This window comes from Thermobia domestica, chromosome 7 (assembly GCF_964235325.1).
Source record: "Thermobia domestica chromosome 7, izTheDome1.hap1.1, whole genome shotgun sequence".
In the NCBI taxonomy this organism is placed as follows: domain Eukaryota; kingdom Metazoa; phylum Arthropoda; class Insecta; order Zygentoma; family Lepismatidae; genus Thermobia; species Thermobia domestica.
Genome location: NC_137460.1, coordinates 91329307 through 91401395, shown reverse-complemented (window position 1 = coordinate 91401395; position 72089 = coordinate 91329307).

Genomic DNA, 72089 nt, shown 5'->3' with positions numbered 1-72089 from the left:
GCCTGGGTTAGCGCTGGAGATGAATTTTATAAGCGGCTTCTTATCATCGAACGTCATGTGTTACGTCTAGCCTACCGCATCACCTTGCCTAGCCCTACTCGCCTTTTGTACGATAAGCTGACCTTTCCGCATATCACTCGTCATCTTGAAGATCTTCGCTCTAGGTACATAGATAAAAAATGGACAACTCAGCATCACACCCTCCTGGAAACCATACACATTGATGCCAGTCTTTCCACTCCTCCTAAGTATGCTTATACACCTTTACAGCATCTACTTACAATCTATAGTCAGAAACATCCAGACCATCCGGATCAACATTTCTTTCAATCATATCATCCACCAGAATTCAATCATCACGTTTATCCATCACTTGCACAGTAACTCTCATTCTAACAAGGGCTTCCCCATGTCGCTCATCAGTGTTGAGTAGCCCCAACACAGAAGATAACCTCATTTGTGACTACTAACACTGCCCTGTGAACTGTGGCGTCCATGCACTTCATCTCATCATCATAACTTTACGACCACTCAGATTTCATAATATTCCTTCCTTGTTTGTTTTCATTGCTATTGTAAAACTTATGCTTATTTCAGTCTCATTTTGATGTTACTTAGGCTCTGTGTATTTATCATTGTGTCTCCTGCCATGATAACAACAACAATAATAATTCACCTATATGTATGAATAAAGTGAGCTTCTTTATTATTGTTGTTAGAAAACCTCATAGCCCATACATGTGTTCCACTTCTCACTGAAATTGAATTTAAGTCCCTCCCGAAGAGACGACGTTATCGTCTGCGGAAAACAGTAAAAAAAAAAAATAATTGGTACTGTAGCATTTTAATAGATAGATTCTTAGGAAGATGAATCGATAGCAAAAACTGCATCTCGATATCCCTTAACGTTTTCGCCATACGAAAATAAGTATTGAAACCGAAGTAGTAGTGAATTTCAGTTTTAATAGAGTGTTGTGGGTTGTGATGATATACTCCCTTAAGATTCTGAATCGATGAGAGGAAACCACTTGCAGCTACCATTATTATTCTATGAGAAAAATGTTGAAACAGTATACGATTAATTTGAATTATTTTTCGGTTTGAATAAAGGGTTAACGGAGATGGATCCTATTCTTTTGGACGCTGAATCAATTGAAACAAGAAAACTACACCTCGATATCTCTTACCGTGTTGATATATAAAAATCAAAATTGAAACAGGAAGAAGTAGGAAATTTGAACCACTTCTGGTTTTGGTGGAGTGTTATGGGTTGTGATGTTACACTCTCTTGAGACCCAGATCGATATCAGGAAAAGGTTTGCCGCTATCTGTTACCATTTTTGTTCTATTTCAATAAGTTTTGAAATTGAAAATGATTAATTTAATTCACTTCGGGTTTCAATAGAGGGTTAGAGTAAGTCGGGGAATGTGAGCACTTGGGTAAAATATGCATTTTTAAGGTTTTGTCCCTCTACCTCTAATCTCAGCCAGCGAAAAATTCCGTATATGCAGTATTCAACATTGTTGGAGTAAGTCCAAGGTAAGTTTTGTTTCAATGGTACCTCATTATTGTAGCTAATGTTAGTTTGCATCCTACCGAAATACCGAAATAAGTTTAAAAGTTGTATAAAAATAAGATACCTGGCTGTGAAACTACAATCAAGAGTTGTTCAGACATGCAAGTCAAGTCTTGTCGTTGACTCATTTTCGGCAGTGTTGCCAACACCATTGAAATGTGCATTACGGGAGAATATGGACATTTCTAATAGAGGTAAAATGGGCACCAACAAAGAGGCGTAATGGAGAAGTTATTTCGCAATAATGTTAACAAAACAATAAAATATTTCCCTCAATAGCTTTGGAAGTACTTGGCTAAGTGAAACCGAAACAATTTCTGACCAAAGCAACTGATAATTATTTGCCTCCATCTGTTATTTTTCGTGGCAAAAATCTGAGTCTTGAATTTCTACACTATCTTCCTCCTCAAGCTGTACTCTTCATGTCTGACTCAGATTATGTGAATGCAGATTCTTTTTTCAATTTGTTAAACAGTTTGTGCAGTTTTTTCTGTAAAAGCCGATAATCTAGGAATATTAATTGTCGATGGACATGAAGCTCATTGTGCCAATTTAGAGATGCAAATATTTGCAAAAGATAATGGACTTACGCTTTTGTTTTGCCTCTACCACACATGCCCTTCAACCTGCTGACCGTACACTTCTCAAACCATTGAAGACCAGCTTTTATGAAAATGTGCCTGAGTTTGTGCTACGTCACGGAGGCCAAAAATCACCAAACTTGAATTCTGTAAAATATTTACTGAAGTTTGGAATGATTCCTCCACAATATCACTTGCTGTTAATGGTTTCCAATGCACCAGCATCTTTTCTCTTAAACGAGATGTTCTCCCAGATTACGTCTTCTCAGCTGAAGGTGAAATATTTCCAGATACAAGTAGTAACATTTACCTCCTTGTCGTCAACAAGAGCAATTGAATCTAAACTATCAGTACACAAAGCGTGAACTAAGGTTTGCAAAGTGCAAATGAGTTACAAGTTTCATCGAAGGAGCAGCCTTCATGTTCATAATCTGTTGAGGTTCCAGTTTCATTGATGGAATAGCCTTCATGTTTATATTCTGCTTTTGGAGCAGGCAGGCAAACTACTGCTTCGAGACACAAAATATGTCTTCCGCGGACACTGATGCGTCAAGTTACACCTATTTCTGTTCTTCATAAACTAATTCCAGAAAACAGGGATATGCTAAAGAACTGACGTCGCGTGATTATATTCAGGCAGTGGAGAGAAAAAAAACTCTGTCCACGGAACGCTCGCAGAATTCTGTCCGCAGGAAATCGGCTAGAGTTTACAGGAAGATGCTTGTCAATGTGAAGTTTGCAAAAAACTCTGATATCACGAAGACAAAGAAGGTCAATTGTGGATTCATTGCCCGGAATGTTTTAATTGGTATCATACCTAATGTGCGGTATTGATAATGAAGTTGAACTTATTTGTCCATAGTGCGAATAAATAAAACTTTAGTTCTAAAAGGTAATTTGTCTTTCCACTTTCAATTTTTTTTTCATCCTCGAAATAATATACAGTAATATCCATCTATTGTATAGGTTATGTGTTTATTCTATATGATTCACGTTATTATATCATTAAATATTATTATTATTTTCAAGTGGGAAATATTATCTCTAAACAAAACGTCACTGCCCATATTACCCAAAGAAAAACCCAATCATTCCAACCAGTTGAGGTAATATGGGTTTTAGAGCACCTTACTTTAAACAACCATAACTACAAATTGTATTTCATGTTCTCTTTCGTTATGTGTGCTATGACAGTGCAAGGATAGTGAATTCTTATGTTGTTACGATAACAAACAACTGACTTCTTCTTGTTTTTTCCTTGGGGGTGATCACATTCCCCTGACTTACTCTAATGAAGAAGATAGTACTAATTATTGGGACAATGAATTCATTGCAATAAACAATGTCTCGATATCTGTTACTGTTTTTCTTCTGTGAAAATCAATATTGAAACCGGATTAATAATACATTTTTACCACTTCGGTTTCGGTTGAGTTTTCAGTACCTTGCCTTGTGACGCTACGTCATTTGCAAAAAAGAAACACATTTCGCTATCTATTACAGTTTTTCTTCTATGGCAATAAAACGTTTAAACAGGAAATGTTTAAACAGATCCACTTCCGGTTTGAATAGAAAGTTAAAGGAGGAGATGGAACTCATTTTGGGATGTCGAATCTTTTCGAAAAACCACATCTCGATAACTTCTACCGTTTTTGATCTTATGTCTGTCGACAAACGTGCGGGCAGACAAAGCCATTCTATAAGACTTCCGATACTTACGCGTAACATTTTGGAAGTCTTAAAAAAGCTTCAATGGTTAAAATCAGCTCTGAAGAATATATATTATTTGTAAATAATCTAAATTTTTGACAATTTGTAAAATGGCTTTCGTCCAGTAATAAGAAAGATGTCTAAGAAATCTCATGAAATCTGAAATGATCTGTAGAAAGCCTTATCCTCCTCAAATTGATTCTTCTTTGTCCCAAAGTCCCCTTTAGAAGCAAGAACGTTCCTTGGAGAGTGTTAACACCTACGTTGAGATTTGAGCTAACTGATACAACGTACACGTAAGTGTTTAAATTACATACATGAACTTATCTTTAATATAATCAATATATTTACCTGATTTGTTTTCCATAGAAATAATTTCCAAGTAAAATGCTTTACCTGTACTGTATACAATTTTATTTTGAAATAATTGAAATAAGAAAAGTGAGAACCATGTTTACCTAAAAAATCATATTTTTCGATTAGTTGCTATAGTTACAAAAAAATTAGTAGTACACCATCTGTTCTAATTAATTTATTGAAATAATTTAATTCTAGTTATTTCAATATATATATTTATTTCTCATTCTACAGTTCTTTTTCTCAAAATTTTGCTCTTATAATAAATCTTGAATGAGCAGAAAAAAGGATATTTCATTTGAAATAACATAAATGACAATTTCTGTAACGTGTTATGTTTGTTTAGCAGCAATAGAGATTCCACTACGGAGTAGAAGAGGTTGGATAAATCAATTATAGGATTTTTTTTATATTTTTTTAATAACAAGCATAAATGAGGAGTTTTCGAAATAAAAATTGAGAACAACTATTCCGTTGCTTATTGAAATTCAATTAGGCTACATAGCCAGATTGCGGAAGCAATTTGAATTTCTGAAATAAAAAGACAATTTAAATTATCTACGGTAGGGCTAAGTTATTCCCCGTTGCCGATGGGAACTGTTACTAAAGTATCGATTATTATTATTATTAGTAGTAGTAGTAGAAGTATTTCAGTGCTTCTTTATACAACTGTCATGAAAATTGGATGTTTCTCTCCTCGAAAGTTATACTGAAACATGTTCTTTGATTTATATTTTCAGCCGTTTTATTTTCAACCGTTATACTGAAACATGTTCTTTGATTTATATTTTCAGCCGTTTTATTTTCAACCGTTATACTGAAACATGTTCTTTGATTTATATTTTCAGCCGTTTTATTTTCAACCAAATAAACAAGAATATGAACACCTGACAGTTAATAACAACCAAGTTCTTTAGTGCAACATGAGCCCACAATGAATTGCACCAGAGACGGACCCAGAAATTTTTGTTGGGAGGGGTCCACAGTTTCTTTTTTTTTCTTAGGGGGTTCAATACGTTTATGTAATATTGTACTTGTGTTGTTCTTCACCCATAAACACGATAAAGTATCAAGGGCGCCCTGCAGGAGGAAGCAAGGTGGGGCACTCTCCCACCTAGAGGAAATTGTACTTCGGAATGTCGAAAACCCAATAGAATTTTTAGAATAGTTGCATCAAAATTTGAAACTATATTTGAAATGTCTCTTATACTTGCCCCCGCTTGGAAACCATAACATGAGCGCCCTTGCAAAGTATTGTAAATTACCGTCATATATATTCGCAGAGAAAAAATGATAGAACTAGATTATTTTTATAAGAAAAGAAAGACTGTAGATGAAATTTAAAATTAAATAATCAATTTATGCTACACCAATCATTTCTCTGTTAAACGAGTATAGTTGTGTTAAGAAAGTGTACAAATATTAGTCGAGTTACGAAGTTTTTTTTCGGGTGTCTCCGGGCGACTTGGTGTATCTCCCGCGTAGGTGCGCCCCTGGATTGTGCCTCGTAATCTGCAGTGGAAAGTCTCGACCAGTTGGCTATATGGTTACCGGCTACCCCTGAGCTACCGTGATTCGCATACGTCAATTTTAATGTTCTAAATATCTATGTAAATATGAAACTAAATGGTGCAACGTATTAGGTAAAATTAATGTTGCTTTCGAGGACAAGATTCGAGGTTGTCTCGTCTCGAAAAGATGTTGTGGAAGTGATTTCTCGTCTCGGAAAATATATTTGTTCTTATTGGGAAGACTTTTGCATCATCTTATATCTAATCACACAAATTCTGTTCATTTCAATCGTAGGTAAACCTAGATAGTAGCGTACACAAAATTTCTTCATACGCAGAAGGGTTCAACTTCATATCATTTCAAGTGTTGGTATACAGTTCCTTAATACAGGATATCCCTAAAGTCTGAACATATAAGAAGACCCTAAAGTCTGAACATATAAAGTGAATATGCTAAAATTGACGCCAATGCAATTTTATTACATCGAAATCACGTGGATTTTGGAAAAAGCATTAACCTTTGTATTGCGAATGAAGGAAATTATATTGAAGATGTTATTTCTATAGTGTTGTTCATACAGGGTGAACCTGGAAGAAGTGCATAAACTCCGGGAGATGATTCATGACATCAAAAGAAGACGAAAAAAAGTCCTTTTGCATATTGTCGTGTTCCACGTCGTGTAAGAGTGACAGGGGTGCCAACTTGGAATCGAAACTCGAATCCTGTCAATTAGAGCTGAATAGAAAGATGTGCAGATCCTACACGATCCGGAATTCGAGAACATGCAACAGCACTTTTTGTTTTCTTTTGATGTTACGAATCACCTCCCGCAGTATGTCCACATCTTTCTGTTCCGTTCCAATTGTCAGGATTTGAGTTTCGATTCCAGGTTGCCACCGCTGTTACTCTTACATGACGCGGAATTCAGCAATATGCAAGAGGACATTTTGTCTTCTTTTGATTTCACGAATTTCACCCTGTATGATAAAACTTTTATTTTTTCATAATATCTTGCTCAACGGAGGTTAAAACTCGGTTCCCCCTCGTGTACGCATCTGACTCTAAGTAGACCCTATAATTCAACGGTTTCAACGTTTCAATAGGTTTTACAACCTTTCGTTCCATGCTATTAATAAATTATTCTAATTTTATCTTCAGATCTTGTATTAGAAGGAAACAACAGGTGTTATAATACCAGAGGAAACTTTTGACAAGCAAACACAAGTTCTTGACATTTAAAGGATTATCAGTGTTTTGAAACTGGAACTCTCTTAACTACAAGAGATCTCTCTCCGCTTAGACGCCTATATCTTAGGTCAAAGTTTCCTCTTAAAGCATAAATGATGAATTTTCGCGAAACATCCTCTTTGAAAGGGTTTAAACACGAGCTAAACAGAAACGCAAAGAGACAGGGCTACAGCGAATTACCAGTACCTACATAAAACCTTTTTTTTTTTTAATTCACAGCCCTGTAACTAAATGGGTTAATATCCTTTTCGACAAAAGAGTTGAAAAATGAAATGAAATCTTTAAGATTTACGTCCTACGTTTATGCTGGCTAGGCGATAAATGAATAAAATAGTGGAATGAACAAAATGGGAGCAAACGGGAGAACGTCGAGAAAACCCACGTACTGGGTGTTTGTCCACTACAAAGCTCACTTTGCGCGAGCTATAATCAAACTAAGGATGCCATGCACCACAGATGAACGCTCTACCATTGAGCCACCGCTGCCCACTCAACTAGGGATTGTCAATTTTTCTCAATATAGCTATAAGTAAAATCAGATTTGATCAAATTAATCTGTATTTTGTTAATGGGCTATGTCACAATTGGTATGGTTTAATAAACATTAAACCATATTAACAATATGATTTAATGAATACTAAATGTATACTATACTTTTAAGCATAACGTGGATTTCTTGTGACTGAAATGTTAGCATTACCGCCGTCTGTGCGACAGACCCGAACTAACTTCCCAGTAGAAGCTCATAGGGTTTCGTATCTTACTTTAAATCGGAAGTCCACGTGTCATATAATCCCTTTGCTGAAAGCGTGATGTCAAAAATACAAACAAGGATGATTTCCTATTCATTAATTCATAATCACAAATACATTTTTCGATAGTCCTCTAATGTTACATTATTTTGTCCTTCAAGGATTGGTTAGCAGTGTTTCTTTTTTTAAGAAATTAATTTACGCCGAGAAAGACGAAATGAGTGATTTCTTTTCGGCTGTTAAGTTCTTGAGTCTCGATTCCACACTGACTTCCCGAAAATGTCGCAATAATGTCATAAGCTGCACCATACGAAATGTTGAACTTGTGTGTCAATGTTCAGAGATAAAATATATATTTTCTATAGAGTATCCATTCCAATTGTCTAGCCATACTTTTTGATAAAAGTTTGGTGTTGTATCTGTTAAACTTGACAATGAAACTATGAGAATAAGCAAGGTTTATCGATCGTCTTAGACGAAGAGAAAAATAGAGTTTATTTAAAAGGAAAATCCATAGGTTCTGACTACATGCTGCGTTACTGGCACTGGTCATGCCAAAGCAGAAGAACTTTAATCTGTGTTGTAGTGCAGCAGATTTTCTATACTGCGTTGGAGCCAGATCCGCATAGATGGTGCATACGTACTCCTTATCTTTGTACACATGTTTCATACAGATTTCCTAGATGCTGCTGCGTACTCAGTTAATTTTTCCGTATATTTATTTCCAACCAGCAGGAAAATCTAGATGGTACACAAGAATAGGATAATGTAGGGTCCATATAACAACCAGATAATTTTTTTTCAAAGTGAAGAGATGTGATTTTTTTGTATCCTGCACGTGCAGACGGAGGAACAAACATGATTTCCGTCTATTGGCAGCTATATAAATTGATTCTGGCAAATCAACATGTCTGTAGGTAGCCTGGTCCATTAAATCTTGTACGATTTAGAATTCTGCTAAATTTCGCCTCTTCGGTTTTTTAGACCAAAGATAAGGTTTCTTTCTCTCAGTGTAGTGTAAGTGGGCATTTTGATACCACTTATTTGATTTATATTAATAATGAAATTTTTTTTATAATGTGTAATTTTATATACTACAAAAAGATATTTACAAACGATATATTACAGTAGAGAGGGAAGTATCACAGTATCTGGCCATCGTATTGTGAAACTATCAATAAATTAAAATAAAATTATACTTATTTGCGTAGATATGGTTTAAATGATAAAGCTTACTAGTACAATAACTGACACTGTTAACACGTTGTATGTTACCCTTAGCATAAGACAGACAACAATAGGGTACAATCAGCTGTTTAACAGTGGATATTTCATTTTACAAATACGTACACAAATCTATAACGGCAGAATAGGCACCATCAAATATCATTGGTAAAAATGACAATATAATTTCTAGCGCCATATAAATTCGTTTTTCTTGAATTTCTCGAAATCTACGCATGAGAATTTACCCTCAAACATGCCCACTTTTTAATTCAATGTTATCCACCCATGTGATTTCTTTTGTAGTGTATTAACTAACAATTACGATCTAATTGCAATCACTGAGACATGGATTAACGAATCTCATTATGATGCTGAGTTATTTGATAACAGATATACTGTGTTGAGACAAGGCAGAAACTCTGTCAAAACCTGTAAAACAAGGGGCGGGGGTGTTCTTATTGCAGCCCTAAGTAAACATTGCATGTTCTTATTGGACAGGTGTGTTGATAATTATGACTGCTTGGTTGCCAAAATAAACAGTGAGGGGAAAACCATATATATTTGTGTTGTGTATTTCTCACCGGGATCTAATATTGAATTGTATAATGATTTATTTACTCGCCTTGAAATTAATTGTCCTCAAGGTTGTCCTGTTCTCCTGATTGGTGATTTCAATTTATCGGAAATAAACGGTACGGAATTTAATTTTGAAACAAGCTTTTCTAAATGTAAGAATTTATATGAATTTATGTCTTATTATAATTTGGAATCATTAAATAATGTGACGAACGAAAATAATCGTACATTAGATCTGGTTCTGTCTAATATAACGAATATAGAAGTCAGTAGGGAATATTGTCCACTAATTCCAGAAGATGTACACCATCCATCCTTAGTAATAAACGTGATGCAGCAGGGGACCGCGAAGATTAAAAAGAAAACTGATATATCAGGATATAATTTTAGGAAAGCTAATTTCTTAGTTGTATCTTGAATTCTCATCTATTGACTGGAACTGCATAAAGAAATATGAAAACGCCAATGACCTAGTTGATAATCTCTATTATATTATTTATAGTGTATTTGACAAGTGCGTGCCACTTAAAAACAACTCAAGAACAGCTTATCCATGCTGGTTTACAAATGAAATTATCAAAAAAATCAAAACTAAAGCAAGGTATCATAAAAAATACAAATGTTATAAAGAAGTAAATTATCTCAATAAATTCAGTGAATTGCGTAGGGAAATATAGAAAGAAATTAAGCTAGCATACAGAGCGTTCATACAAGATTCTGAAAATAACATTAATAACAATGCCAATGAATTGTGGAATTTTATAAAAAATAAGACTAAGCATCTTCTTGGGGGGAAATTAAATTATGAGGGACGCGAACTTTATCATAATGATGACATAGCCAATGCTTTTGCACAGTATTTCTCGTCAGTATATGTGCCAGATACAGGCTTCACTGACATTCCTACGAACAATTTATTAACTTATGTAAGTAACAAACTAGAGTCACTTACCATTGAGGAAATCACTCAATCTGAAGTAGAAATGGCAATCAAAAAATTAAAGCACAGAACTGCTGTTGGCCCTGATGTAATACCTCCATATATCGTAAAGGGCTGTATAGATGCGTTTACATAACCGCTAAGGATTGCATTCAATCACGCTTTAAAAACATGCGTTTTTCCGGATAAATGGAAATCATCTATAGTTTGCCCAATATCAAAAACCAATGATAAACATGAAATAAATAACTACCGGCCTATATCAATTTTACCTACTTTTGCAAAGATATTTGAACAAATCCTATACCGACGGATAATTGACCACATCCAACCCGTAATCTCACCATATCAACATGGCTTTATCCCACACAAATCAACAACAACAAATCTTGCACTTATCACAGACTTTATAGCAAATTCGTTAGATGTAGGATGTCAGGTTGATGTAATATATATAGATTTTGAAAAGGCATTTGACAGAGTCAATCACAAGGTACTATTACATAAGCTAGGCGAATATAATTTCTCTTCTCCCTTGATCAAGTTCTTTTCATCATATTTAAATAATCGAAAACAAACTGTTATCTACAAGGAATATAAATCATCTGATTATATTGCATATTCTGGAATTCCCCAGGGCTCTAATCTAGGTCCGTTATTGTTCCTTTTATTCATTAACGATCTTCCTGATCATATATTATTAAGTAACAAATTGCTTTTTGCTGATGACCTCAAAATATATGGTAGGATAAAGACCATCCATGACTGTCTCGATTTACAACGTGACATGGAAAATATTGCTAATTGGTGTTCTCTTAACAAACTTAATGTAAACATAAACAAATGTAACATCTTATCGTTTACCAGAAACAAAAGTCAAATAGAGTTTATTACTCAATGAATCAGATCTTACTAAGTAGATTAAATTCAGTCAGAGATCTTGGAGTTATATTTGATACGAAACTGACATTTAATAACCATATAGAGAACATAGTTAACGAATCTTTCAAGATGTTAGGGTTCATAATTAGAATTGGAAAGGAATTTAACAATAGTACTACACTAACAAAAATGTATTATGCCTATATGCGATCAAAACTGGAATATGCTGCTGTGATTTGGAACCCATCACAACAGCAATACAGACACCAACTGGAAAAGGTCCAATCTAAATTTATCAAATACTTGACGTACAAGACAACTGGAATCTATCCATATTATGAAAATTATCTAACATTAATAGACAACTTCTGTATCCCTACACTTGAACAAAGGCGAAATGTGACAGATTTGATTTTTCTCCATAAAATAGTACAAAACGAATTTAATTGTACAGATCTCATATCAACATTAAATTTTCATGTCCCAACACTTAAAACTCGTGCTAATAACTCTGGTCTGTTTTATTGCAAAAAAGCAAGGACCAACATATTATTGAAATCACCAATTTGGAGAATGTGTTCTACTTATAACAAAATATGTATCAAACACAAAGAAATTGACATCTGCAATATGAAATCTATGTTTAAGAAAACTATTGTAAATGTATTATGTAATACACCAACACTATAATTGGGCTTATGCCTGTTGTGTTGATGGCAAATAAATAAATAAATAAATATATATATATATATATATATATATATATATATATATATATATATATATATATATATATATATATATATATATATGTCTAATCTTTGCACAGTATTGTAATAAATAAACTCTGATAGACAACTAAAAGAATCACGCGCTAGAAGTTTCAAATGCGGTCGGTAGATGGGTCACTGAAGGACAGTTCTGTTGCCCTCTAACGGCGAAATGTGTAACTTCTACTATCTTTGCAAAAGAGAAAAATAAAGAATTCAAAAATTCACTTTAGTTTAAGAGTTTATCCTGTGGGGGTAACGGACGTACAAACGTCACCGTTACCCGTTACAATGTTAACGGATTGTGTTAAGGAACTCGAACGAGATAATAGCTGTAGAGAAATCCATTCTAAGCAATCAAGCATGTGCCGCTCCACCATCTCCAAAAACTCTAATTTTTTCATGAATGTTTATCCCATATCAGGGTATTTCAAAACCACAATTAATTAATTTTTACAATATCCCATGGCGACGCAACGGCTGCCACTATTTTGCGTTTTTTCGATTTTAGGCGTTCACGTTGTTTTGGATATCTCAGCATTCACTGTCTAACTCATGCAGAGCTAACACTTTGATCTCTTAACATTTTTTCCTAAAACCATGTTTTTTTAGGATTTTATGAACAAAACACCTCCTATAATATGACGCCATTACTTAATGATTTGAACCTCTTCTGCTCAAAAACACAAAACGCGCTTTCTTGTTTGTTATGGTATACTAAAGGACTAGCTATTTCCAAAACTTCAGATTTTTTTATCCAGTCCCATTGGAGATATTGGACAGAGAAATGTGCTAAATTGGCATAATTCCCCAACTTAACGACTTTTTTCAGGCCTTTAGAAGCAGCTACAAGTCTGTAAATTTTTGTGTATTAACTTATGTCCCCGGACTATATGCACACACAAATTCAAATCTCTACGTAAGTGGTTTCCTCTTCCCAAACGTTTTCAATGTCCAAAAATGTTACTACTGCAGACCCTGATTTCATCCCCTTTAAATTGTTTTAGGAAAAAATGTTAAGAGATCAAAGTGTTAGCCCTGCACGAGTTGGAGACGTCGAGCAATTTTCAATTTGGTAGGACAAATACATGTTGAGATATTCAAAACAACGTAAACGCCTAAAATCGAAAGAAAAAAACGCAAAATGGCGGCAGCCGTTGCGTCGCCATGAAATGTTGTAAAAAAATAATTAATTGTGGTTTTGAAGTACTCTGATATAGCATAATCATTCATGAAAAAATTAGAGTTTTTGGAGATGGTCGAGCGACAATTTTTCTTTTTTTCTTGATCACTTTGCATGGATTGACTCAGTAGCTATATATAGCCGAAAAATTTCAAAAATTTGCTTCCCTTCAAGAGTTGAGTTGAGTTGAGTTTAACGACCCGTTCAGAAGCGAAGCTACATGAGATATGAACCTACTGATCAACGTGGAATCCGAACCACATGAGCTCACGCCGAGAATCGAACCCGAGTCTCCCACGCCAAAGGCGTGTATGCTAACCGCTTAAAAAATTATCGTGAGCAGAAACGGAATGATGCACATACTGGGGGACGTACTAACATTATAATATTACTAATATTGTGCTATTATAACAGGCACGGTGGCTTAGTGATACGTGGTCTCGGGTTCGATTCCCGGTCGGTGAGCATTTGGAATTTTAACTGTCCTCGATGTTTGTGCGTTCGTGTCCCTGTCATCATAGGCTACTGGAAAAACGAGCAACTGAAGTAAAAGAATACTAATAAGTAGTTAATCAAGTTACTGAGAAACGTTCGGTAAATCAGATAACTTTTTTAAACACGTGGTAGAACGCTTAATTCTGGTGCGTGGAGTACCTGGTTTTATCCCCGGTCAAGGCAGCTTGTGGTGGACAACGCCGTGTCCATTGATTTTCTCGGGATACTTATAACGATCACTAAATGTGTATTACTACGAAAAACAACCGTTTGTAATGAGCTTGATATTTGTTTTGCATATTTTATATATTGTTATAGCCCACAGTCTGTATATTTAGATAATCTACGTTATCGTTTTATCAAAATCCATCTAAACACTTCATTTTTATATTACCCTTTTCTTTATTGTAGTACGTAATATGTTAAATATTTACACACATTTTATATGTAGTTTTCACAAGATGGATTCTCTATATATTATATGTTTTCCGTTGCTATGACAACTTACAAAACATGTCATATCACAACCGAACATCAATCATAATAACAGAAAATAAATTACATCTATTTCTCTTTATATTTTCTTCTTCTTCCTTTTGAACAGCTTGTGCATATTTTAAAAACACATTTTGCCCGTAAATACAAGTTATTATATAAAAACTACACAATACCGTTACATAGTGTCGCCCGAAAAATGGGACCCTTTTGTTTAAAAAAAAAAAAAAAGAAATCCTGGACCGTTGGATATCCCATATTGATTATTTGAGTTTTCGAATGATCCTCGTATATGCAATAATTACAATTCATACAATCATATTTTAGTTTTATATCAACATTATTTTCATATTTATCTTAATTCTTATAATTAATTTCATTTTATACAATTCAACATCGACAATAGAAGGTACATTCAAATAACGTTATAAAAGTTGTTTAATTTAAAGTCTCGAGGCTTTCGATACGTGTTACAAGTTGAAAGTTAACAAATGCTATGTCATTTTCTTGGACAAAACTAAGAAGATTGCGAAAAGGATATTATTATGATATTTGTATGATTGTTCTCATAAATTATAAAGGACCAAATATATTATATATTCAAACAAAATGCAAATTATTATGCAATGCGGATTTATAAATGAAATATCGACAATATCTAGAACAAAACACGATAATCAACATCATAACATAAACTAACATAAATAAAGAGATTATCATATTAAGAGTTAGCTCAAAGATTAAATGTCATTCATGTTAACTTTGGTTACAACTTCCGAAGGAAGTAATGTCTTAACTAATTGCATCCATTTGCTTTTAGTATACTTAGAAGGACGCCATAACTTAAGTTCATCAATATTGCGTAAGCCCAAAAGTTTTCCAGTCTTCACGTCCATTAATTCGAAAACTTTAGGATTGACTTGCCTTATGGTCCAGCAAATAAATCACAAAATTTATAAATCCTTTTTAAGGACGCATCACTTTGAGGATGTAGTTTTACAAAGACTAAATCATTTGTTTGAACATTTATATTATCTTCATATAATTCAAATAAAGTACAAATAAGAAACGAAATCATAACGGTATTTATAGTGAAAATAAACAAAAATCAATTGAATATAGTTTTGTCGGACGCCATAACTTTAGCTTAAGTTACATGACCAACGAATTCGTTCAGGTTGCATTGAAAGTCATAAATCGGAATACAATCTTGCGCGTTATTTACATCTACAGTTCTTTGTTTCCTATTTCGAGAATTTTTGCCATCTAGGAAATTTCTACGAAATCCAATTCGAGGGAAATTAGATCTAGTGATTACATGCTTCCTAAGTGTAGTTCGATTACTATTACTGTTGTTACTAAGATTAGATTCGGTTACATTACCGGTACACGTGAATTTAACATTTCTTTTTACATTGGAATCATAATGGATATTTCGAACTTGGTTTCGATTAAGGTTAGTTTGGTTCAGGTTAATATTGTATTGCACCATTGATGGATTTTCAAAATTTTGCAATGTCATACCTAGATTATTGTAGTCAACGCATTGCATCACGTTCTATAAAAGCACCATCGGATTGTTCACTATTATCATTTTGGACTTTTCGTTTAGTGAACATTTCAACAGCTCCAACTCAATCGACCAATCACTACAAGTATTTGTGAGAACACACGTTCTCTTTCTGAATTTCACGAATACTGGAATCAACTTTCTTCCTGCTACATGAACCAATGTCGTGTACATATCATTAAACGATTCTATTACAATTACTTCGTCTCCAGAATTAATATCATGTTGAATATTCCGTGAATACAAGCAACCAATAGAATTCATTACACGAAGATGACAATAACTTTTCGCATATTGATGCGTACTAAAATCTTCGTTACACGCAACATCAGTAAGACAATCAAAAACATTCGAATAAAGAGAAAAGTCATGATAATCTAATTCAACCAACACTGCAGTATGTTTTTGTGAACACTCAGCAAATTTCATCCACACATTTAAATCAATGACGTCATATTCCTTCGTCGATGGAAATTTAGGATCTATAGGTTCACTTAATGCATTCATGCTAACTTGTGATGAAATTTCTTCGGTAACTGATACATGTTGACTATTACTGTCAAGTTGCTGCTTCAATTGTACAATCTGCTGATTCATTTGCTCACCAAAATATTGCTTCAATTCTTGCTTCAATTGCCCCATCTGTTGATTCATTTGCTCACCGAAATCTTGCCTCAATTCTGCTTCAATTGTCCAATCTGCTGATTCATTTGCTCACCAAACTCTTGCTTCAATTCTCGCTTCAATTGTCCAATCTGCTGTTTAATAAGATCAGCTAGGTCAGAGGAAGTGTACATTTCTCTATTACCAGTTGATTCAGGTGTATTTTCACTACCAGAAAGACCATTTTAGTATTTCTATAAATTTTTCTTCCACTCCTTAATAAGGTATATTCCGTTTCGATGTATTTCATAAAATTACTACGTAACCTTAAAATCAATCTGCAGTTTAGGAGATTTTGTACTTAACTTCTCATAAATCTCCTGAATTCCTGAGGCGGCAAACCACCAATTTGTAACGATCTCTAAATGTGTGTTACTGCGAAAAGCACCAGTTTGTAATGAGCTTGATGCTTGTTTTGCATATTTTATAAGTCGTTATAGCACACAGTCCGCATACTTACATAATTTACGTTATCGTTTTATCAAAATCCATCTACACACTTCATTTCGATATTACCTTTTTTATTGTAGTACGTAATAAGTTAAACATTTACACACATTGTATATGTAGTTTTCACCAGATGGATTCTCTATATATTATATGTTTTCTGTTGCTATGACAACTTACAAAACATGTCATATCACAACCGAACATCAATCATAACAACAGTAGTCCAGTCCCTGTCCATAAGACCCGTAGGAATTTTGAGGTGGACTAAGTTTCTCTTCAGATCCAAGTAAGACACGTCTCAGTGATGGAAAAAATCTTGGGTGATCATCTGGCAACCCGGGCATAAGTTGGCAAATTGGAAATTCAATATGGCGGCCATGCGAAAATGCCATATTTACCTAAAACACGAATATCTCATCATTAAATGAAGCTAGAAACTTCATTCTTGCACCGAATTCAAGATAATGAACACTGTAATCAAGAAACATTCGTTACGTCGAAACATAGTGCCGCCATTTTTAAATATAGCGGCAGGTTTTTCGAAATTTCGATTTTTTTCGTACAATATTATCATTTATTCGAAGATAACTACGAAACTATAAGAGATACCATAAACATACCTAAAATAAACGGGATAAAGCATAATGAGAGCTTTCCAACGGTACCAATATCTTTTCTCTATCTTTAAATTTGACGGAGTTATTGAAATTTTAGTAGCTCAAGGTGTTTGGCTTCAGATTAAGTTAAGAAAGGTTAAGCGCTAAAGCAAAACTATCCATGATTTTTCTGCACAAGTTTTAATGCTGATAAATTACTCTAAGATCTTACAGTGAGATTTCTAGGTAAAAGTTCAAATGGTTAATAATAATAATAATAATAATAATAATAATAATAATAATAATAATAATAATAATAATAATAAATCGTGGTTGTTAAAATAATAATTCAACAATTTCAGTAGAAAAAAGCAATATAATTAAAAGTGATATAAAGTTAGTACACTAATACAAATAATAATAAAAGCACCATATTTATAATATAACAAAGCTTTATGAAATTACTTGGTTTTGGTTTTCTTATAATCCTGTGATGAAATATTTTGATCGGTCTCGTTGATGGCAACTAATTAAATGTTATTAATATGTTCGTTGCATATTTTGTCTACATGGATTGAGTTACAGTTCGTAACGTTACCGATTATTACAAATCATTTTGCACTTTCAGAAGGTCGTAAAACTAACAATTTTTTTTAGGCATTTGCATCGTCTTGTAGAATAGCTCTTGCAAGTACATGTTCGAATAACATCTTCTGGTAGCTCATTAATGCTAGTATCCGGTGTGAGCGATGAATCATATGCATTGTATGTCCATCCAAAATCCGTTGGATCTAATGGTTCTTCTGCGCCTAACACGGTAAAATACGAATATACCATGTAAAAGGATCTTTTCAGGTGACCCTGTAATGACGAACTGGTGCAAGGTAATTCCTGTAAGCTATGAAGACTACTTTGATTCATAATTTCAAATCGGATAGTGTCAAATGTCTTAGATCTTGAGCCTGATTTTACAACCCTGACCAAATATTCTTCATCAAGCTCCAAGCACTTAGCACTTGGAGGAAGACTTCGTCCAAATTTGCACAGATACTTTTCCGGTTCTACCTTACGAGCGGATATTTTGTTATCTATCTTACTGGTAACATCAGACCCTGTAATAAAGTGTGCTGCAAGAAGGACATCTGTTGCTGCACCTATTTCGTTGACAAGTGTGTGAATTGGTATAATATCGGATCTCGATTTTCGCATCCATAATTCTGAAAGTCCATTTTCATGTAGAATCTTGTAAAAATGAATCAGTAAAACAAACAAATCTGTGTCATTTGAGAGCACTACAACGCGTTGCATCCCATGCTTAACCGCATGGAAAACGTGAGGGATAATGCGTATGTCAGCCTCCTCAACAGCTACTTTGAGAGTTCCTGATATTTCCGTGAATCTCTTATCTTTGATTGATACAGCTGGAGTAGGACCACCGTCAAGCAAGACGCCACTGAGAATAGTTTCCCAATCTCGATTTATTGTAACTGTCTTCAAAAATTCAGCCAGAGCAGAATGAATCAAAACTTTGTTCTCAGATGATGCCCAAAATCTGTCCATCTGTACAGGAAGTGTTGTGGTAGTGCTTATTGATGTCAATGGTAGTGGCTGTACGGAAGATCTTTCCCTCTCAGCACTTTTGATTGATGTTGGAAGATAGCTATCAAACACATAGTCGACACGGCTAAATTTGCAGGCATTATTTACAATGGTGTCAAGTGATGTGAACAAGTCTTTAAATGTGACATTTCCTTCAACTTTCAGTCTTCGAAACTGGTTCATTACATCAACTACAACACAGGTTTCGAGAGGATCATTTTTCTGGAAATTTATGGCCGTGGTATATATTATCAAAATATTCATAAGCTGAGACTTTGAGGGTTTCGTAGTGGCGCCGTTCTCATCTAGTAAGGGTGAAGGTGAAATATCATAACTAAGAATTTCTGCCATCGACAATCCTCTCTCCTTGGCAATTTCTACTTTTCTTTGAACAGTAATTGATCCTTAATAACGCTTCTCAGTTTTCTTTTTCATCTGCATGCTAGGTTGTGTTATATTTCGAAATGTGGGAAGATTTTGTCTGTGAATGGGTGCCATCAGTGATTTCGAGCGAGATATAAACCTTTCCTGTCGGAATGTGGCAAAAGCTTCTTCTGCAGTCATCAAAAGTTGTAAAAGTTTCTTAGCACTCGATTCCGGGACACACTCATTGGTTAGAAGGTTGTGAAACTTCACTTCGCCATTCACAATATATGGATTTTTTCTGCTCTCAATGTACTGGAACATGTTTTGGATGCTTTCTTCCATTTTATTTCTGAGCCTTCCCGTTAATTCATGATGCATTTTTAACTCATAATCACACGGTATACAAGAACAGACTGAAATGTTTTTCGTATGAGCAGTACTTTATGGTAAGCAAGCTCCCATTCTGCAATATATTCCTTCCTTTTTGTTTGGCCAATAATCCCTCTAGCTGATTTTTCAGAACGATTTATTGTCTGTTCGAGAGCCATGTCAATACCTACAGCATTAAATTTTCCACTTGTCCTTCGTACAAAAAATGTCCTTGTTTGAACTTGTTATATATTTCAGGATGGCGTGTTTCAAGATTCAGCATTTGCTCAAAGAATAGTGAACCCCATCTCAAATAGTTTATTCTGTCAAATACCTGAAAAACTGGAAGGATATCTTTTAGTGTTTGAAGATAGAGACTCCAATTACCTTCTCTGTCAGCTCTTATGAGGTTCTTTAAAAGACTTATTAGATGTAAGAACCCCTCAAGGAATTGACACTGCTCAGACATCCTCATCTGCTCTTCAGTGAAAACATTTTAAGGCTTCCAAAACTTCCTGTGATGCTGCAATCAGCTCTTTAAACTTTGCTTGCGCATCTTCTGTTGTTGAGTGACTCATAGCAGTAAGAACTTCTGCAACTCTTGTAGGTAACTGATAATCATCGTCAGAAGTATGCAAAAATGCTTTCCACTTTAATCTCTCCACAACTTCTGCTAACATTAACATTCCTTTGAGTGACCTTACATAATTACTCCCTTGAAGGACACTTTCAGCAACTTTAACACCAAACACGTGATTTTCGATGAGAACATTTTCTAATCAACTCCCATTTATGTACTTACCAATACAAGAAAGTAAAATTTTGGTCATATGGAAAGATCCCAAGAGCAGCACTAGGTTTGGAAATTCATTTGAAACTAACTGAATTTCTGCTGCAATATGAAAAACGCCTTCATCACATGAAATTGGCAGAGCTGGTTGATCGAGAACTGAAAGCAAGCTTTGAAAGTTTTTCATACATGAATATACAGTATCATAAGATGTTACTGGATAAGGCAAAATAGGGAGAAAACCAACTTGCTGTAGTGGAACATCAACTTCTGAAATAACAGCATGAATTCCAGACCATGTCAATGTTTTTTTGTTTGTTTGTTTGTTTGTCAATCCTCCAACAGCTTGCAACATACTTATCACTACCTCTTCTTTCTTGATCTCATCACACGGCAAAGTGTAAGCATCTTCAATGATTTTAAGATCCTGTGGAATGTTTAGCGGTGTTGATGGTTTCTGCTAATCTCTAATTTGTTGACATGGTAAAAGGACACCAGTTCGTTTTCTGAGTTTGCTAAGAGCTACTTCAGATAGTGGTGGCTTACTAGGATTTACACTTGGAGTTTTCTGGAATAATACCATAGCAGTATCATGCGTGCCCTGTAGACCGAAAAGGCTTGCCTCTTCGTGGTCAAAGTTGTCCATAGCACCTACAGTAAAGTTACTACTGACAAAATGACTTGGAAGTGCAAGGTTCTGTGAGCATGCCATCATAGTGTATTGTGCAAGATTATGACGAGATTCCATAACTTCATTATAGCTGACTGATATCCCAGCTTTATTGAATAATGTTATCAGCTGTTTGCTCTTACATTTTTCATGAATTGAATGGCCAGTCATTAAATGCAAAGGGGTTTTCCTTTTTCCCTTATGAACATTATAAAACATTATCTGGAAAAGGACTTTAACTCGATTTGTTATAGGAGTTTCTCTTCTATCGTTGTTGTCTTCAATTTCACTGCATTCTGCTTCTTCTTCGTCTGAGCTCATAAATGCTTGACTGTTATCATTGATGTGAGAAAACAGTGTCAATTTATGAACGTTGAATACATGAGATAAAAAGTCAATTAGCGGTTGGGGAATAGGTGTTGTCTTCCATGACTTTTCTAGTTGATTCGCATCTCCAAATTCATTGTCTAGGTTGAAGTCTGTTTCCAAAAGTGATTTTCTAATTAGCTTTCCAGCCTCTCCGACAGAAGAAACAGAACGTGGTTTGTCAGCTATTTCACCAATAGTGAGGTTTGATGAATAAACAAGTTGGGACTGGTTTCTTTGTAGTGATTGGCAAAATTGAATAGAATCACCAAATATATTTTTCATGTATAGTTTGACCTCTTTGTTAGTAATTACATTCTCTCCAGCCTGCTTGTTAACATAATCACGAATCTCAGAAAGGGTTAGGCCATAGCCATTATTTAGAATGTTCTGAAAAAGTAGTCGACTATCCTCCATTAATTGACTTTTTGTTTTTTGGTATATATTCTTAAGGCAGAGCCGGAAAAGTATATGTGCAAATTTGGACGAAGTCTTCCTCCAAGTGCTGAGTGCTTGGAGCTTGATGAAGAATATTTGGTCAGGGTTGTAAAATCAGGCTCAAGATCTAAGACATTTGACACTCTCCGATTTGAAATTATGAATCAAAGTAGTCTTCATAGCTTACAGGAATTACCTTGCACCAGTTCGTCATTACAGGGTCACCTGAAAAGATCCTTTTACATGGTATATTCGTATTTTACCGTGTTAGGCGCAGAAGAACCATTAGATCCAACGGATTTTGGATGGACATACAATGCATATGATTCATCGCTCACACCGGATACTAGCATTAATGAGCTACCAGAAGATGGTATTCGAACATGTACTTGCAAGAGCTATTCTACAAGACGATGCAAATGCCTAAAAAAAATTGTTAGTTTTACGACCTTCTGAAAGTGCAAAATGATTTGTAATAATCGGTAACGTTACGAACTGTAACTCAATCCACGTAGACAAAATATGCAACGAACATATTAATAACATTTAATTAGTTGCCATCAACGAGACCGATCAAAATATTTCATCACAGGATTGTAAGAAAACCAAAACCAAGTAATTTCATAAAGCTTTGTTATATTATAAATATGGTGCTTTTATTATTATTTGTATTAGTGTACCAACTTTATATCACTTTTAATTATATTGCTTTTTTCTACTGAAATTGTTGAATTATTATTTTAACAACCACGATTTATTATTATTATTATTATTATTATCATTATTATTATTATTATTATTATTATTATTATTATTATTATTATTATTATTATTATTATTATTATTATTATTATTATTAACCATTTGCACTTTTACCTAGAAATCTCACTGTAAGATCTTAGAGTAATTTATCAGCATTAAAACTTATGCAGAAAAATCATGGATAGTTTTGCTTTAGCGCTTAACCTTTCTTAACTTAATCTGAAGCCAAACACCTTGAGCTACTAAAATTTCAATAACTCCGTCAAATTTAAAGATAGAGAAAAGATATTGGTACCGTTGGAAAGCTCTCATTATGCTCTATCCCGTTTATTTGAGGTATGTTTATGGTATCTCTTATAGTTTCGTAGTTATCTTCGAATAAATGATAATATTGTACGAAAAAAATAGAAATTTCGAAAAACCTGCCGCCATATTTAAAAATGGCGGCACTATGTTTCGACGTAACGAATGTTTCTTGATTACAGTGTTCATTATCTTGAATTCGGTGCAAGAATGAAGTTTCTAGCTTCATTTAATGATGAGATATTCGTGTTTAAGGTAAATATGGCATTTTCGCATGGCCGCCATATTGAATTTCCAATTTGCCAACTTATGCCCGGGTTGCCAGATGATCACCCAAGATTTTTTCCATCACTGAGACGTGTCTTACTTGGATCTGAAGAGAAACTTAGTCCACCTCAAAATTCCTACAGGTCTTATGGACAGGGTCTGTATTACAGAAAAGAAGTTACATCTATCTCTCTTTATATTTTCTTCTTCTTTCTTTTGAACAGCTTGTGCATATTTTCAAAACACATTTTGACCGTAAATACAAGTTATTGTATAAAAATTACAAAATACCGTTACATATTCCGGTTTCCTCCAGCTTTTCATTCCACCAATTCTTCCATCATTATTCACTTGCTTGAATCATCGTCTCTGGGTAGCCTAAAGGGCATAATCGTGGGACGTTAAACTGAAATATATAATTTCTTTTCATTATAATATTATAAGTTCCACTTGCGTACTCCTATTAAAATTTAAACTTTCAGATTTAATCATACAGATTTTGGGCTACATATTGTGAACCATATCATATATTAAGATCTTGCGAGTACATATTTCGATTTAAAAAAGCTTCAGGATATTAATTCAGCATCAACTTAATCTTGCAGCATTAATGTCTAGGGTTGGAAACATATTCTTATATTAGGACTTTCTCAAAGAAAAAAAAAACCTCACATATATCATTTAGTTCAGCTTAATGAGAACAATCGATCGGTAAATACTCGTATCTGTTGACAATTACACACACACACACACACACACACACACACATATATATATATATATATATATATATATATATATATATATATATATATATATATATATATATATATATATATAATTTTGAAATGTATAATTATTTTATTAGAGATGTAATTGGTTGGTATGGATAAAACTTTAATATTGCAAAACTTAACGAGCATAAAATATTTTATTTTGAATGCTTATGTAACTACGATTGCAAAATGATTATTTTTAGGTGAAGTCATATATGTTTCATTGGTACGAGTTTTATTGGAAATTGTTGACTTAGAGCTTACAAGCTTAAGTGCCCGTTTCTCACACGGCGAGAATAGGTTTTATGGAAATATATTTGAAACACCTTCCCCCTTAGAATTCATATTTCAACGAAAGTGTACTGATAAAAGTCCGTAAGATACTATATTTTTCACATAATTTTTGAAACTCCCTAACCCACTAGAATAACTTCTTTTGATCAAAGTGACGTGATAAAAATAACCATCTTGAGATTGTTTTTAATTGCTCTAAATAGGCACTTCAAACGTTTTCTCGACCAAATAGGATCAGTCCTTTTCTCGACCCCAAAAACTCGACAATAATCTGGGACATTTTGGACATTTTCGGATATTCGGAGTGCATCGGATATTCATTTCAGCAAACCCGGAAACTCTGTATTCGAAGCTACAGTAATATCGGTCACTTTCAAAAGTTTGTACATGTCATCCCTTCTCACTTCCACTCTTAGGAATGATATTACGTCATAATATTTTTTATTGACATTACATCATAATAATAGGCCTATTATAAGTCTCTTACCTCATAATATTTCTCTTCATTCTAAGTAATGTGTTGAGTTGAGTTGATTTTAGTTTAGCGTCCCTTTCAGCAGCGAGGCTATATGAGACGTGGACCTACTGATTAACGTGGAATCCGAACCACATGAACTCCCGCCGGGAATCGAACCCGGGTCTCCCACGCCAAAGGCGCGTACGCTAACCGCTTAGCCACGGAGGAGCTCTCTAAGTAATGTGTGTACGAGTTTGGTTGAAATTACTCTGGGCGTGCTAAAGCTACATTAAGAAGAAAAATAACCTAGGAATAAAGGAGAATTCTTGGATAATGTGCTTGTCACCGAAATCACTATACCAAGGCTGGAGTGCAATGTTCTCGGACAACACTGTACTTCTTAAGTACACGCCAAGTGAACTTTGTGGTGGACAAACACCGTGTGCGTGGGTTTTCTCGGGGTTCTCCCGTTTCCTCCCACTTTCTTCATTCCACCATTTCATTCATTACTCATTATCACCGTCTCCTTTAGCCTAACCGGCATAACCGTGGGACGTAAAACAAAGATTTCATTCATTTCATTTTTAAAGATTTTTTCTTAAATACAAGTAAGATACTCTATTTAAGATTGTGACGTACGTTGTAAAATATATGCTTTTTGTATATGCGGACGTGTGGTACCATCACGAATACGGGTATTTCATTCGTATTTAAGTAGGACAAGGACATTGCATTCCAGTCTTATCATGGTAATAGCACTAGAAAATATATTATCCAATACGTCCTCCTTAAATTCTAAATGGGCTGCGGTGGCTCTGTGGCAGAGCGTTCACCTCTGGTGGATGGAGTCCTTGGTTCTATCCCAGCTTGCGCCAAGTGAACTTTATGCTGGAGAAACACAGTGCATGTTGGTTTTCTCAGTGTTCTCCCGTTTTCTTCAACTTTCTACGTTCCACCATTTCATTCATTTCTCATCACCGTCTCCTTTAGCCTAGCCGACATAATCGTGGGATGTAAAACTTAAAGATTTAATTTTCCTTAAATCCTAGACTTGTTTCTCAGTGATATGTTGTAAAATACATACATAAACACACATATCCATTCTTATTTATTCGGTCAGCCCGTCTCATAAAACACGGCTCTGGAAATTCGGCACTAATATTCGGTCATTTTCGACAATTTTTACATGTCACCTCTTCCTATATTTCTTGGGGAGCTAGGGATGTCTTGCCCGTACAGTATTTGTTTCCAGCTTCTAAATAATGTGGGTATTAAGCTTGGAAATTTACTCCAGGCGTTCCAGAATTATACTCGAACATATACACGAACATACATCAATTTATACAAAATATCCCTTGTCCGCTTGGAAACAACAAATCTTAAAAGCATTGGAACTCTTGTCCGTTTGTTCTTAATGAGGGTTTGCATACCACGTTGCATGTTTCTAGCTCCAAAGGTTCGTGAGATACTTGATTTCCACATAAATTTTGACCCCCACTCAGGCCCGTGCTGGCCCACCGTAACACCGGGACATGTCCCGGTGCGCCCTCCGAAACATCACATTATAAATAAAGGTACGAGTTTTTTATATAATAAATTCTTACAATTGTTATTGGTAAAGAACCTGTGATAAGTACACTGCGCCCTTTATATAATCACATCAAGGATAAACGGTTTTATTTATTCTTCTGTATGGCACAGTTCTATACAATGAATACATACTTTTACTGTTGGTAAAGAACCTGAGAAGGGTACACTGTGCCCTTTATGTAAGGCGCCCTTGCGAAACCACATCAAGGATCAACGGTTTTATTTATTCTTCTGTATGGCAGAGTTCTATACAATGAATACATACTTTTACTGTTGATTAAGACTCATTTGAAGGGTACAGTGCACCCTCCGCACAGGGTGCCCTGCGAAATATCACTTTATATATTAGTGGCTTTAGTTGTTCTGTAGCATACCATTTCAGTATAGTAAATGCATATAGTGACTTGGTAAAGAACCTGCTAAGGGTGTAGTTCGCTCTTATAAAAGACGGCCTACGAAATATCATATTACAAATATTTTTTTAAAATTCTTCTGTGTACTATTTTTGTATTATGCATTCATACAGTTGCTATTGAGGGAGAACAGGTAAAGAACACAATCGGGATATACATAGTCCGATGGAATTGCTGTATAACAGAATACGATGTGATGCGTTCAACGTTAGCGGGTTGTGTCTAGGTATTCAGGGTCGAATAAAAGTGTAGACGTTGGTGTTTAAGTAACATTGATTGTGTTAATCTGTACGTGCCTGCTCAATGGCAGATTACGCTATCCATGAGCTGGCAGATATGCACCTCATTTATGGAGAGGCAAAAGAAATAGCATAGAGGCGATTCGTTTATATCGTGACCGTCGCCCTCAAACAAAGCTAATTTTTCTTGTATTTTTTCCACGCGTCCATATTCGCATTCGAGAGATAAGGTCTCTTCAATTTCCCCTACGTGAAATCGGATCGCACCATGTGGGCAGTTGAATTTGAAGACAGCGAACTTGGCATAATCAGAGACCGTCCTGAAACTAGCAGCAGCCAAGTGTAGGGCGTAAATGTCCACATGCAACTTTAGTAAAGGATCAGCAGCAGAGATTTAATACGAGCGTGCTGTGCAGTATGGTGGATAATTTTGTGGTAGGACCGTATTTATTACGGATTCGCCTGTGTGGGAGGACATATTTTTTTTTATTTTTAGGTAATGTTCTCCCGAAACTGTTAGAACATATGCCCTAGAACATAAGACAGCAGATGTGATTCCAGCATAACAGAGCACCTGCACATTTTAACAAAAATATGCAGACCTACCTAAATAAAACATTCCAGATCTTTGGACTGAGGAGAAGGATCCCATGCCATAAGCGTCGGTGGACCACCGATGGGCACCTAACGACATCTTGCCGATCCGCAGTGGCCCCACTTCCGTTTTGAAAATTATACCACCAGCGGCCCACCAGCTGTAGAAACGCAACGAAATGCCAATGAACCACAAAATTTCTCCACAAAATATGTTAAATCGTCTATATGAATAATTTGTTTAAATTTAGGTGATTCTAAAAACACTAAATAAAATATTTTAAAAAAAGTCCCTGGGGAGTGGTAGAGGCGCGAACCATCAACCTTTGGATTACTTGGTTCGCATGCTTCCGACCTGGCCACGGAGGCGATGAAGATTATGTCGCTTGTAGAGGGATAAATGTTAGAGGTCTTCTTAATTTGGCTAATCAGAGTGCTCCTTTAACAGTCTATATTCTATGATAACCGTTTGGGATCAGGTAAAAAGCATTCGCCATGTAATTTTATAATAAAATGTTGCTTGTCTATTTAATTTATTTCATGGTTCTCCCATATTTACTTTCAAATAATCCGTGACAGTTGTTATCTAAATTCATACAATTATACGCACTTATCTCAAGATTTTTCACTTCATGATGCTGAGGCAGGAGTTACTCTTGGCCCTAGAGCACACTTTCGGAACAATTCGTCAGGAAAAAAAAATATATATATATAATAATAACCGCATGCAGATGACTGGCGATAATTCGTTTTGGTCCCTTCGTGATTCTCTGCGACGAATCGAAGGAGTGCGGACCAAAATGAAGTCCTCGCTGTTACGCGGTGGTAACTCCAACACCCGACTCTAGATATCTCTTTCGAATCGACGAAACCCTGCCACCAGTAGCACACTAGTAGGAGTCCTTCGACTCGTCGCTATATCGACGATCGACATTCACTGGCAAGTGGGCTACTAAGTGTTGGTGACTTTTACGGCATGGGGACCTGTCTTATGACAACCTTGTTCATCCTACCTCACACCCCTTTGATTCCTTTTTAAGGAGGTGATTGAAACGCGTTTTGTATGCAACACAACCTACGACAGCCGATGAACTTGTTGCTCGAATTAATATAGCTGCGGCAGTCATCTCCGAAATTTCAGGTGTGTTTCACCGCATGCAGAAAAATTTTCTTCGCCGATGTCATCTTTGCAATACGGTCAATGGTCCGCAATATCAGACTGTGAACTCTTATTATTCACATCTGTCTCGTGTACACATACTGCATTGCACAAACACTGTACAAGGTACCTATGAGTATTTCATAGTTATACTACTTTGTACAAAACAGAATAAATCGGTAGTTTGAAACTGTATTCCTTTGTATCATCGTACAACACACGCAACATCTTGTGTTTCGTCGAGTTTCATTGCTTCTGTGCTTGGAGTTATTATCTTTCACCGAATTACGTATTACAAGGAGGAAACCTTTTAATACAGCTTACTTTCGCCCTAATTGTGTTGACATAATTTGTGTCAAATCACTGTTATGATATGAAGAATCCCTTGTACTCTCGTTCATCATACATGATCTTTGCTGCCTGACTGTCTTATGCACAGTCGTTATAAACCTAATCTGGATCAAACTTATTTTTTCCATTTTCACACACTCTTACTTTGGACAGGAAGCAGTTAATTTGTCATTCGTTACCATTAGCCTAAGATATAACTGCAATGCGTTAAAGACTTCTTTTCATTTAAACTCTTTTTCCGAGAGTTTATTTTGTGCTGAGACATAAGAGCTCAATCACACATGTGTATCTCTCTTTCGAACTCTAAGTGTTCTAATTTGAACTCTGTACTATTACTTTTGATTGTTGAAATCTTTGTACTTGATTGTTATACATTTCCTCATTCAACGTTTGCTAAAATACTCGAAGTCATACTTGAGTTTCTTTGGGTGTCACCCTTGCACCGCCATTGCACTACATACAATTGTGCACTAATGGAATCTACAATTAAATATAATGGGCATTCTTTTTTGCCCAGTTTCGATCCGACATTTTGTTCCCGAGTATGGCTGTTTTTGCATTTTTTCCGAAAATTTTCGGGTGTTCATAGCTCCGATACATCTCTACACCCAAGTTGGTCTATACTTTCGTTTTATCTCGGGGACAGGAAACACCTCCAGATGTTTAAGACATTAATTAATTTATAACGGACACACACACACACACACACACACACACAGGCCCATAGATATATATATAGGGGAAAGTAGTTCACAGTGGATCGTTGTAGGCTACAGAGTGGATCAGAAGGCGTTATTCATTTATTTATTGTACAAATTCAACTAGCGCTTGTCAGTTATTCTGTTTTCACATTACACACTTATTAATGAAATGTCAACAACAATGGATGCTTCTCACTTGTGGTGAAGTGAAAAATCTGTTTTCCTCATGCTAAAGTAAAAAAATAGGTAACAGAAGTGAATGCTCTGACTTTGTGATTTATCTTGTAATTTAGAATATCATGGACATGGGAAGTAGGTAAGAATGTATTTGTAATATAGCATTGTTTATTTTGTTCTTCTACTTTAGTAGTTCCTTGTGGGAAATTGTTTGGGTTGACAGCAACAAGTATACACAGTGGATCACATCGGTGTGGTACACAGTGGACTGATCCACTCTGTACCTCATTGTGTTTATGGAAGTTTAAAGTATTTGGCATACTCATTTAGATACACATCATAATATTGGAATCTTACGGAACTTTTACTATGATGTTACGTGTTACAGATGAATGGTTTGACCACGAGGAAATACACGCAAGGTAACATGAAAGATATTTCGATGAGAAAAGCAGTGCAATTAGTGGTAGAGCAACTATATTATATTAGACGTGTTGGTAACTTGAAGAACATTGATTACAGAACTTTGAACACACATGTCAAAAAATAAGAAAGTACCAGGTGACAATGCTAAAATGAATCCAAATTATTCTGTACGACAAATTTTCTTTTCAGAGTTGGACCATTTATTTCCGAAATATATAAAAATGTCCAACAAAATGTGTTAGTCTATCGTGGCCGTGAGGCATTTGGGGTATGAAATTGCCAAGAACAACAATATATCGATACCTGCTTCGTCGGAAAAAAGCAAAATTTCAGGTCTAGAGTGAATCGTTATAAAGATCTTAGTATTAGAAATCCTGAAGATGTGTTGGAAAGCGTCTTAGGCATGTTTAGGCATTCTTTAGTAATTTATGTAACTTATCTACGAAATATCCCAAATTCTGTACCCTTTCACGTGTTTCCAACTTAGGCATGAACTAAAGCATTCATACATCCAAGAAAGTAATAGCAGAGAAAAAAACAAACAATTAAATCTATGCATGAGTGGCGAAAATGGATGACGTGTGTGACTGTGAGCATCGGGTATACTTTTGCCACCAGCTATGGTTTATCCTAGGAAATATTTTGAACAGCATATGATCAATGAGCCATCGCCTAACCCACTTAGTTTAAGAACTCCATCAGAATGGATGAATGAAAAATTGTTACCACATTCTAGCAATAAAATACAATCAGTTGGATGTGCCTGTTTTCGTACCATTGAAAGCACTTTAAAATGCAGCTGTGTATACTTGATTGTTACAAAACCCAAGAGAGCCCATCTTAATATACGAAGCAGTTCAATCTTGGGAATAGTATTTGCACAAGCAGTGATTCTAACCAACATCAAAGCAGGTTTTAGAAAGACAGGAATGTCTCCTTATGATCAAAATGTATTTACAGAAAATGGTTCTTTTCTACACTGTATGTACGCAAAAAGAGATAGAAGACCAAATCAATGTACCTTCCTCAAGCAACAATCCGTTAATTCAAGAACTAGAGAATGTAGATGCAGATTCGAAAGAAAATGCTTTCCAGAAAGAAGAACTTAAACAGTGTTTTTGTGACACCTCAAGAAACATCGTAGAACAGAAACAGAAGGCAAAGCCAGTAAATAAGGGGAGTCCAAATTCAGCAGCAATCTGAAACAAAAAGGATAAAAGAAAGACGTCCCGAAGAAAGTGAAAGAAAATAGTAGTTCAACGGAGAATGACGATTTTCAGCCAATTGTATTATAAGATTTTTCAGATGATGATGGTACTTTAGAAAACGAAATCTTTTAGTTTGTCACACGATTATGTCCCTCAGGCTAAGGAAGACGGTCGATGTTACTTTAGAGACAGAAACTACTACTTATGATGATTTGAAACAGAGTTAAATAGAAGTTCAACCTGGTGATTACGTTCTTGTAAGATTTCTTTCACGGACACATTATATTGGTGAAATCACGACTAGGAAAAATAATGGAAATGTCTTTACATTTCGTTTCTACGAAGCGAGAAGATATTTGAAAGTTTCATCCAACCAAATACTCCAGATATTTCATCCATACACAATATTTGAATAGTAAGAGGGCTTCCAAAACCTCTTGACTAATAATTTGCATAATCAGACAAATTGAATCCAGTACAGAAAGTTAAATTCTCCATTCTTATAACAAATTGCTTATGCTATTGTGCATAATTACTTAAACCTCTAAATTTACTAATCCGGAATCAATGATTCTCTGTACAAGATATCAATTTAATTGTCTAAAACGTTTGTTTTATAAGAATCGTTTGTATTATTTATTTTAGTAATCAATTCCTGAAATTAATAGTATGCTATTAAGATCTTGTAATACTTCAATTCTAACTTTTATTTAGAATTTTAAAATTTATTTTGTATAGTGAGTAATAGCATTTTGATAATAATGCTTACAATTTTATGTAGATTTGAAGATTTTTAAATGATGGGTCCCTTTATCATACGTTTCTATTCATTACTTTCAATACATTGTTCCTTTGATCCACTGTGTACGCATATATGATCCACTGTGTACGATGGTGGTACACACTGAATCATTTTACAAGCATTAGCGTTAACTGTAAGATACAGAGCAGCGCTATAAATTAATAAATTACTTAAGAATGTAGTGGAGGTATGTGCCCATGTTCTACACTAAACACATTCCAGTAATACTTACATTAAACGAATTTATGCTAAAAGTTTTAAAAATTGTTCCACTGCGTACTACCTTCCCATATATATATATATATATATATATATATATATATATATATATATATATATATATATATATATATATATATATAAATATAAATATTGACGTTTGTATGGGAGCCCTTTTGGTAGACTTGTCCACCGCCCTCGTTAGTATCCCAGCACAGCTCTGCCCCCACTCCTCCTTTATGATACGCATTTTAGTCGAAATAAGTCAAAATAGTTTGAAATAGGTGATAAGTATAGTCAAAAATTAATTTGAAACGACTCAGTCGGTTTCCTGTAATTCGATTACACACAAAAACATTTTTATTTTTATGAAGATTGTTTTTCGCATGGTGATTCATTGTCTTTCGATTACTATATTATTATTATTATTAATTGACTAGTTTTATCTGTATTTTGTTTGATTTTTAGTGACTAGAACATATTGTTTTTTTTGTCCATTAGTGGGTTGCATTTTTCTTTTTTTAAAAAAGTTTGCTATTATAATTTGTACATGAAATGTTTTCTTATGAACAATTGATTATGTCTATTGTATTGTGACATATTCTTTTAGTTTTCAACCGAAAGTTTAATTTACCTTCAAGTGAAATTCAAGTGCCTTTTTCATGGTAGTGCTATAAAAACAAGAAGAACTATTTTATTTTATTGAAGTTAGTAACTAGCCTCGTTGTTATTCACAAGCTGTTTAAAAATATAAGCAGGTATCTACATATGTACTGCTTCACACTATAATATAAGGAAGAAACAGTTAAAGTTGCAAACAATATAGCGTAACTAAAGAAATCTTCTTTTTTTTTTTTACTACACATCCAACTTACTTTATTATGTAAATAATGTAATAATTTTTAAGATCGATATATTGGTAATTTCTGCTATCTGTTGAGCACTATATTAACAACTAATTTTGCTCGTTTGGTAAGAAGAAACTAAAAGAAAAAAGAAATAATTGATTACTTAAATATTATCTCTGGGTCCTTTTATGACTCCCGTGGTAAACAATCATTTTTTACATAACAGCGAACGATATGTTGCAGTGGCGTATTTACGATTTTGTTTCGGGGGGACTTTGCTAACTTTCGAGGGGGGCTTTGCCTGAAAATGTGAAAATTCTGCAAGATATTTCATATACTTTACTATAGTAAGTAAGATTTCGGGGGGGTGGCTTAAGCCCGGAAGCCCCCCTAAATACGCCACTGATATGTTGTATTCATTATAGTAAACATACATTGGGCAGAAAACACAAGAGCAGACTTTCAGATACTCACATTCATTTAAGAGATATCCTATATTAAATATCTTTTGGGTCCCAAAAGGAGGTACACAAGGATTAATACACAGTTAGACTCTACTGTGTCTATTGAGTCTTTTGTACTATTTCATGCTGATGTCAGTATTATAATGGAAATGTAATTCTATTCCCAGAGCAATGGTTGCGATTCTTTCTCTCTTTCTCTCTCTCTTTCTAAGAAAAATACATATTTATGCTACTTTCCCCACGGGACGCATTATGCGATTCTGTAGATGAGCTGTTGCCCACTCACAGATTTGTAATAACCATGATCTATTGAAGTGGATCAATTATATTTTTATTCTAGTCACACGAGATGCTGAGCAACCCAAGTGAGTAAATAACGACTATGCATGCCCGATAGTTTCTTAGGCTCTAATGTTTCTCTTCGTCTCGTTATTTCGTATCACTTCAACATGGGATTGTGTCCAAACAACTTTATAAATATTTCAGGATTTTTGGAACTATTCCCTCAGACAGGACCTTTGTTCGATTGAACGAGTACGCTGGGTAGTGCATTTCTATAAGAAGCGCCTCAACACAGTGGAATATAATCCACTGAAGCTACTGTTCGGCTGAAAGAGTAGTTGGTGGCAGGAGTAAAAGTGGGTCTGAAAAGGTAGGGGGACGGTAGGTAGCGGCATAACGTCACGCTGTCCCCTTTCCTAACTTTGCCAATTCTATTTTTTTATGAACTTGGGGACGCCGTACATATTTTGGGGAAGTGGGGGAACGGCGTGCCTCCACATTACCCCTCACTTATGCCTTTGGTTGATGGTGCATTTCTAGAAAAAGAGCTGACATCGGCGACAGACGGCTTCCAAAGTAGCTGTGAATGAGTATAGTAGACTCCTGGTTGGATTGGGCCTGTAATGTCAGACTACACAGACAGTGCAACTTTCGTATGATCCAGGTAATTGGTATTCCCTTACCATATCCCTTTTTGGCTTGAGATAATTATTTTGAACGAGCAGAATCTATGTTATAGCAAAATATAAACAACATTTAGCTATGCTATAAATATATACAGACTTTTCTTGGAAGTTACCTTTTGAACAATTAGACTCTAGGTTGTGCAATTCGTATAAACAGGTCCTACCTGCGCTTGATCGATTTGATCTTCTAAGTTAGAAGCAATCCTATAAGTAGGACCTAGAAAATTAGATCATTTCCGTTGAGTTGCATTTGAAAGATGAGGCACAAGGTTGGAAGCAAGGGAGCAATCTTTATAAATAAAACCTAAATACAGCGCAACACCGTTTTCAAGTTACACAGAAAAATTCTATCTCCTACCGCCGGAAAGAAAAGAAACCCCGGGGATCTTAGGGATCTTATGGTACATTTTGTAACATACGCATTTTTCATGGTACATTGCGTTATTTCTCTTCTATTTGAGCTTTTTCGTCCTGGTTTTTTTGTTTTTCAAGTCCAGAGACATTGTAGAAGATATTACGTATGGTTTCAGACCGTCCTGCGTCCAGACATAGGAGGTGATGACATCATAATTTTGAAATAGAAATTTTCCCTTATGAAGACTATGTTCAATATTTTTTGGCGGGCTTATTTTTCCACGTAGAAGATTGAAATTTTGCACAAACATTCAGTCCACCGAGTAGTATTTACCAGATTTTTTGTTCCGATGTCAGTGTTAAAACAGGGGGGGGGGGAACCAGAGGGGCAAAGGGTTAAAAAAGGGATACTTTTACCTCCAAAATCCCGTTTTTCAGGATTTCCCCCCTCACATACATGATGGGGACACGTGAGTCATACCGTCTGAAAGGCAGTTCCATTCTGAAGAGAATGACGGTCGAGTCATTATCCTAGGGTAATTAGGGACGCCTCAGGATTTTTTGAAAAATATACTTCTATATAGGGAAAAATGTAACATGGTGGGTATATTTTTTTTTGGCGGGCTTACTTTTGCATCTAGAAGATTGAAATTGTGCAAAAAAATTCAGCCTACCTAGTAGTATTTTTCAGATTTTTTTCAGATCTCTGCATTAAAACAGGGGGGTCCAGAGGGGGAAAAAACTGAAAGAGGGATTTTTAAACCAAAAAATCCCGTTTTTCAAAATTTTCCCGCCTCACATACATGATGGAGACACGTGAGTCATACCGTCTGAAAGGCAGTTCCATTCCGAAGAGAATGACGGTCGAATCATTATTCTAGGGTAATTACGGAAGTCTCAGTGAATTTTTTTCAAAATATACTTCTGTATAGGGTAACATGGGGAAATTTATGAATTTTTTCTGGCGGGCTTATTTTTGCACCTAGAAGATTGAAATTGTGCACAAACATTCAGTCCATCGAGTAGTATTTAACATATATTTTTCAGATTTCTGCGTTAAAACAGGGGGGTCCAGAGGGGCTAAAAGTTGAAAAAAGGGAAATTTAGACCAAAAAATCCCTTTTCTCTGCAATTTCCCGCCTTAGATACATGATGGAGATATGTGAATGGTACCGCCTGAAAGGCAGTTCTATTCAGAAGAGAATATGGGCGACACATGATCCTAAGGTAATTAGGGATGTCTCAGGGAATGTTTAAAAATTTCCCTCTGTATACGGGAATATGGGATATTGTCGGTATATATATTTTTGGCGGGCTTACTTTCGCACCTGGAAAATATTGGATTTGTGCATAAACATTCAGCCCACTTAGTAGTATTTATCAGATTTTTTCAGGTCTTTGCGTTAAAACACGGGGGTCCAGAGGGGCTAAAAGTTGAAAAAAGGATATTTAGACTCAAAAATACTTTTTTCGGGATTTTCCCACCTTAGAGACATGATGGAGACACGTGAGTCATACCGCCTGAAAGGGAGTTATATTCTGAAGAGAATGATGGGCGAAACATGACCCTAGGTTAATTAGGGATGTCTCAGGAATTTTTTTACCTGAGATCATGGTGTTTTACTGTAATTTGGGGCATGTTGGGGATTCTTGTTAAAATTTCTCCTGCCCTTAGTATTAAGATAGATACCTGAAATTTGGCACACTCATTCAGTATACTAAGTACTATTTCTCAGATTTTTTTAGATGGCTACGTTCACACAGGGGGGGCCAGGGGGGCCAAAGTTCGACAAAAATTTCCCTCCCGAAATTTTCACTTTGACATTTTTCCCGCTTCTGGTATATGGTATGAGCATGCATGTGGTACTATTTGAAAGCCAGCTCTATTCTGAAGAGAATGAGGTATGAACCATGATCCTAGCATAAATAGTGACGATGCAGTAGCTGCTTGACTGAAAGTCTAAAAAATAGCCCAAAAACACAAGATCCGGAAAGGGTTAATGTATACCTATTGTTTTATTGGAATTCTGTAATACAGGGATTGTCCGGGAAGTAATAGGACTGATTTTATTCCGCCATGACTGTACTTCGGAGCGTGCGCGCACCGACTGGATCCGGTAGAGGGCGTTCCTAGCTAACGAACGAGCGGCCGGTCAGTTGTCTCCGAGCACACGGAGAGTGAGGACAGGCTTTTTCGCGCGACGTGTTTCTGTGAGTGGTGCAAACCGAAAATGCAGCGTTCGTTAGAGCAGAAGTACGCGATTAAATTCGGTGTTAAACTCGGTAAATCTTCGACAGAAACGTTTGATATGATCAAGCAGGCTTACCTAGATGATGCTTTAGCAAGAAGTGGTGTGTTTTGGTGGCACAAGGCCTTTTCGGAGAACCAGGAAGAGGTCGCCGATGAAGATCGTGCTGGAAGACCTTCGACTTCGACAAACACCGACAATGTGACTCGTGTGCGCGAAGTTTTGAACTCAGACCGTCGACTAAGTATTCGTTTAATTGCCCAGATGTTAAATTTACCAAAAACTGTGGTTCATGAAATTGTGACGGAGCATTTGAACATGCGCAAGGTGTGTGCGAAGATTGTCCCAAAAGTGCTCACTGACGACCAGAAAATGCGGCAAGTGGAATTGTGCCAAGAAAATTTGAACATGTGTGAAAATGACCCCCAATTTTTGAATAACGTAATCACAGGTGACAAATCATGGATCTTTGAGTATGATCCCGAGAAAAAAGGCAATCTTCCGAGTGACACACGCCGGCGTCTCCTCGCCCAAAAAAGGGAAGAATGAGCAAATCCAAAGTGAAAACGATGCTCATTGTCTTTTTTGACATCAAAGACATCGTCCACCATGAATTTGTTCCTCCTGGACAAACCGTCAACGCCAAGGTTTACGTGGAAGTGCTCAAGAGACCCAAACGAAGGGTCAATCGGGTCCAACCAGACATCGGAGCCGACTGAAAGCTGCAGCACGACAACGCCCCGTCTCACACCGCCTTTCTTGTGAACAGCTACCTGACCAAGGTCGGCATCCCAACGCTTCCGCAGCCGCCCTACAGCCAAGATGTGGCCCCACCGGACTTCTTTTTGTTTCCTCGCCTGAGACGCCCGATGAAAGGCAAGCATTTTGAGACGACAGAGGGGATCCAAGCAGCTTGCAGCAGGGGATAATTTTTACTGGAGAATATTACATCCTTAGAGACCATATTTTGTGTTTGTTCTAAAAGGAAGTTATTATTGTTGCTGAACATTTCACAGACACAAATAGGGACATAACGTTTTTACAAGTTCATCTTGCTCTTGACTGTGCAACTGTTCTTGAAGATATAATAAGTGCAGTTATTCAACAAGGAATTGAAAGCGATCCTTTCACATTATATAAGCTTTACTGAATTGATCACTATCAAGTCTTTGTCGAGAGAACAAACTTTATTTCTTTGAAAGTAACCTTAACTCCCAAGTGCTCGAAGCAATGTTGCTTTAAAGTGTTGTGATTTACCGCTCGAGCCATAACTAAAAGTTAGCATAGACGCTCTACAGATTCATAACTTTGGTGTGTTTATTAAGCTTTTCTGTGAGTGTCTTGTCTTAGCAGCAGCATTTCATATATTTTTGTATTAGCAGGGACGAAAATCAAATTTACTCTTGCTAGCTCATACAGTCTTCAGATAAGTTTGGCGTAACACATTTAGAATTCTAAAGAATGGAAGACTTTTTACCTAACTCATCAGAAGTTATGCAAGAGTTATGTTGGTTTATATTTTATAATTAGAACTAAAAAGTATTTCAATTTTAATTACTTAAATTAAAAAACTATTATGTGTCGTATCTCAAACATGATTTGCAAATATTGAAGAAAGTACTTTACAAAAAAAATTTAAAATCAATTTGAATTTTGGTAGTTTTTTTTAAACATAGGATTGATCACACTACTATGGTCCATGAATTCAACACTATATTTTCTACTAGTTTTTAGTGAATTTTTAGTAAAGTCTACAAATGTTAGTCAAGTTTCGAAATTTTTGGGAGGTCCGGACCCGGTGGACCCCCCTTGTGGCTACGCGTCTGAGCATTGCTAACTAGTCTCAAATTCAATGTAGCGTTCCCTACCATACAGTTTTATCAAGAGTATAAAATATACTTATTTTATAAAATAAATATGTATATATTTAAATACTATCCAGAGAGGAGGGGGGTTCTGCATATTGACTTATTCATATTTGGTTCACAAATTACTGTAGAATAAACCTTCATTATCTATATAAGCTAAGAATTAACTTATAAATGCGGATTTACTTTCATTTGATTTCTGCTCTACTAGATATTTTCTTTATTTTGTAATTCTGCTATCACTTTTTTTTTAAAAAAAATGTTATTATATTGATTTGCTTCAGTATAAGCACCGTAATTTAAAAATATGAATGTATAAAAACAAATTTCATTTGTTAATTGCTCGTGAAATAAAATTCAGAAAGCTTTTTCTAGCACGAAAAACCTTCTCATTGAAGCATAATGAAAAAAAAAAGTCAAACGAGATTGTGATTATCAGAGTTGGAAACATTGAACATTGCTATGAATAGTTAATGTGCTGCCATCTATAAACTTACGATTGATAAATTGACCTATCGAACCTTGTAGTTTTGCAAGGTAATGTGTACTGTCAACATGTTATAATATTGAGAGTGAAATTGTTTCGAAATTGTGTCGGGAAGATGAGAAGTTAAAAGAGAATAGTGTATTGTGGTTTGTATAAGGAAACGGGAGCATTGTGAGTGCGTGATTAATATTCCCTACTTCTAAATTTATAATCTTTTTTTTATTTGTGAATTTTCGGTTAATCGACAAGGTGAGTATTGGTCACCCACTTAGGAATGGCCCCGACTCCTATTAGATCATCTGTGCATGTACTTATTAGTATTTGTTTTGGTAATTGAATTCTAGGTTAGATTTTGAGACTAAATGGAAACTTCAAATTTAAATCAAATTATTATAAATTATATGAGTTGTGGAAGAATAGCTAATTTTCGCCTTCCGACATTAAGCCGTGATTGCGAGGCAATTTCACCCAGGAATCGGTTTGTTAGTTGTTATTATATTTATATGTTTTTCTTTAAATTATTTGTTATAATAAATTATGTCTCAATTGAAACGATTCCTTCTAATTTAAAAACTGTTTAATAACCCTTTCACCAAGTCTTACATTCCGTAACCACTCGGAAAATGCAGTGTACTTGTCGTTCCCTTTGACATGATTGCTGCATAGTAATTTTAGTTACCTTGCAAAACTACCGGAAATATTAAGACTTTGGTTAGAAAGAAAGGGATTTATATTATTTTGGAATTGAACCTGAGTACGAAAATTACGAATGAAAGACCAGTCATTAATTGAAAGTGTAATAATAAGTGAAAATAGCGAGAAGGAATTTAGGCGTAATATTAGAAATTATAGCTTTAGGATTTAAACCTGGGAAAAAAAATGTCACAGAACCTTCTTGAGTGTTTTTCAACGGGTGAGAATGGCCAGGGGAATTCTCTCCTAGTTGACCTTGGCGAAGGGGAAAGAGCGAATGCTTGCGGACACGAGCGAGTAAACGATGACGATTCCTCGCTTGATTTCGCAGGTGTGGTTCTTCCTCCACATCGCGTGTTAAAGTCAGCTGTTAGACCAGCTATAAGATGTAATTTTAATAAGCTTTTGGGTGATAATATGTATAAAGCTATAGAAAAGCAGGTTAGTCAGTTACCTGAAATAGATGGAAGTAATGGCTTTGAAGTATGTAAATTTCTATTAAAATTTGACTTGTTACAAGCCCAACTTGAAAATTGTGTAGAAGCTTTGTTAGTGGCTTCTCTGAGTAAATGTACAGGCCCAGCATTCGAGGAAATGCAAAGGTTATTAAATATCACCACTGACTGGGAAAGAATTATAACAGCATTTTTAGAAAGATTTGTTACTCCGCTAGTAAAAATGGAATTCTTGAAAATAACGTTGTATAGAATAATGCAAGTAGAGGAATCTCTGGTAGATTTTATTAAGGAAAAATTAAGTGTATTATTCATTTTTGATATGAAAATGTCGGAGGATGAATTAACTAAAACTATTGCTAACCTTGTACCACCTGAAATAAGGGATTTAATGATAATTACTCAAGTTCCCCATACTGAGAAGGAATTAGTTGCATTTGCAGAAAGTTACGAAATGAATCGGCGTTACCGGTTGGATTATAAATTTATTACACAAAAACAAAATCAGAATGTAAAGCCCCTTGGTTATGTTAATGAGAAAAATAGGCAGAGGAATAATTTTAGTAAATGTAATTTATGTGGTCTTAATAATCATTTTTGGAAAATTTGTCCTTATAATAAAAGAAATATTCGTGGAGAAAAAACATACTATGTTAGTGAGGAACAACCTCCCTCCTTATTACAAATGACTGTTTCGATTTGTCGAGATCTGTATCCCTGTATCATTGACTCTGGAAGTAGCCTGTCCTTAATTGAAGAACGAGTGTTGGCCAGGATTGAACGTAGGTGCCGTCCAAAAACTAGAGTAGTGAACTTTACCCTCTCAGTCATGAATTCTGAACCTATTAAAATCTCTAAACAAGTGGAACTAATATATTTTATAAATGGTGTTAGGTTTGTAAACTGGTTTTCGGTGGTTCAACATTCATCTTTAAAACTGCTAGTGGGACTTGATTTCCTACAAAAATATAACGTTAATATAAACATTCGAAATCGTGAGTTGAACTTTACGGAACTAAATTTAACCGTAAAATTAACTGAATGGAATCAAACTCGTTGTGAATCCAGTGATCTGTGCCCACAAATTTCTCGTTTTAGGTCTGGTCCTGAGAACTCTGTGTCGCCGCACGACCTTGACGCAGGGGGAGCGGGGAAACCCAGACCTAGTCAGCGAACGATACAGCCGTCAACCACTTGTCAACCTCGATCAGCTGATTCCAGGAACAGCGGCCAGACAGCCCAGCAGTGTTTCCATACACAACGCAAAAGAGCCAAGCGGAATTTTTGTAGGGAGGAGTCCAGAGTTCGGCAACCGAAACCAGGGACCAGTCAGCGATCTTCCACAGTACTTCAGGATCATGATGTTAGGGGAGGTGAACAATATCAAGACATTCCAGCAGGAGTACCAATTTCCAATCCTACCATCCATGATATTTATCCGGAGGAAGAAAATACAGGTACAGTAAACCTTCATGAAAATATTTTTTCTGACGATTTAATACCATATGTTGAGAACGTTTTAGACAAATATAAGGACGTTATAAATGAAGAATTAGGAACAGTTAAAGATTTTGTTTATGAAATTAAAATGAATGATTTAAGTCCGAGTATAGCTCAACCATATCCTATGCCACGTCATAAGTTGCGTGAATTAGATGAATACTTGGATGAATTAATTAAGAAAAAGGTAATTGAGGAAGTTTCCAGTTCTGCCTATATTTCTCCGTGTTTTCTCGTGAATAATCGCGATGGAACCAAGCGGCTAGTGGTAAATTATTTTAATATTAATTCAAAAGTGCTTGTAACTGGATTTCCAGCTCCTAATGCTGAAGCTACTATTGCCAATATAGGTAAACATAAGATTTACAGCGTCCTGGATGCCAAGGGGGCATTTCACCAATTACTGTTAGATGAAAACTCTAGGCAATATACTACTTTTGCTACTCCAACTAGGTTGTTAAGATATTTGAAAATGCCGATGGGTTTCATAAACTCACCATTTATTCTCTCTAGTATCATGAATAAAATCTTTAGAGATCTCTTAGGAGATTATTTAGATATATTTTGTGACGATATTATTATTCATACTGATACTATTGAAAAGCATAAAGAAATATTAGAGCTAGTTTTACAGAGATTACGAAAATGGGGTATTACTATTTCTAAAAGAAAAACTAAACTATGTAAAAATAAAATAAAATTTTTAGGTTATATATTTTCAGGTGGATATATGATGATCGATGATGACCGAGTCCAGGTAATTAAAAATCTACCTCGTCCTAAGAATCGTAGGGCGTTGAGTAAGTTGATTGGTTTCTTGTCATATTATTTAAAATTTGTGAAAGATTATGGTGAACTAATGGGTCCTTTACATGCTTTAAAATCAAATAAAATACCATTTCGTTGGGGAAAAGAAGAAGATGAGATACTAGATCAAATAAAAGAGGCCATTATAAATCATATTGTATTGAAAGTCCCGGACTTCTCTAGTCCTTTTGTAATCCACATAGATAGTAGTAGTAGGGCTTATAGCGCGATCTTAAGTCAATATGATGATGAAGGACGTCTTCGTCCTGTATATTTCTTTTCGAAAATGATTCCATCTAGTGATTGGTCTAAAAGTATTTTCGATCTTGAAATGAAAAGTTTAGTCTATGCTTTAGATAAGTTCGATATTTACTTGCAAAAGAAATTTACTATTTATACTGACAATGCTAGTTTATCTTGGATATTAAGAAATCATAAAAGGCAAAAGAAGTATGGTTCTTTAATAGAGAAAATAAGTAAGTACTCTTTCGATATAATTCACCTGCGCTCTTTCAAAAACCATCTCGCAGATTACATCAGTCGTATGTATAATTATGTAGATTTTACTCCACCCAACAGTGATATAGAAGAGATTAATACTATTAATGAACAGAAGGTCCATCTTTCTTTTGTAAATTTCTGGAGTCATTCCATCTTTAATAAACCACTGGCTGAACATCAAAGAGAAGATCCTCAGTTGAAAGAGATAATTTTAGCTTTAGAGAGAAAGGAAAATAAGGATCCGTACATATTGAAAGAAGGTGTGCTATTAAAAAGAACCAATGGTAGAAAATATGGTGGTTTACGTGCAGTAATTCCCCATTCTTTGCGCTATTCTGTTATAAAGTATTGGCACGAAGAATTAGTGGGGGGATGTCATGGTGGGATCCAGAAAACTATCTCTAAGGTTGCATCTAGGTTTACTTGGGATAAAATGTATGCTGAAATTAGTGATTTCGTGAGACGATGTAAAATTTGTCAAGAGAGCCAAGAACTTAATAGGAAACCGTATGGTACTTATTATTCTAAGGAGCCTCGATACCCAAATAATGTCCTACACTTAGATTGTATGGGAGCTTTGCCTACTAGTAATGGATTTAAATACATTATGGTTTTGACAGATAGTTATAGTCGATTTGTTATAATAGAACCTTTAAGATCTTTGAATTCTAAATTAATTTGTTCTAAATTAACTAAGATCTTTCTAACTTACGGGTATCCATTTTCTATTTTGCATGATAATGCGTCATACCTCAGTAGTGAGTACTTCAAACAGTATTTGTTTAGCCTAGGAATTAAAAACATCTGTACTTCACCTTATTCTATGTCCTCGAACAGAACAGAGCGTATGAATAAAACGATTAAAGGGATACTCAGATCTTATATTAATAAGAATCATACCAAATGGGCTAACTATCTTTATCAAATCCAATATACTTTGAATATAACTGAAAATTGTGAAACTCAGAAAAGTCCAAGTGAGTTGTATCTTGGGCGTAAAATGTTCAATCCATTAGATGTTAACTGGATTTTAGATTTGGGTATAATAGAGAAATCACAAAATAAAGAAGAGATTAATGATATTATAGTTGATAACATCGAGAAAGCTTGGAAAAGGAGACAACAAGCTTATAATAAAAAACATGTACCTAGTAATTTGCCTGTGGGAGAATTAGTACTTGTAAAGAAAATGTTAAAATCATCCTTGGATAAGAAATATTATGCCAAGTTTGATACTAAATATTCCGGTCCGTTCAAACTTTTGAATTATGTAACACCCAATACTGTGTGGGTTGAGTTAATTAGTAATCCTGATGTAAAGCTAAAACGTCATGTTCAATTTATAAAGAAGTACTTGCCACCAAGAAATGTAAACAGTGTTGCACATATTAATAATAATAATGACTAAACTAAGAAAGAAAAAAAAGAAATTGTTCATTTCCAAGATAATGTAAATTATATATATATATATATATTTGTGTGTAGTTTATGTAATGTTTCTATAAGAAATGTACTGTTGTGTATTTTTACAATTCTGCAGGTTCAGAATTATGTGGATCCACTATGTTTGTGTTTGCGTCTGAGACAACTGATTACCTTGAATCTACTGTTTGGTCGAGGAAAGGCGATTTTGTCAACCCGAAGGCTAGTTATGTTTCCCACTCTTTTCATCTCATTGGTGCTTCCAGTCAATCTGTGGTGGATAAGGAGGAAGATCTCATCTTGTTGTGAACATCTACTTCTGGGACTTAAGATAGGACGTCCGGACATTGGTAATCGTGTAATATCTGGAAGTTGTTGGATTACTCTTGGTGAGTCGAACTATCCTTATTTCTGCATGCAGTGATTTGACTTCAACAGTGAATTATATTTTTTTTTCTTTTTCATTTCGATAACCATTGTAAAGAAGCAAAACTTCCCAGAGGGGAGGAACTTAATATGAAGCATAATGAAAAAAAAGTCAAACGAGATTGTGATTATCAGAGTTGGAAACATTGAACATTGCTATGAATAGTTAATGTGCTGCCATCTATAAACTTACGATTGATAAATTGACCTATCGAACCTTGTAGTTTTGCAAGGTAATGTGTACTGTCAACATGTTATAATATTGAGAGTGAAATTGTTTCGAAATTGTGTCGGGAAGATGAGAAGTTAAAAGAGAATAGTGTATTGTGGTTTGTATAAGGAAACGGGAGCATTGTGAGTGCGTGATTAATATTCCCTACTTCTAAATTTATAATATTTTTTTTTATTTGTGAATTTTCGGTTAATCGACAAGGTGAGTATTTTTCACCCACTTAGGAATGGCCCCGACTCCTATTAGATCATCTGTGCATGTACTTATTAGTATTTGTTTTGGTAATTGAATTCTAGGTTAGATTTTGAGACTAAATGGAAACTTCAAATTTAAATCAAATTATTATAAATTATATGAGTTGTGGAAGAATAGCTAATTTTCGCCTTCCGACATTAAGCCGTGATTGCGAGGCAATTTCACCCAGGAATCGGTTTGTTAGTTGTTATTATATTTATATGTTTTTCTTTAAATTATTTGTTATAATAAATTATGTCTCAATTGAAACGATTCCTTCTAATTTAAAAACTGTTTAATAACCCTTTCACCAAGTCTTACATTCCGTAACCACTCGGAAAATGCAGTGTACTTGTCGTTCCCTTTGACATGATTGCTGCATCATTCACTGGAAACCGTGCTGTGTTACAGAAGCACTGCAACGACCAGACCCTTTAACTTCTGAGATAGGGGAAAGGAGACTTAACATTCGCTCCAATTCCCGCGCTGAAGGAATCTGGTCGTTGTATGCTCGTTGCAACACAATATAAAATAGACACTCTGTGACGGATTATTTTTCGCTTTTCAAAACGGATTAACGAAATGGACAGTTACAGAAGTAAAAAAAAAAAGTTATTTCAAGTATACATGGGAGGATTAGAAAGTATTTTTTCTGTTATTTACTACTATTGCTAATAATATTTTTTTCTTGAAATACTTTGGTCGTTGCGCAACGCTGCAACACTAGCATTCGCCGCCACTGCGTTCGGGATGAATCAATGAGCTACTGCGAAACTACTGGTAAAAAAGTTTGCTTTCACAGGATAATATTGCTTGATAATATTGCTAGAAATTCTGATAAAGTTCTCGTACCTCTGAAAACACGCAGTATGTAAGCAATTTGACGTTGGGCGAGAACTAATGAGCGTGCGACGTGCGTTTGCTTTCAGTAGGCGAAAATTATGTGAAGTATTCATGAGATTCTCGTCTCTCTAAAAACATACAGCCTGTGAGCCAAATGAACCAATGGCGTGCACCAACGCGTAACTGGAAAATAAAATTTGTACAAAAAAAAAACTATTTTTTGTGCATGAGAATGTTGCAAAATGTTGATAAGGTTCTCATCTAATTAGAAACATATAAGCAGAATCATACTTCCGCATCACAATTTCGAAAAGTCGCTGTAACCAACTTGACGCGGGAAGGAAATCCAAGGTCAAAAGTCAATTCAACTGTACATACAATGCGAATCTTCCTAACGTTATTTAGACGCTACTATGCATTTCCACCCTGCGAATAAGAAAAAAGTATAAGTATGTGTTAATTTTTTATCTGTTTCCGTAACTATCAAGATTTCTTACTGAGAGCTTCTCTTCGCTTATGATTCCGTTTCTTGTTTAATATTGTTCCAAATTAGAAATTTAGCTTTTCTTGTTAGCTCTGAAGTTATTTGAGATGTATTCCTACAGTTTAAGGTGGAGTTGAGTTGAGTTGATTTTAGTTTAGCGTCCCTTTCAGCAGCGAAGTTATATGAGACGTGGACCTGCTGATTAACGTGAAATCCGAACCACGTGAGCTCCCGCCGAGAATCGAACCCTGGTCTCCCTAAACCACTCTTAAGAGTTCAAGATCCTCCCACCGGGAATTAAACCCGGGACCTGTGAACCAAAGACGCGCTTGCTAGCGGAGAAGGTTGATTTCGTTTCTTGTTAATTATTCAGAGTGCATCATAAATTATAGTAGGTGTCACTTCTATCTGAAAAATATGCAAAATTCATTCTATTATTTTCTACCAAATTCATAATATTAGTGATAACATCTTCTTTAGACTTTCCAGATTCAAAATCACATTTGTCTTAAAACATGCCACCGTAAATATGTGTGTGACAAAACTTGTCGAAGTTATAAAAATATGCATATTATATCGATCAGATTATCCTGTAAGATTAATCTCCTGTATCCTCTTTCTTTAATCCTATCTCTCCTCCTTCAAGGCAAGTTTCTTTTGTTTGTCCTACTTTGGCTAAGCGGGACCATATAGTCCAGTAAATCAAGAGTATGTGGACATTTCATGTAATTTAAAACGTGTACGAAAAACTGGAAATGGGAAATCTGGGATAAATGATACATTGAGTTATATTGTTAGGTGCAAATTTATCAGATACATTGAAATAATAATTTGATTGTAATTGCTCGCGTCAATTAATATTCCTATGATATAACAAAGTTAGTAATTAATAGGATTGTTTTATGGTACACCTTCTTAGAAACACTTAATATTTTTATTATTAGAAAGCCAAGATTGATTTTTTTTGTTAAAATATTGGCAAAGTAAGTCCAAATAGAACCGAGTTAAATTTGGTGATAGTTGTAGTTTAATGCTTCTGCGAGTACCAAGACTATATGAGACATGACTCTACAGCTTAATGTAAAAGCCAAATCACATTAGGTCCTAGTGGGAATCGAATCTGCCTCCCACACCAAAAGCTGAGGTTCGTTGAGGATATATGTTGTTTACTAGGGCTTCCGAAATAAACAAAGCCATCTAAAACTTATCCCCACAATACACCACTGAATGGAGCTACAAATACTTTTTTTCAAATTTTGAAAAGTTTTGCAACTCAGGTAACTTTGTACAGCAAAGTACAATTCCAGCAAACCAATTTAACAACTATTAGTTTTTATAATGCAAACTGCGATTGGAGTAGTATTTTCTAAAAAGAATAAGTTATGTATGCTAATAATGTTATGCAATAAAACTCATTACTCTGAATGGGTTTGGGCACAAAATCTTGTTGCCGAAAGCTCTCGGTGAGAAATTCAAAAAGTAAAATTTTGCTTGGCCAAAATCTACTGTGCTTAAATATCGCGTGAGTAGTAAGGGGGTCACCTGAGAACACTTTTGGCTCCTGGGTTCCTGTTCCAGGACCCATGGTCCATGACACAACGTCAATGGCGTATTGGTACCTAGGACCACCTCCACTAGATTTTGACAGGGGTTCCTTGGGCCACCACCTAATTTATGGCAGAGTTACATAGGACCACTCCCCTTAAATTTTGGAAATTTCCAAATCGAAAAAAGGTATGGTAGCCAAGGACCATTGTATGTAACTCTATCAGTGTTGGGGGTCCATTTCGTTCCCTTTTATGGGTAAAAATTCAAATTTTGGAGGTTTTTGACCTAATTTATCCCCTTTGATGAGGTTTTGTTACCTTATATGCTTATATGGGCATGTATAGGGGTTCATTCCCTATTATGAGACACAGGTATATTGGTACACCCTTTAAAAATTTGGGAGGGGTTACCTTGGCCAACTTCTTAAATTTTAGAAATTGTCCAATTTAAGCATTTGGTATCATAGTACAGGACCTCAATATATATTACTATAAATTTGGGTGGTCAATCTCGTTCACTTTCATAAGTAAAAAATTGTCAAATTTTAGTATAACCAGGTGTTCGGTTATTGACTCAATTTGTCCTCCATGGGCAGCGGGGACTTAGTGGTAGAGCGTTCACCTCTGGTGCTTGGGGTCCTGGGTTCAAACCCAGCTCCCGCCAAGTAAACTTTGTGGTGGACAAACACCGTGTGCGTGGGTTTTCTCGGGGTTCTACCGTTTCCTCCCACTTTCTCATTCCACCATTTCATTCATCTCTCATCATCACCGTCTCCTTTAGCCTAAGCGGCATAACCGTAGGACGTAAAACTCAAAAATTTCATTTCATTTTTTCAAATTGTCCTCTTTGATGAGATCATATAGGGTCCAATTTTCTTTCATAAGGTATGCGTGTTTTCTTGGGAAGGGTATCCCCTTTCAATTTGGGAATTGTCCAAACAAAATAAAATTGGTAGGATCCTTCGGGTGTCAAATATTAGTACGGTTATGTAATCGATGATTTGTTTGCTTTTTATGCACGAGTGTTTGAACACGTCGGGTCCCTGGCCAATGTTCTCTACGATATATGTCAGGTGGAAATATTGAACAAGATTCATGACCAGGGTTCTTGTTTTATATCGCACACTTGTTTAGGAGAACATTACTTTGATAACGTTGTATGTATTGACAATGGTATTGACACTGGTATGACAATGGTACACTAAGGTATTGACAATGTACATGTTTTATATTGAGCTGGGTTTCTTCATTATTCCTACTCCTCTTTTTCTTCGTCTTCTTGATTGTGATTTTTCTTCCATGATATGCAGCATAACACTGGTTTGCAAAGCTTAGTATTGTGAGTTCTGTAAAAAGAAGAGGAAAAGATTATTAGTATAGAAATAGATTATGATGAAACAAAACATGTAAAAAATTCACTCTCAATGATACATATGATAAAATTACCTGGAAGGTATATTGCAGCAGTCTAAGATCATTAAACGTGGGTACTGTTGTGAATAAGTATTGAATTCCACGCAGATATTTTCATTGGGCATTACAATGCAAATAAAAATAAGCATAATAACCACATACGGATGAACCAAGACTTTGCATTTGGCTATTATTATATTTATAATACATACAATGAAGTTTTAAGAATGAAACATGTTGTGGTGCATAAGGAGAAAGACCAGAGCTTTCAAATATTCTTTATAAAAACGATTATCAATATAAATTGCAATCCAATGGCTTCCTAATTTTGTGGATGGATCTGTATTGACAATGATTGCCAGAGGAAGAGAAGTCCGTGAGGGCAACTCATCTCATGCAAACACCCCGGTAAAATGATTTCTGAATGCTGGACTACCGTTTAAGGCACTAGCTAATTGTAGTATATTCAACATCGTGAATGGAAATGATACGTATACGTACCTTATTTAAAAGTCCAGGATAATGTTTCGCTGGTGGTCGATCTCTAGGAGTGAGGAAAACTCATCATACACAATACAGTTTGCAGGTGCTGCTAATTTCTCTTGGAAATGAACTTCCAATCGTATGGCTCCGTGTCGTTGTAAATTCCAATAGTGAAAATCTCCAGCAGAAGAATCGGGAGTTAGGTCAAATACAAACAGTGTATATACATTCTTGTAGTCGGCTCTTAAAATTGTATTTCCAGTATTGGTAAAATGTATGCCTGACCTGAGAACAAAGTGTGGTACGATGAAATGTAGAGATTCTCTTCAAAGCTGGATTGCAATGGTTTTGAAGGTACAGCTTTTCCATCCACGTACAGTGTAAAGCAATTAATGTTTAGGTGTTGAAATTCAAATGGGTTGCTGGTAATAGTTCCACTGGATGCTTCATTCGATGTAAATCCTACAATAATGCGATTTGGCAATGTTCCCATAAACAGGTTATCAATAGTTTTGGACTGTACATCTTTCGGGATGATGAACCATTTCATTTGAACACTTGTCACAGGATCTTGACGTATCTTGAAACCACATTGCTGTTTGTAAATGTATATTTTTTTAACTCCATCACTATAATTGAGCAGTTTTTCCAGGTACGAACGATATGGATGTTTATGTGACGGAAATGAAATCAGTTTATTGTTCAAATAGATTTGAACTTCACTAAACATAGCATTTAGAAAAAAATTGACAGATGCAATTGGTTTATCTGTTTCAATGAAGGAGGAACCATTGATTTCACAATTTGTGCTTAGATGTATAATAAGGTTTGTGGCAAAACAATATATCCATCACTGCTACCACTCACTACAAATTCTATTGGTGAATTTTCAGCTATTGAACTAATTAGTTTGTAGCCAATAATACGATTGTCCAGAACACTGGTTTGCGTGGGTAACGTTGAAAAAATGCCCAATTTATTTTTTACACATTCACAGGACTGATGATGCAAGAAAGTCATCGTTGAATTAACCAAAAATATCTGGTGACTATGTCAATGGTCTCTTCTTCTTATGTGATAATTTACGTCTCTTAGTAGGATTGAGGGCGTTGTTGATCGTTGAAAGGCCATATTTCAATTTGTTTTACTTTCAAGAAACACATTTTGTTATTAAAATTACACTAATATTTCGATGATGTAATCCTTTCGTGAACAAATCAACAATATCACTATTCACTTCTCGCATATGATCATCAATAATAATCAAATGCGGACATCTAGAGGATGAAAATCTTTCATTCGTGGAAGTTCTTCGTGAACTTCTACTAAAACCGGCATTGTTGCATATTCATTTTGTCATTCTGCATAATACCAGTATATCTTACGAAATTTCGTATTGATCATGCTTGGGAGATGAGACAGTAATCGCTTGACAAAATAGGTTTTGCCACATTCAGTAGGTCCTGCTAGAATATATGTAAATAGATGTTTTCACTGTGTATCCATGATGAACATTAACACCTTGTTTCAAATATGATGCGTATTTAAATAATTTCAAATTTTTTGTTTGAGAATTTTGTTTTAGTTTTAAATTCTTGCAGTCACTGTTAAACATTGACGAAGAAACAGAAAATCGTTTATTTGTTAATCGAATAGTTCAAAATCGGATATAAAGTTTGACGGTTAACCATGAAAGTTGATCACTATTTGATTTTAACTTGTATTTGAAATCGTTTTCACTTGAAAAGCTTTTGTTTAAACGTTTTCGTTTGAAAAAAATTTTGTTTCGAAAATTTTTGTTCAAAATTTTGTTTCGAAATTTTTTCAAAGGTTTGTTTGAAAATTTTGTTTATTTTTTTAAATATTTTATTTCGAAATTTTTAGTTTGAAAATTTTTTGTTTCGAAGTTTTTAGTTGGTAAATTTTGTTTTGAAATTTTTTACTTTGAAAATTCTGTTTGAAATTTTTTTGTTTCAAAATTTTTAGTTTGAAAAATTTTTCGTTTCAAAATCTTGTTTGAAACTTTTTGTTTTGAAAATATTTTGAATTTTTTAGTTTGAAAAAAATTGTAAGTTTTCGTTTAATTTTTTTGGTTTGAAAATTTTAGTTTGAATTTTTAGTTTGAAAGTTAAAAACATTTTAAAATGCCATGAACCTTGTTCAAAATGTCCACCTAACTCATAACATATGTCGTTGTATCAAAGACTCGCTCATCGAAAACCAAATCATCCATCGCGTGACCGTACTAACATTTGACACAAAAATTTTTGTTTGGACAATTTACAAATTGAAAGGGGGTACCCGTCCACACCTTATGAAAGACAATCGGACCCTATATGATCTCATCAAAGAGGATAAATTGAGTCAATAACCGAACACGTGGTTGTACTAAAATTTGGCAATTTTGTACCCATGAAAGGGAACGAGATGGACTACCCAAATTTATAGTAATATATATTGAGGTCCTGTACTATGATAACAAATGCTTAAATTGAGCAATTTCCAAAATTGCAGGGGTAGGCCACGATACCCCTCCCAAAATATTAAAGGGTACACCAATGCATCCATGTCTTATGAAAGGGAATGGGCCCCTGTACACGCCTATATAACTGTATAAAGTAATAAAACCTCATCAAAGAGGATAAATTAGGTCAAAACCTTAGAATGATGAAAAGAGGGGGCCCATGAAATAGAAAAACAACTTTTTCTAGAGGGCCCAAATACACGTATTAATGCTTGCCCCCAGAAAATAATCTAAGTTACTGCGCTGCATACATGGAAAGAAAGGTCCCGTCAACAGTTTAATTTGTTTCTCCTGAAAGAAATGTAAAATGTCGGTTAGCCCTTGTTCCCGTGTACCTTTCGTAATGTGCAAAATCGTAAGGAAAACACCTATCATTAGATTCTTATTTTTTCTGTCAAGATTATCCTTTGATCAATATTTAAACGATATTAACTGTTTCTTGTTGCGTCCAATGATTTAGAAATTCGATTGTGCATAACTCGAAACGTGCACAACGTAATATTTTACACACGCTAATAAACAGATCCAGATCTATCACCATGTTAAGGTTGAACTTTATTGGATGACTTTGACGTATGGGACTTGTTTTGGAAAACGGCGGAAAGTTTGACAGCCATAAATTGGAAGTCAAAAGCCTATGTATATATAGGTTTTCCGTTTCAAAATTATTTCGTAATATTTAACTGCCCATAACTAGTTAACTTCAAGCATATAGAACAGAAATTTCGTACATTTACATAGTAGATCAAGTTCAACATTTGTGCCGAGACTGATACTAATCGAATGAATTTCTAATATGTGCTTTTGTTTTCAAAAATATGACAAAATGCGAGACCACCAAATTCGATTCCCATAACATCGATGCAATATACCAATTTTGTTCCCGATAGTATGAGTTCATGAAAAATTCAAATAGAGGACTTAAATAAATTCAATGGATAAGATTTCTCCTTATTTTGATTTGTTTTACGATTATATACCAATTTATTTTGAACTCATCATTTTTTAATGTTTTTAATGCCTAAAGTAAGCATTTCTGGGTACATATTATTTAAGCCATTCTTCTTTTTCTTAATATTATTATCATTTTTACCTTAGAAACTCATCGAGTAAATTGTTATGGCAAGATTTAGTTACACGAATTTTTGGCCAAGCAATATTTTGGGTAGCATAGTTTTGGCCATGCAACGTTTTGGGTGGCGAGTTTTGGCCTGTGGGCTTTGGGGCGGCGAGATTTCGGCCGGATTTTGCTGAAATTTTGGCAAAACATACTTGTACCCCATTCACTTTCCGTAGTATATATATATATATATATATATATATATATATATATATATATATATATATATATATATATATAAAGCAATACTTTGATTTCGTGGCAAAAGAGGTTATCTTTCAAACCTTTACTTTTCTACTTATAGTAATATGGCCTGCCAGTTGATCACTTTTATCCTTTCACGTAGTAGTATAGACAATGTAATTTATTTTTATAATTTCTTTAAATTAAAACAGAATCCTATAAGTACATTTTACAAGACAGAAAATAAACATTTAACCATCATTGTATTCTACGATAAAGAATTTTTACTTTAATTATGTCGTTGCAATTCTTCTTTTCTTGTCTTGCAGACTACGACTTACCTTTCCACAATGCAAATTTTTAAATTTAGAATATTTTACTTAGTTTGCAGGTGACTCTAATACAAGATTGAGAATGTTGTGAGGTTAGATTTCTTTCAAAATACGTAGGTATAACAGGTCTGGATCATCGAACCACAGAAGATACCTTTTTCTCTCTCTTTCCTTTTTTACATCATTTTAACGTACGGTGGTGGCGTGTGTGGATCGAAGATGCCACATCCTTCGCGGTTGGTTTGTCTCAATGGGCGAATTGCAACGGAATTGACCCCGGCAACGAGTCTCTACAAATCACCAACAGCGTCGTTACTCGTTCACGGGTGATTCGGTCAAGAAACTTCTTTTCTCTTCCAAGAGAGAAAACTTTTCATTCTGCATTACGTATTTACGATCAGTTTCCCTTTACTAAACCACACACACCTGGTTGAATCCCAGATGGAGTACCTATATCGTTGGGAAACAGAGCATTGAAAAGATTAGATAAAATATTCTTCGAATCTGAGTAGGAGAACTTTAATATGTTTGGCTGTATTTTCCTAGAAAAATCTTGTACTAAATCTTCTATTTGGTGAAAATGTACGCGTACTTGGTAACAAAGTATCTTGTAATATTGCAAATGTCTTGAATATTGATATCAATTGAATGCTTATATCTGGGCACAATTTTACAACATTATAGGACAAATGCTCCACTAACAATGAAAGAGAAGATAGATTAGATGTATTTGCATTACGGATAAATATATTCATGATATATTTTACATTTGACGCTTTGTTCATCTTCGTGCGTATGGAAAAGTAGAACTGGTTTTGAAAAGTTTTGCTACAGATTACATTATTATACCTGGGGGGCGCGGTGGCTCAGTGGTAGAGCGTTCACATCTGCTGCCTGGGGTCCCGGGTTCGATCCTTGTGGTGAACAAACACCGTGCTCGTGGGTTTTCTCGGGGTTCTCCCGTTTCCTCCCACTTTCTTCATTCCACCATTTCACTCATCTCTCATCATCACCGTCTCCTTTAGCCTAACCGGCATAACGTGGGACGTAAAACTCAAAGATTTCATTTCATTTTTTACATTATTATACCTTCACAGATAAGTCATGTTCGATACCATTCTGCGAAAAACACTCATTAATGTATGTTGAAAAATGAAATGAAATCTTTAAGTTTTACATCCCATGCTTATGCCGGCTAGGGTAAAGAAGACGGTGATAATGATAAATGAATGAAATGGTAGAATGAAGAAAGTGGGAGGAAACGGGAGAACACCGAGAAAACCCACGTCCACGGTGTTTGTCCACCACAAAATTCACTTGGCACGAGCTGAGATCAAGCCAAGGAACCAAAGGTGAACGCTCTACCGCTGAGCCACCGCGCCCACCTTAATATCTCTTACCGCGGGTAGGGCTAAGCAGAAGGGGATGTGTACACACCATAGGGAGTGAACGTGTTAGTGAAATGAGTATGCACGGAAAGGAAGATTTCTTTGTTTCAACATTTGCTAATAGAAACGTTTGTTCTCATATTTGAAACTAATACCATTGTTTGTGTCTGTATAGTAACATTAATTAAAACAGGTAATGTAAAAGTAACCTAAAAATAGAACTATACAGGTAATAAACTCTGACAAAAACATATCATTACAGGGCAGCAATAGTAGAGAAGAAAAATGTTGTGCAGGGTAGACAGTCGCATAGACGTTCAGAAGACTTTACTAATCTAAAGCGTGAAAAAGAGAACTGTTGAGATTAGAGGAACGAGTTAAAAATCTTTGACATATAAAGTATCAGTTTATTACCTTAACCATTTATTAATTCGGTTATAGCTTCTCCTTTATTTATTTAGAAACGGTCTTTCCTAGTAAAATAGTGAAATCGGCCCTCAATCCGAATTGGGTTGTTATTGGCCCAAAAGGTTACCCTTGACCTAAAACTACTTAACAAAAATTGATCCCCTCCCCCCTCCCCTTACCGAATTATCGTATCATACATGCTCAAAATTGATATTTTTTTAACTTTGGTAGGGGTGGTCGAAATATTTTGAAAGGTTCATAGATTATGGATACTACCTAGATGTTAATGTGCATTTTTTTTCAAAACCATTGATGCGCATTTTTTTATTTCTTTGCGTGTTAAAAATTTCAAGAAAGAATCTAGGAAATTTTTTGAGGGGACACTTCGCTGATTTTTTGGTTAAAAAAATTGTTATACACTTAGGTACAACATACATTTTTTTCCGGGACTTAAAAGTGATTGCAACATTGTCAAAAAGAAACTAAACTGAAAACAAACGTGTTTTTCGCACAGTTTTTTCACCATTTTAGGGCCCTCAAGGTGAAGTCCCCTTCAAACAATCCTTTGTTAGAGTTAATATTTTCTTCTTGCGTCCCTTCCACTTCTCTCGTTCTTCGGCTGCTTCGATTGTGTCCATTTCGGAACAGAAACACCAAATATATCTCCGTAATAGTGCTTTCACTTCAACCGACTCTTGCACATCGAACTTACACACCTCAAGTCGCCTCCTCATATCTACCAGTGCTTGCTTCATCCATAATCAATGCTCTCAAACTGTGGAATAAGGTGTAGATACCTGTAAATGAAGAAACGAAACAGCAACGAAATACAGCTTACATCACCAAAGAAAAATCAAAACATAGAAATTAAATTAATATGGTACACAGAATGTCTGAAACAACATGCGGAGTCCCTCTACAATAACAAGAAACGTGGATTTACTTCGATTCCAGGTAAAACATAGAAATGGAAGACGTACCTTGTCTTCCGTTGCCTGTAGTGTGTATTCGAAACGTCAGTTATGGGAAAACGTTATTCATCGGTAGTGAGTCACCGTTTACCGATGCAGGTAACAGAAAGCGGCACTGTATGCGGCTAGTGAAGCAAGCACTGGTATATAGGCGACGCGAGGTGTGTGTAACTTTGTTGTGCAAGAATCGGTTGAAGTGGAAGTACTGTTACGAAGATATATTTGTTGTTTATTTCCCGAAATGAACACAATCGAAGCAGCCGAAGAACAACAGAAGCGGAAGGGACGGAAGAGAAAGGAAAATTGTGCACTCTGGCAAAGGATTGTTTGAAGGGGCTCTCACCTTGAGGGCACTAAAATGGTGGAAAAACTGTGCGAAAAACACGTGTGTTTTCAGTTTTATTTCTTTTTTGACAATGTTGCCCTCACGTTTAGGCCCCGAAAAAAAATATATGTTATACCTAAGGACATAACAATTTTTTTTAAATCAAAAAGTCATCTACGTGTCTCCTAATTTTTTTTCTACAATTTTATGCAATTTTCAACACACAAAAAGCAAACAAAATGCGCATCAATGGTTATAGAAAAAAGTGCACATTTACACCTAGGTAGTATCTACAATTTGTGAAACTTTCAGAATATTTAGACCACTCCCTCCAAAATTTAAAAAAAAAATCAATTTTGAGCATGTTCGATACGATAATTCGGTAATGGGAGGGGGTGAAAAAACTTTTGAAGTAGTTTTAGGTCAAGGGTAACCTTTTGGGTCAATAACGTCCCAATTTGGATCAAGGAACGATTTCACAATCATACTAGGAGAGACCCTTTAATTTATGAACTATAATTCCTTTACATTTACCTCTCAGTCCGTCCATTTGGCTGGCAAAACCATGTCTGTTCTTGTGTCTGCCCTGAAGACAAAAAATCTCAAGAACTATTTGGTAGATCACCACTAGTTTGGACCAGGGGCGGATCCAGGACCGACTTCTGGGGGGGGCGGTGGATTATCTTACTGCTACTTTTAAGGGCTTCAAACTTTGGGATGGGTTTTTATTTATATATATAAAATAAGAAAGATTCCTCTTCTGGGGGTGGCGCCCCCTGGATCCGCCCTGGTTTGGACAGAATGTAAAGGGTCAAAAGCTAGGAATTTAGGTCGTTTATGGGAGTCATATTCGAAAGTATGTGGAATGAGCAATTTCCAGTTTTAACGGTGATCACTATAGACACAACTTGTAATAAATACATAGCGAGAAACGCACATCGCTGTAAATCGATTTAGCACCACAAGAATGACCTTTTCCTCAATCGATCTCTGTTAATACCGAAAGTGATAGTAGTTTACAACAATTTCCGGTTTCAATACTGATCTACATTAAGCAGAAACGATACGAGATAGTAAAAAAAAATTTTGAGTCGATTAAGCCTTCTAAGAATAAGTATAATCTTCTCTTCATACCTTCTATTCAAACCGGAAGTGGGAGAAACCAACCATTTCCAGATTTAACGTTCATAACCGTAAGATGAAAACGGGAAAAATAGCAAGTAGCGTTTCCTGGAATCAAATTAAGCGTTCGTCCTAAGATTATATTCGATATCCATTCTAAGCTCTATACCAAAACCGTAAGTGGCAAACCCAACCATTTCCAGATTAAAGGTTCATTACCGTACGATGAAAACGGGAAAAATAGCAAGTAGCGTTTCCTGGAATCAATTAAGCGTTCGTCCTAAGATTATATTCGATATCCACTCTAAGCTCTATACCAAAACCGTAAGTGGCAAACCCAACCATTTCCAGATTTAACGTTCATTACCGTACGATGAAAACGGGAAAAATAGCAAGTAGCGTTTTCTGGAATCAATTAAGCGTTCGTCCTAAGATTATATTCGATATCCACTCTGAGCTCTATACCAAAACCGTAAGTGGCAAACCCAACCATTTCCAGATTTAACGTTCATTACCGTACGATGAAAACGGGAAAAATAGCAAGTAGCGTTCCCTGGAATCAATTAAGCGTCCGTCCTAAGATTATATTCGATATCCACTCTAAGCTCTATACCAAAACCGTAAGTGGCAAACCCAACCATTTCCAGATTAAAGGTTCATTACCGTACGATGAAAACGGGAAAAATAGCAAGTAGCGTTTCCTGGAATCAATTAAGCGTTCGTCCTAAGATGATATTCGATATCCACTCTAAGCTCTATACCAAAACTGTAAGTGGCAAACCCAACCATTTCCAGATTTAACGTTCATTACCGTACGATGAAAACGGGAAAAATAGCAAGTAGCGTTTCCTGGAATCAATTAAGCGTTCGTCCTAAGATTATATTCGATATCCTCTCTGAGCTCTATACCAAAACCGTAAGTGGCAAACCCAACCATTTCCAGATTTAACGTTCATTACCGTACGATGAAAACGGGAAAAATAGCAAGTAGCGTTCCCTGGAATCAATTAAGCGTCCGTCCTAAGATTATATTCGATATCCACTCTAAGCTCTATACCAAAACCGTAAGTGGCAAACCCAACCATTTCCAGATTAAAGGTTCATTACCGTACGATGAAAACGGGGAAAATAGCAAGTAGCGTTTCCTGGAATCAATTAAGCGTTCGTCCTAAGATTATATTCGATATCCACTCTAAGCTCTATACCAAAACCGTAAGTGGCAAACCCAACCATTTCCAGATTTAACGTTCATTACCGTACGATGAAAACGGGAAAAATAGCAAGTAGCGTTTCCTGGAATCAATTAAGCGTTCGTCCTAAGATTATATTCGATATCCACTCTGAGCTCTATACCAAAACCGTAAGTGGCAAACCCAACCATTTCCAGATTTAACGTTCATTACCGTACGATGAAAACGGGAAAAATAGCAAGTAGCGTTTCCTGGAATCAATTAAGCGGCTGTCCTAAGATTATATTCGATATCTACTCTAAGCTCTATACTAAAACCAGAAGAGGTAGAAATCTACTACAATTTCAAGTTTCAATATTAATTGAGAAAATGTGATACCACACAAATCAAATTCCTTTGCGTATTGTACACGTGACATTTCTACTTGTTCCCTCTAAAGCTCTTAAGTGTGATAATGAAACACCCTTTTCCCTTCTCTGATTCTGACATCGACAAGAAAAAGAAACGACTACAGTGCCATTCTCTTCTCGACATACCTGAATTCGATTCGCTATTATTATATATGTGCTTGTGCACCTCATACAACTCGAATTTCAATGGAGAATATAAGAAGTCGATGTATTTCTTATCTGTGTCATAGAACTCAACGGGTAATATATGAAATAAGCCTATGTCTGTAAATGTTAAGCAAAATACTCTACGGTACGACTTGTATAAATTATTAAATAACTTTCTATAATCTTCATTATTTATATAATATCATCATTTAACAGAGCTTTCTAGCTCTACACACTTTTTCAACTTAAAAGCTTACAACAAACAAGCTTGTTTAACTCCTAAATTACTTAAACATTACTTTCGTCTCGACAATCTATCCCTAACTACTCACAGCAAGTGAATAACTATAACGCCTCATGTTCCTTACATTTTTCCTTCATGGTGGCCAACGGTGAAGTTGAATAGTGTAGTAATCCGATCATCTCCGAGGAAAACGTTCTGCGTATTGCAGAGAAACCTCAGGAAATTCATTCGCAAGTCCTTACTCACGCTTGCTGTCCACTATGTTGTTCACAAGCGTCCTAAGCTTCACGCATACAAGGTGCAACTGTTGCACATAGCGGAGCCGAATGGGAAGCCACAACGAACATTATTTACTGAAAACATTCTGGAGCTCATCGGAAATGACAATGACTTTTTAGTGAGCACACTGTTGTAGATGAGGCATCATTCGACTTATTTGGCTGAGAGAGTCTCGACAATGCACGAATTTATGGTTACGAGTATCCACGAAAAGTCATGAAGTAACAACTAGATAGATCAGAAATCAGCATTTGATGTGCATACTGACGGATAGAAAAGTTGGTCCACTTTTCGTTGTGGAAACAGTCATTTGTTAGAATAATTTGTGTTCCCTCAGATACGACATGGACATGCTAGTCTGCTCATCCACCAAAATGTAACGCTCCCTTCCACCTAGCCTCGCCTTATCGAAACCAAATCGAGAGCTTGTTGAAAAAAAAAAAAACACACACACACAAACTGTCAACCCGGGCTCAGATAACAAAACCTGGCAGAGAGGGTTTGGGAGAGCGGGGTCGAGCCGTATCGCGAAATCTACTTCGAAAGCACAGACAAAAATCTCAGATCCAATATTTCTCTTTCCAAGGAAAAGGTAAACACATCAAACATAAACAAAGTAAACACTAACACAATGTTTCAGTTTGAAATTTAACAATTTTATTGACAAAACGAGGGAGGTGTATATGTGCTAAATCGTTAGGATAGTACATATACACTGAGTTTAAACATGAAATAATTAACTATCGGAACAACTATTATGACTGTCAGTTAATCTGACTAATTTTCCAATCAATCAACTTTAACCTTTGTTTCAATAGCATATATTCTTCTAAATCCAACTTAAATATATATATTGTTGAAAGAAGCAATAATTAACAGTTAATAATCTTACTAAATCATGAATTTAGAAAGTAATAAATCTCTTGTTCATTTCTATTAAACTCAACTACCCAAATCGAATCACATTCATGAATTGAAAAATTTTTCTGAATAAGTCTTCTGACAATATTTTAAAGACAATCTCTGATTGAAATTAATTCAAAAATTAATAAATTAATTTGTTCTTGTTCAAAATAGCAAGTTTTAACCCTGTTGACAACTTTCGAGAAAAATCGAGAAAATATTCGTATTTTGAGAAAGGTAGTTAATTTCGTATCTGTTTAAATATATAGCCAAATAGCTGCAAAGAAAATATATAAATTAAATATTGGAAATACTGGATCCGGAAATGGTTCTAGAATTAATCCGAGGTTTCCGACAAAAATTAGAAAATGAGTTTCGCCACTTAAATCAGGGAGGAATCTTCTTATAGTGAAATGCAAAGGTCCGCGAGTTTAATCCTTTTTGGAGACAAAACTACACACAACCGCACCAAATCCACACTGTTAACGAAAGACAACTACTTTTAAATAGAAATCAAAGTAGCAACTCACCTATTTTCAGATTACTTAAATCTTTACCTACAGACTTCCTTCCTTTCGCTGGAAACTTGCCTTCTTCGACTGAATGAAGGACTAACAACGATAGCAATTCTTTGCTCAGTGCCAGATAGCTTGCTCTTAAATTTCTCGTGATTCAAACTAATTCAAGCAATAACTTACGTCTTTACAGAGTTTCACTATTGGACAATTCTTCCGAATTACTGGTAGAAACGAGGTCCAAACCAGCAATCGCTCTAGACTAATATAAGATTTGCCCAACACTATAAGTTTTCTTTCCTTTATAATTTTCTTTTTTTTTTTAAAAAAAAAAAATGAAATATTTCAGAAAGAAAGGTGTAAGAAAACGGACCTAAAATATAGGTTGAATTCACACTTAGAGCTCGGAAACTAAAGCAATATGAGGGAATTATAATCACTATATTTTCAGTGCTCACTTTCCCTCTCCGACTCTGTAACTTTCTTTAAGCCTAAAATAACTTTTTTTCCTTCCAAATTCTTCCTGAATCACTGAAAACTTGTTCCAAAATGTGTAATAGAAAAACTCACTTAATTCAAAAAGAATGAATAACATTATCAACTTCTCTGGCACGGAACTCCGATTTGCCCAAGTAGAAGTATTTAACCACATATCCTACTGCCACACACAATCTATGCCGAGAACGCGTAACAGCCAACAACTCCACATCTCCGGTAGATACCAAGATACTAGACAACGTAACCAGGTGTTACGCTGTCAGGTAGACATCGACGAGTTAAGCCACGCCCCCCAAACGATCGCGCGCAAAGCTCTTTTTTTCTCTCCAGTTGTCACAGTATATGAATTTACAGTCTATTCCTCCTTACATTTTGCTTTTAAATTTTCTTGCATTTTTTCTATTCTTTTTTTTAAATCTTGAAAAAAAAAGTGAACCAATAGTTTTAACAAATGACAAACTTTAACAATATTAATATAAATAGTAATATTAATATAATATATACAATTTTTCCTCCTTGTACACATCGATTCTTCGTTTTCCAAGAACTCGAAAGGATGGGATGGTACAAAACCTGTTTAACTGCACAATGGATTTCGTCAGTCCGCGCCTGGGATTTTCCATTTAGATGGATTGAAAAGGGTGGTAAAATTTCCCTGGCCATCCAAATTACTTTATCTAACTCCCTTCGACTTTTACTGTGGGAGTACGTCAAGAACCTAGTTTTAATCATAAAAGTGACAATTATACATGCGCTGATCCAAGTGAGGAGCAGTGGCGCCAACCGCACGCGAAGATTAATTTCTTTCAAAGATCAGGCCTTTAGCATCAAATTATAACTATTACAGCACATTATACACCCATACGAAAGCTATGAACAAAAAGCCAACAAATCGTGTGATCATTTGTTATTGTCTGTCGAAAATTTACATTACACTTGCTCTTCTTCATTCTGTTTTGTTCTAGAACTTCGTATTTCAAGTCTACGTCCGTCATTCAGGAGGCAAACTTCCTCCTCCAAACAAACGTTCTCGGTCTGCTATTGCAGATGGAGACCAGCAAATGAGTTTCAATATTAAGATTATCTAAATTTTATCTTTTTATAACCAGTTCTCAAGGGACCAAAGCCGATTGGTTCGGTTCAGTTTCTCTTTATTTAAATTTCTTAAATTCTAAGCATATTCAGTTTAATGCCTTGTATTTACAATCAATACGTGTCCTATAGAACTATATATCATTTCTATGAAAAGAAAATGAAAAGAGATAGTGGGCATTGCCCCGCAAATCTCGAAGACCTGGTTCTGGGCACATGATCAACAATCTATTTCCCAGGTCCAGCATTCAACTTAGTCTACTAAGGATCATGCAATGTTAAGAATATGTTACTTGCCGCGTCTAGGACTTGCAGGAAGCTATGTCGCTGGGATATCGAAGAGAAAGGATGAAGAAACAGTGACTAATAGCAATAGTAAAGTTGGAAGAGTGTGGACGGATATAACTCAGCAAGCTCATTAAACAATCCTTCATCTACATTCTAACATTGGAAAAAACTGCAATGTACAGTTAAACGTCGAACAACGAAGATCTGAAAACCAGATGAGATGTTCTTCTCATAATCATACGATCCACAAGGAGGATTATTAACATGTTCTCACTCCATAAATTAGAATATGTTCTCATAACTATAACCAATAATAAGGCAACATTTTAACGGCAAACCAATGATACTGTTGGATTAATGCTAAAATATGTACATCCTTCAATTAAGAGTTGTTCATTGCCTGTACCTAATCAGAAAGTTATATTTATCAACCGAAATAAAGAGAACAATTTCTCGTGCTTCGTAACCTTTCCCTCTCGTTCTCTTTAGTTAGCTTATGTGTGAATTCTATTGTCGATAAATACTACTAGGTTGCTATTTATTTGCCATTATCTGGTATTCTATAGACAGAAATAAACTCAAGCAACGACAAACTGACAATAAGATCAAATAAACTGTACAATATGGCCAACAAATCAATTGGAAAATTTGCATTTTTAACGTAGAGGTAAGTATAAACCAAAAGTGATACTGATAGCGTATTTTAAGGACAGGAAAAACATCAGATATAATGCTCAAATAAAAAAAGATGTACTTCCGAAACATGCTCAAAGTATCTCCCGTTCTGTTGGATGCGAAGTCCACATCTTCGCCATACTGAACAATGTTTAAATACCTAGTCTTAAATGAAATGAAATGAAAGCTTTCAGTTTAACGTCCCATGACTATGCCCTGTTAGGCTAAGGGAGACGATGATTAAGGTAAGTGTGTGTGATAGAAGCATTTGTGGAATGAAAGTGTGGGAGGAAACGTGGGTACTCCGAGAAAATCCACGGACACCCGATGTTGTCCACCACAAACTTACTTGGTCGGAGATCGAACCCGGAACACCATGTACCAGAGATAAGCGCTCTACTACTGAGCCACTGTGACCCCCCCCCCAAAAAAAAATTATCTTCTGTACAAACTGATTTAGGTCTGCTTGGAACTATCTGTTCAAATATTTTCTTAAGTTTTCAAAAATTTTTGCGGGTTGGTGGTGCGATATTTGGACAACGATCCACAAAATAATCCACAGAGCTGTAATTAGGGGTCTATTGTCATGTGTCTACTACATTTGCAATACAGAAACACGCAGATCTGTAGGTGCTTCTTTTATTCATTGCTTCTAAACTAACAAGAGTAGAGCTCACATAAACCTCATCTAACACAAGAACCTCACCATTGATTCTATCATCTGAATAATGGAAAGTACTAGTACTACACCAGCCAATTACTTACTATCCTATGCTTGTTGAATCAAAGCTTAATAACTGTTAGTGTAAACTGATTTAAGGGAACATGAGAGATAACTTGAAAGAAAACTAAACACCGAGCGAAGTAACTCAAGTGGTAGAGCGTTGGTTTCGCATTCAGGAGGTCGTGGGTTTCATTCCTGCTACCGAATATCTTGACTAAGGTTTTCTTCAGTCCTACCAGGAAAATGCCGGGATGGTACCTACTAAACAGGAATTGGCCGATACCTTCTCAAATTCTTTCCATTGTTATTGTTGTTGTTAGATATCCAGTATAAAATGATGATTCTTAAATTTAAAAAATAAATAAATAAATTCTTTATTCCATTGAGAAGATAATTATTATTCCTACTAAGTACAATCATTCAGAGGATGACCGACAGTTGTGAAATACCGATTCTTCTAAGCTGTCAATTCTACCTGAAAGTGGGAGTAGGCGTAACCAGTACTAACTAAAACTGTGGAGTGTATGGAATGTATATCTGTAAAAGTTTAAAAATGAATAGAATAATTTGACGAGAAAGATCTAAGTTTATGATGTAAGGTGTGAGAGATATGTGAGAGTGAAAAGTCACTGTAAAATTTGAGTATTTTTTGTTAAGCTCTTGTTTAAAAGTAAAAGTTGTATTGTTCAGCACTCATGGTGAACAACATACAGCTGAAAGTTGTGCAATCACACGCAGTTGGTTCATCAGTGTCCAGTGTTTCTAACTTGCAAAAAATATAGTTAAGTGCAACATATACATTCGGGATACTTTCGATAGATGTCCCCCCCTTTTGCAGTGACTTTTAATAACTATATATCAAAAATACTACATTATAATTAACATATAAAAATAAAATATCTACATCCTTTTTCCATTGCATGAGATGCTCCTGGAATTTGAAAAAAAATGTCATAGCCATAGAGGCCGTAAAGAATACAATGCTACTTGCTACTGCTTCAAGAGATTTTCAAGTCCCTCGGATACTTTACGTGACAGGTTATTGAAAGTTAACAGCAAGAAACATTTTCGTGAACATACCACATTTACTGAAGAAGATGAACACGCACTAAATGAAAAGTTAATTATATTAGACGGGTATGGGTTCATCCAAGAAAATGAGATGTGATACTGTAAAGCGAAAGACAATAGTGCCAAACTTTTAACATCTGCACAGAAAAATAGTAAGATAGAAAAATCAAAAGGTAGTGACACATAAAAGAATATACAGAATATACAGAATGTTGCAAAACACAGTAACAAAAATGAGAAAACTGAAAAAGAAAACTATTGCGTTATCTGCCGAGGTTAGTTTACAGCAAAAACAATTCCGCTGATGGAGTTCAATGTACAAAATATTTTGATCGGTTTAACGAGGACTGTGTTCTTCATCCAGACGATACCTTCTTTGTGTGTCACCTATGTGAAATCTAAGACAAATATGAGCACAATGTTTGGTCTTTCCTGTATATGAAGCTAACACTAATATTTTGATCTATATCTTTTGGTAACATATCATTAACATAAATTAACAAATACTTTATCATGAAGTACAGAATTTTTCTGCTCTCTGCACTACCTCACATTTAGTACATTATTTTTTAAAATAAATTGTTGTTCCATACGTGTATATTTCTTGTAACTGAACGAATTTAGTGATTATTCTTTCCCTCATTTGTAACTCAGTGACATTTTAAAATATTTTCCGAAGCTGTAAATAAAGGTACTCTACATTCCTAAACTTATAGATTCTCGTGATCGTTTAAAGCACATGAAGTACTTTACGAACAGTAATGTGCGTTGTGGAATTATTAGTGACACTATCATAATATGTAAGGTTTTAGTGTTGATGTCGGTATACCCCAACAACCTGTCAGTCTTCCCCATAGAGTTGGGGAAGACCGACCCTTCTTCATCGTTCATTTCAAATGCGCCTCCACAGCCACACATTGCTTTTGTGTAACATGTATTGTATTTGTCAACTAGCTGAAATAATATACTTACTCATGGGCTATAATTCGTTTCTTTAATAATTCATCGCAATCTTCTAGTAGCGTTAATGTCCTTAGGGTATCGGTATTGCCCCAAATGACCCTATTTCTGGTCACCTGATTGGATAAATTGTCAACCTGTTTGGTGAATTTACAGTACAGAATATATAGGCGTTAAAATAATCTACAACTTCTTGAACAAATTAAATACATTTGCATCTGAGGTGAGTGTTGTCCTGGTTCTCCAAATCTGGCACAACCAACAGTCATATTAATTCATTTATGCTCATTTGCACATTTGTATTCAATTGTGCTGGTTTCTAGAGCAAGAATCCGTTTGTTTTGCTCCCCTTTGTAAGGAAATTGACAACTAAATGCAGAGGATAGAATGACGTCATCCTGTCCTCCTTCAGAAGCTTAGATCAGAGAAGAAAGTAGCTTAAATAGTTTGTACTGAATTTGTTCATTGTTCTAGAGTATAAGGATTTCTTCTTTAACCATCTGAGATTAGCAGACAATTAATTGTTAGGGGATTAGAACTACATCGTTCTACTCCACCCCACAACATTTAAATCAGAGAAATGTACAAAAGTAGCTTAAATCATTTTTCCTGAATTTGATTTCCTGATTAATTTGTTTTAGAGTTTTCTTTCAGAAGAAAAGACAGTTAATTGTGATGGTATCCTTGCCAAAAATTTCCTAAATATTTATAAAGATATTCTCCATAGATAATACACTCTCACATTTAGTCTTTCTTAGGAATCGGTATAAAATAAAGATATATATTTATAATACAGGGTGGGGCAAATAAAAGTGGCCCGAATGAGTGGATACGATTGCACATGAATGTATGCATGGAACCACAACTCGTGGTGTGCATACACCGCGTGTACGTATAACACCAGTTCAGTTCTTAGTGCAAGCTGTGTCAGTGTGAGTTGAGCACTGCACAGGTAAAGATGGCACTCACATTGCAGCAGAGGGTGATCATTGTGGAAAATTACGTGAAAACAAATTCCTGAAAGGAATATGGTCAGTTGTTTGCTCATTAATTTCATGGTGTCAAAGTGCCAACAAAGAGTGCAATGCAACGATTAGTCAGAAAATGGCGTCAGAGAGAACCTGTTTCGAACAAGGCAAAAAAAAAAAAAAAAAAAGCATTCCGAAACTTGTCCGAACACCTGAAATTATGGTCATTTTCATTAATGTGGTCATTCAAGTGCTGAATGGTGGTCATTTTCAACATCTGCTATAAGCAGGTTAGCGAACTATTTCCTTTTCTTTGTACCCTTGAACTCTCATCTCCGGGTCACTTTTATTCGCCCCACCCTGTATAAATCTAACAAGCGCGGGAGACCCGGGTTCGATTCCTGGCGGGAGCTCATGTGGTTCGGGTTCCACGTTAATCAGTAGGTCCACGTCTCATATAGCCTCGCTGCTGAACGGGACGATAAACTCAAAATCAATTCAACTCAAATCTAACAAGTATAATTAGAAATTTACTTTAGTTTAAGAAGTATAATTAAAAGTTCCATATTTTACTATTGCATTAAAAGAAAAACGATAAATTTGCACTTCTTACGTATACACTTAAAGAATAGAGGAAGAAAAATATTTGGAGATTGTTGATCCTTCATTATCGGATTATTCCTGATAATAGGTGAAATGTCCCTTATTTCCATGAACAGACTTTCACTCCTTCCTCCCTTTAGATTACGCATGGGGATGAATTTGTATTTAAACAGCAAAGGCAGTGTCACTACAAATTTCATGCATTGAATGGTAATATCGGTTATTTTCGAATAACTTTACATGACACCATTTTCACACCCCTCCCCCCCCCACCACCACAGATTAAAGCTGAATTTTGACTTGAATAGCGCCGAGAGTGTTACTATTAATCTCAGTGAAGACGAAAACTATTGATTGGATACTAATATCGATCGTTTTCGATTGCGCAGCATTTCCTCTAATTTTGTTCTACAGTATCAATATTATTATATCCGTTTCAAAAAAGAACAGGAAAGTCGATAGATTTCTCGAGAACTACGCACAAAAATTTAAAGTTACTCAGCGACGTACGCAGGAGGTGAGTTCTGAGAGTCCAGACTCTCCCCGAAATCTTGATTTTTCTGTAAATTTAATCTAATTTTAAAACTGATTTCAGAAGTTTTAAATATAACTTATCTTCATATTGAACTTTGACACCAGGAAAATCATTGGTCCTGTCCTAATAAATTCCTGCGTACAAACCTGCTCTCAAGCATGTATCCTTCGTCTACTTGAAGACATTTAATCCACACACACATTATATATATATATATATATATATATATATATATATATATATATATATATATATATATATATATATATATATAGATAGATAGATAGATAGATAGATAGATAGATAGATAGATAGATAGATATACGCATATAAAACTTAAAGCAAAATAAAATAAAGTTTTTAAGTTAACCATAATTTTTTCTTATATCTCACCGAATTAACTATACCGTAAGAGTGTCTTAATTAAAAGTTTGGTAATGATATACGAGGTGAATGAAAAAAAAGTCCCACATTTTAAAGGCTGACGAAACAAAAAGTATCGCAGATAGAAACTTGTTTCTTCAGAAATATGAAATGGTACTGAAAGCAGATTCGGTAAAACTGAAGGTCTTGTAAAATTCATCCTACACTCTCACTATTAAGCACAATACCTGAGGTGTGTTTTTCTTTGCAGAATATTTATGGGGACTACAATACAAATTGTCTCACACAATCAACATTGTCAGGCGTACGAACACTTTTAGGTCGACTAGATTTTATTATTATTATTATTATTATTATTATTATTATTATTATTATTATTATTATTATTATTATTATTATTATTATTATTATTATTATTATTATTATTCAACGCTAAATTCTTTTGTTCGGAAATTCTCGACCCAGTGCTGGTTCTGCATCACTCCTGGTTTTGAATAGTTTTTCCGCTTCACGACGACGACTTCCTGAACGAATGATGACTCAAAATAGCAGGTGAGTGGCAGCGATGACTCCCACTCCTCTCTAGCCTCCATTAATAATTCCAGAGCCAATGAGAAAGTAGGAAGTTTCATTGGGTATTATCAATAATAATTCTTTGTCTATTGTTATGTCATTTCAACACATAACACAACAGCAGTCTAATTCAAATCAGAATGAAGAAAGTAAAAACTGTTTTCAATAGCATCATATAGGCCTTTAACTTTTAAATAAGCAAGCTTCTATGTGCAATACCCTTTGTTTTATTCGTCTTTCAAATGTGTGAGTTTTCTGGGTCACCCTGTATTTTAGTATCAGTTTCATTTTAATAGGTGAAACCTGGTTATGGTAAAGGATCAATTTCTATGTTTGCAACAATTTCGTTTTTTTTTTTTTTTTTTTTTAAAAGAAAATTACGTATGAGAATTTACAGCCTTTTATATCATTTTCTTTAGCCTAATAGAGCTCAATTAATAAGTAAAAGTTTCATCTTTA